This window comes from Prosopis cineraria, unplaced genomic scaffold (assembly GCF_029017545.1).
Source record: "Prosopis cineraria cultivar Desert tree isolate PC_DT_omini unplaced genomic scaffold, ASM2901754v1 PC2, whole genome shotgun sequence".
In the NCBI taxonomy this organism is placed as follows: domain Eukaryota; kingdom Viridiplantae; phylum Streptophyta; class Magnoliopsida; order Fabales; family Fabaceae; genus Prosopis; species Prosopis cineraria.
Genome location: NW_026555333.1, coordinates 7,433,516 through 7,487,852, shown reverse-complemented (window position 1 = coordinate 7,487,852; position 54,337 = coordinate 7,433,516). Strand labels below are relative to the sequence as shown.

General features: G+C 35.0%; 8 protein-coding genes and 1 non-coding gene across 16 annotated transcripts; 6 read left to right on the top strand and 3 right to left on the bottom strand.

Annotated features, from left to right (window-relative positions):
- Positions 1-4,275: 4,275 nt before the first annotated feature.
- LOC129303453 (uncharacterized) lies at positions 4,276-6,927 on the bottom strand. Of its 7 annotated transcripts, none has more exons than XM_054942782.1 (5): positions 6,514-6,926; positions 5,913-5,981; positions 5,164-5,392; positions 4,908-4,995; positions 4,276-4,576 (listed from the first exon to the last, which is right to left on the bottom strand). In XM_054942782.1, the coding sequence occupies exons 3-5, from the start codon at positions 5,342-5,344 to the stop codon at positions 4,312-4,314; spliced, it is 534 nt and encodes a 177-aa protein (XP_054798757.1). In that variant the 5' UTR covers positions 5,345-5,392; positions 5,913-5,981; positions 6,514-6,926; the 3' UTR covers positions 4,276-4,311. The 7 variants fall into 7 exon arrangements, with proteins under 7 accessions (XP_054798757.1, XP_054798758.1, XP_054798754.1 ...); XM_054942783.1 differs by lacking the exons at positions 5,913-5,981; positions 6,514-6,926 and adding exons at positions 4,678-4,744; positions 5,711-5,892 and having other exon boundaries at positions 4,276-4,592; XM_054942779.1 differs by lacking the exons at positions 5,913-5,981; positions 6,514-6,926 and adding exons at positions 4,678-4,744; positions 5,711-5,886.
- Positions 6,928-11,533: 4,606 nt separating this feature from the next.
- On the top strand, positions 11,534-12,535 carry LOC129298195 (ethylene-responsive transcription factor SHINE 2-like). The gene is made up of 2 exons (XM_054936597.1): positions 11,534-11,619; positions 11,752-12,535. Exons 1-2 carry the CDS (start codon positions 11,540-11,542, stop codon positions 12,257-12,259), a joined length of 588 nt encoding a protein of 195 aa, XP_054792572.1. The 5' UTR covers positions 11,534-11,539; the 3' UTR covers positions 12,260-12,535.
- Positions 12,536-15,630: 3,095 nt separating this feature from the next.
- On the top strand, positions 15,631-22,160 carry LOC129303211 (SPX domain-containing protein 1-like). Its single transcript, XM_054942361.1, has 3 exons — positions 15,631-16,174; positions 20,875-21,001; positions 21,414-22,160. Exons 1-3 carry the CDS (start codon positions 15,905-15,907, stop codon positions 21,860-21,862), a joined length of 846 nt encoding a protein of 281 aa, XP_054798336.1. The 5' UTR covers positions 15,631-15,904; the 3' UTR covers positions 21,863-22,160.
- Positions 22,161-22,629: 469 nt separating this feature from the next.
- Positions 22,630-23,805, bottom strand: LOC129303212 (protein BUNDLE SHEATH DEFECTIVE 2, chloroplastic-like). The gene is made up of 5 exons (XM_054942362.1): positions 23,663-23,805; positions 23,460-23,563; positions 23,322-23,385; positions 23,102-23,198; positions 22,630-22,935 (listed from the first exon to the last, which is right to left on the bottom strand). Exons 1-5 carry the CDS (start codon positions 23,718-23,720, stop codon positions 22,857-22,859), a joined length of 402 nt encoding a protein of 133 aa, XP_054798337.1. The 5' UTR covers positions 23,721-23,805; the 3' UTR covers positions 22,630-22,856.
- Positions 23,806-24,574: 769 nt separating this feature from the next.
- LOC129302991 (DEAD-box ATP-dependent RNA helicase 15-like) lies at positions 24,575-31,676 on the top strand. Of its 2 annotated transcripts, XM_054941960.1 has the most exons (13): positions 24,575-24,663; positions 24,727-24,783; positions 24,935-25,052; positions 26,479-26,579; positions 27,077-27,249; positions 27,344-27,575; positions 27,685-27,803; positions 28,405-28,461; positions 28,556-28,740; positions 29,760-29,904; positions 30,010-30,093; positions 30,169-30,232; positions 31,066-31,676. In XM_054941960.1, exons 3-13 carry the CDS (start codon positions 24,940-24,942, stop codon positions 31,074-31,076), a joined length of 1,284 nt encoding a protein of 427 aa, XP_054797935.1. In that variant the 5' UTR covers positions 24,575-24,663; positions 24,727-24,783; positions 24,935-24,939; the 3' UTR covers positions 31,077-31,676. The 2 variants fall into 2 exon arrangements, with proteins under 2 accessions (XP_054797935.1, XP_054797934.1); XM_054941959.1 differs by having other exon boundaries at positions 24,605-24,783.
- Positions 31,677-34,389: 2,713 nt separating this feature from the next.
- Positions 34,390-36,138, top strand: LOC129302097 (probable polygalacturonase At3g15720). Its single transcript, XM_054940776.1, has 7 exons — positions 34,390-34,470; positions 34,595-34,741; positions 34,842-34,871; positions 34,975-35,182; positions 35,288-35,369; positions 35,496-35,709; positions 35,784-36,138. The coding sequence occupies exons 1-7, from the start codon at positions 34,390-34,392 to the stop codon at positions 36,036-36,038; spliced, it is 1,017 nt and encodes a 338-aa protein (XP_054796751.1). The 3' UTR covers positions 36,039-36,138.
- A 5,119-nt stretch (positions 36,139-41,257) lies between these two features.
- LOC129302096 (uncharacterized) lies at positions 41,258-42,136 on the top strand. Its single transcript, XM_054940775.1, has one exon. The coding sequence runs from the start codon at positions 41,258-41,260 to the stop codon at positions 42,134-42,136; it is 879 nt and encodes a 292-aa protein (XP_054796750.1).
- A 2,354-nt stretch (positions 42,137-44,490) lies between these two features.
- On the top strand, positions 44,491-48,550 carry LOC129302095 (L-type lectin-domain containing receptor kinase IX.1-like). The gene is made up of 3 exons (XM_054940774.1): positions 44,491-44,914; positions 46,540-47,262; positions 47,688-48,550. The coding sequence occupies exons 1-3, from the start codon at positions 44,491-44,493 to the stop codon at positions 48,548-48,550; spliced, it is 2,010 nt and encodes a 669-aa protein (XP_054796749.1).
- A 1,774-nt stretch (positions 48,551-50,324) lies between these two features.
- Positions 50,325-50,396, bottom strand: TRNAG-UCC (transfer RNA glycine (anticodon UCC)). The gene has a single exon. It is a non-coding gene; the product is annotated as a tRNA-Gly (tRNA).
- Between the last annotated feature and the right edge of the window lie 3,941 nt (positions 50,397-54,337).

The window sequence follows — 54,337 nt, the reverse complement described above, 5'->3', positions numbered from 1 at the left end:
TTCTAAGATTTTTTTCCAACTCTAGTTTCTACTAAGAATTTACACCATACCATACACCTTGGTTCCAGATTCAGACAGGTTAATTTACTTCTTTGCCATCTATTCACATCCATTTAAAAAAAACACAATGTGAAAAATTATGTGCATATTCTTATATATTTAGGGAATTGTTTCAATTAAATTAAAAAATGTATATGTATCTTTTGTGAATTATTCATTCTATAAGATACTCTTGTTATTAGTAACGCATTAAAATACACATGGTTTGATTTTATTAGACAAAAATATATTGATGTATATAGAAGACTAGGTAGAGGAAACACATAGAATCATGTCTTGACATTGAGCAAAATATCGACATTGAACAATGAAGTTGTTGAGAATCTTGACATCCAATTTATCGTAAACATGCTTGATAGGCAAGTAATCTACACATTTGTTTGTGTATTTGAAGATGTGATGGAATATAATTATATGGTAATATGTGATAATATGCCATTTGTCTGGCAGTTGGAAATAATCAAAATGGAACTAATCAAAAATATAAGAATAAAAATGAAATAAATTATGCAGTCCCCTATGGTAAACATGAAAAAAAACTCAACATCATATATTCCAAATATGGGAATCAATGCACCCACCACAAATCTTAAAAATTATGACTCTTAATCTCATTAACTAAATTACCCTTATCTTCTCACAAATGTAGTTGATTTGTCTCCTCTCAACATTTTGATTATTGTATTTTTATCTTTATTCACTCATTCAATTCCTTTTCAATAAGCAAACGGGTTGAGAAGTATTTTGGACATCTAACTAAAAAGCACATTTAAAATTTGTTTCTTTTCACACCACATTGGGTGCTCGGATACAACATACAATAAAAACATATAAAGTCTCCTCCCATTGATTAAGGTCTCATTTGGTATGCTAAAATTTGAGATGTGAAATTGAAAATAGATATGAAATTGGAAAAATGTTTCTTTAATATGCATGAATTTGGCTTTCATTTGGAATTGAATTCCACAAAAAAAATGGCTGAATTAGATACCACGAGGAGACTCATGCAATAAGATGGGCTCCTTGGAATTATACTATTTTAGACAACTATACCTTCATTGATGAAATTTTTAGACACATTTACCTCTCTCATTTTCAACAAACTTGTTCTTTAACATCCCCACTCTACTTAGCGTTAACATTGTCTTCATCACCATCATCGCCAATGAGATCAAAGAGCAAGGATTGAATCGAGTTTCATTTTAATGACTTCCTTTTTCATTTCCATTGCTTTTGGTGTTATGTTGATTTTCGTTACCCCTCCTTCCATTGTCTCCTAACTCCAGTCAACTTCTTGGCAATTTCTCACTCACTTTCAATGAGCTTCTCAGCAACCAGCCAAATACAACCTCTTCCATTGATAGTAAAGAGTTTCTTCCTCTTAGTCTTCTTCATCTTTGATTTCTCCATCTCAATATCTATGTCTAGTAAATGACAATCTTATTTGTCTCCATAGAACCTTGATCTTCTTCTCCTTTGTAGATAATGATGGCAATAGCAAGGATATGACTATCTAGCTAACACCTATTGACAACGAATGTAAACCACTCGACAAAAAACATAATTTTTGCTTCGTCTTATGCTTTAGTGAATACAGCTCCCACTCAAGCACAAACCAGTTTACAATCTCTTTCGCCTTTTGCCTTGTCTTCTTTTGTGATTCTTGAATATTGCATCTAATTTCTAGTTTATGTTGTCGATGTTGTGGTTGATTTCTTGTTTGCCCTATTCTTCAATTTCATGGTTACGAGGGTGGAACTTTTCTTCTTCGATCTGGGTTGGGGCAATTTTTTTTAGGATGAGAGCATTTTAGTGCTTTTCATATTATTAACATTAATATTGACTAAAAATAATTTCCTAATTCCATGATATTAAACATATTTTTAAACGTCATCTCCATCTTCATGTCTAATTTAATTTCTATCAAAATCTCTATCAACATATCAAATGGGGCATAAATGAATTGTCTTTTTTCCATTCTAAGGGGACATTTTTCACATATAAATATATTTCAGTCAACCAAATCAATTTTTTAATATGGGTAATGTTGACACACAAAAAATTAGTTGGGGTAACATAATGTACAATTATTTTACTCTATTTCTATGACACATGAATAAAATTGAAACTGGTAGATATAAATAAATTGATTGAACATGAAAGAATTTCAATTAAGGATTAGAAAATATTTAATTTTAAGTTGGTCCAAAAATATTATGAAATTTTAGTTCACTTTAGGAAAGAAAAGTGAAAATAATTTTGATAGTAAAAGGATCAAAATACCCTTCATATATTATACATAATCACTAGTTGTTAATTTTTTTACTATGTTTGTTAGTTTATACCAACATCACTTATAAATTACATTCATTTATTAGACAATTAATAACATTACTTGTTATTTTGTTAACTTTATTTGTTAATTTATGAGCATTAGTTATAAATTATAAGACTTGTTAGGAGTTTATAATCGATGTTAGTAAATGACAAGACCTGCCAGTTATTTATAATTGATATTGGTAAGTTAACAAGTAAAATTAATAATTTAATCACTGATATTGCTGTTTATAATTGAAAAACTGATGCAAAATTTTATATAATTATTGACATGTCAACTTATATAATTTACAACTTATATTCATTAATTAGCAAGTAGGGTAAGAAAATTAATAATTAGTGATTCTGTATAATAGGGAAGAGTATTTTAGTATTTTTACCGTCAAAATGTTTTTAATTTTTTTCTCTAAACATATTAAAATTTTAAAATATCCTTGAGCCCACATAAAATTAAATCCCTTTCCTTATTAATTATTCCGGTGAAGTGGGGAACATTGTATTTATTTGTATTTGTATTTCTTTATGCACCCTTGCGGCTTAATTACCGCTTCTTTCTCGAGCAAGATACGATACGGTCTGTACGTAATTTCCTTGTGTGGGTTCCACACGCACTGCCTTTTACAAAGTCCGGAGAATGAAGGAAGACCTCGATGAGTGGATGCACAGAATTAAAGGTTTGCACGCCAAACGTGTTTTGCTATTAAATTTTAAAATAGCGTACGAGAAATACCCATGGGATCCATTCGTTGCTTAAAGTTGAAGATCGCGAGGATAACCATTGACCACCGCCACGAGAACCTATTCAGCTCCTGTTTCTGTAACCAAATAAAGGCAGGAAGCATATCCGCTGTTCAACATATTTCGACCCCGACCCTAACGTTACGCCACTGCTTTTCCTCGCTTTTAGAACCATTCGTTCATTGTATTTGGGCTTACCCGATTCCCTCCCACTTGTGGGGTCTTTTGTTCATTTATATTTGCAGAAGAAGACTCATTTCCCTCGTTCTTGAAGTTCGCCAACTTGTCCTCACTCTTTCACTCACTCATTCAAACCACTCTAGCTATTGCCGCTATTTGAATTTTCTCAATGCATCTCTCGTTTTCAGGCCAGCACTAAGTAAACATGACTATATGAGGTTGTGATTTGTGATTGTGAACCAGAGTTTCGTGCAATGGGGTCGGGCTCAGCCGATAAGAATAAAAAAAGTGCAACAAAAGTGGGGGCGGTGGCGAGAGGATGCTGTTGGATCTCTCCACAAGAACCCAAAGTGGTAATGCATCATCATTGGAATGGACAGATCAACGACAGCCATAAGCCCGTAGTCCCGCACCCACTGTTTTTGCCTAACCTTTCATCACGGGAATGATATCCTTGTCTGGATATTCTTTCTATTGCCTATTCAAATTGAAATTAGCAGAGTCTTGGGTGACGGAAAAGCAAGTTCATTATGGCAATGGGCCACCCCTTTCTTGTCATTTTTACTGGCATTGACCCTACCACCTACTTTTCCTCTCCATGCTGGAAAATGACGCCCTCGTGATTCAATGGATCCATCCCCGGCTACATTCATATCACCCAACAACAGCATGCACTTTTTTCTTTTATTGTTTGGCCTTTTATTTTTAAAAAACTAAAAAAAAATTATATATTCTACATGGTATACTAATTGGTAATGGCCTCCTTATTTGGATTTTAAAACGAATGTAAATTTGCACGGGCAGCGTGACAGCATACACATTGCTCGGTCGTTTTGACCTAAGAAGCCCGCGTTCAGGTCCAATTTGGAGGCCGTGGCTCCCCCGCGGAAGGCCATCAATCCAAGCGTTATGTAGATAGATTTCTAATCGACGAAAATAAACCAACAACAGTAAAAACGATTTAGACCAACCCACTGAATTGAAATTTCCGACCAGTTATATAAAGCCAGATTCGGAGTGGTTTTCTTTCATTTTGCACTTGTGTTTGATACGTATTCTAATAAGTATGTTTTTAGAATAACAATTGGCAGAGGAATAGCCACATCTTGTAACACAAATCTTGTTCTTTTTGTCTCCCTGGGGTCTTGTGGCAAACAAATCATTTTCCTCTTTCAAATTTTGCTGAAGAGAGCTATTTTTTGGCTGTTCAGTCATAGAGACCCTCCTGATCCCAAACATCGACAAGAAAGTCAACCATGTCCTGCGAATGTAAAATGCTGAAATCCATTAAGGATATTTACTCCAATATGCAAGCTAGAACAATAGAAATAGATGACAAGAAGCAAGTTGAGAAGGATTTACTCCCAGGGGAATGGGTTGAGGGAAAGGCTCGTTGCTCCCAAGTAGACTGTCGTAGGTGTCATCCTCACTAAGTACGACATAAACTCAGATTTAGAGCTTTGACAGAACCTTAAAAACGGATAGTGGATACTACTTTGACCTTTATAGCATGTTCATATTGTAAGTTAACACTTGCAAAACTTTTCAAGGCAATTCAAATTAAGCGCGGAAGGCTTGTCTGTGTTATTTACCTTATTCTGGGTTCTCCAACTTGTGGCCGCCTCTCGGATCTTCCCTTTTGAATCCATTGCTCCCTCATCTGGTTCCAAAGAAGTAGACCTGCATCCATCAAACTTTTCTCATGTTTCAAAGAACTAATTATAGACATGAATGCCATTGTAAAAGTCACAAAATTACAAGCAGACTTTGATTAAATGCAAGATATCGAACAAAAGAACAAAAGAACCAACAGATTAGAGATACAGGTGCGTATAACAGCGAACTTGCCACGATTAACAAAATCAATGTGATCACTCTGAGGGTCAGCACTAGTTTGAGGAACAGATGGTAGGTTTGGTGTGCCAATTGACTGAGCTGCACTCTGATCCATTTCAAAGGTGCAGCTGCTTGATAAATCTTCTGATCTCTTGTCTTCTTTCACTGTTTGAACTTCAGATGCACCATCCATCAATGTATTTGCTCGAGGTATTGTGGAGTATCCAATACAGCCTCTGCTCTGTTACAAAAGTGGGTCCAACGCGCATGATTAACACTAGCTGCTTTTCTATATATCCAATCTACTGGCTTAAATTACAAACATTAGGATAATGAAACAATCTAGCAATAGAATTTCATTCTGTCTATGGTATCCTCTTATTCATTTCACTTAAATGATGCATAAAGCTTAATATAAGAAGCAAGCGATCCAGGCAGGGATGTAATGTTTCATCTAGTAAGGATAGGACAGAGAATTGAAAGTGTCCCCCATTAATAGAACAGACAGTGCCAATAAGTCTGTTAGAATCAAACGCCGTAAATAATAAATGTCCCTTACTCTGAAAGGTCTTTTGAATATAAACTCTAACTTTTCCACGATAGAAAGCACAAAGGCACGAAAAAAATCTCCGCTGAACATTAAAATGAACAGTAGCATTTCTTCCCAAAGCTTCATCTAGTCTAGTCAATTGTATTAACAAGCAACACCTGGAATGCGCTCCTCCTATATTTGAAATGCTATAGAGAAATGGAAGTTCTACCTATCTTATTAGCAGCTTCCCAGGGATCCAAGGAAAGAATGCAAAATCCTTGCACCAGATTGATGCTTGCTTTAAAAAAAAAGAAACCGCAAGAACCAGATTCCTGGTTAGAACTGAAACTAAAAATATGCTAAAATTTTGAACGAATATCTTGTCTTACACAGAAAACTAGGAGAGGGCGAAGGGATTAAGATTTGAAATTTCTAGTTTCTTGAGAATCCTGAAATATAAAAAGGCATATATACGAAAGGTAAATCAATCAAAATCCTATTATTACGAAACTGGAGCAAGGCCATTAGCTCTGCATGCTCTCGCTTAAGCCCTAGAGGTTCTGTATCGTGCACTATCCAATATTTATCAGTTCGTTTTCTTTCATTACCTGATGTCTACGCAAAATCCCAATTCTCACTTGGCTTCTCCGCCATTCGCTTAGAAAGTTGATCAAACTAATTCTGCCACTAGCTATCTATTGAAGTTATCTTCTTAGACTGACAAGTTAGGAGCGACATTCATAATTGAAGAATTCAATTTTCTCTTTCCATGTGGAACTGGGATGCAAAAAAAAACAAGAAGAAGGAAGGAAGGAGACCAATTAACTCACCCCATGCACGCCAGAATCCGACAGACCCAAGGTGGAGCGTATCTACAGAACTGCATTTGTGATTTAACGAAGTCAAATTAGAGAGATCTGTGACGTAAGATTTCAAGAACGGCAAAGAGAGAATTCGATACGGTGTATTCGCTACAGAAAGGGTAGGGAACCGCTCAAAGAATTCAACAAAAGAAAGAAAGGGGCGGGGGGAGCAACAACGAATAACAGTATTCTTTTGGTTGCCGAGAAAGAAAAAAAAAAGGTGTAAAGTATAAGAAATCAAGCAAACAAGCAATCTGCAGCTGAAAGTTAGGCAAGAAATATCGATAAACAAGAAACGCGGACTGTCATCACGGCCGCTGCCAGAGTGCCTGCTGAGAAATTACTAAACCCGAATATTTTCTGTTACTTTCCCAAGAAATTTATGAATAAAAGAAGTCAAACTAACTTTTCTTTTTGCCAGCAAAAGATGAAACTATTTTTACGTTACTGGACGATTTTTATATTTGTATAATGTATGATATAACATACGATCGGATGATGGCCAGCAAAAATAAAAAAAGCGACTGTATATTCTTTTTTAAATGTATCTGCACATATAATTTTACTCTTAACTTTACTGTGGAAAATGCATGGAGTGAACTGGACAATTGTCATGGGATCAATCAGCATGGGCATTAAATTAAGTTATAATTAATCATAAGTTTACGTTTCTAGACCTGATTAGTTTGGAGGATTAAGAATTCCTGTAGACCTTCATTTCCCAATTGTCGATCCACTTGGGTTTTGAAAATACATGCATCAATACCTTGGAAACAGACCAGTGCTTGTCAAGTGGGGCATTTGAGACGGCAGAACACAAGTTGTGGTCTCGTGCCCGTCCCGTGGGGCAGTCATGGACTTGAAGTTTCAAGTGATGATTTGGATAAAACCCAACCAATTTATTTAAATAAACCTAAAAATTTTAAAAATTGAGTTTGAGGGTTTTAAAAAAATTATTCTGAGTTCATTTAGGCTGTCTAAATTAAATAAATTTGAAGAAATCCGAATCAAATCCAGCCATCCGAATTCTTTTTGTTAAAATTATGATACAAGGTGTAAGGGTTAAAAAAGGAAGGTCTGTATCTTAAAAATATTAATTTTTTAAAAATAAACATTGAATTACATAAAAAATAAAATGAAATTATATTTAATAATTTAAGTATTTAAGTCAATTCAAATAAGTCTCAATGCCTGAGGGGTTATGGGCGAACTTAGCTAATAATATTTTTTTATATATTATAGTATTTTTAAACTTAATTTAAATTGAGCCTGATTTGTTTAAATTACTAACCTTAATTTAAAAAGGCAAAGTGAAAGAAAGACCTGAATTGAGATGAAAGTTGAAAACATAACAATACGGATGAGGTGGAAATATTCAATGTTCTGTTCTGCAAAAATGCATTACCATTATTGAGGCCTTTTCTTCAAAAAAGAACAAAACAAGAAGAGGGGGGGAGGGGAGGTCTCGAGAACCTGAAAAATTTTCCACAAAAAGGGGGAGCCTTAACCAATCCCATGAAATTTATTTGAAAGAAAACCTGCAAAAACTGCAATTTTTTTGGTACAACAAAAACCATGAAATATTATTCTTAAAAAGTATTGCTTTTTCTAGCGCCTTTCACAACTTCCAGTAGAGATAACAGAATGGAAACCCTAATAACCATTACCTGAATCAGAAAACAGAGTAATTAACTCGTACTAAATAGGAAATAGCATCTCATGATACAAATTAATTTGGAAAAAAAAACAATAACAAACCGTGATAATAGAAAACCTTGAAGGTAATTTAAATAGCTAATCCACATGAACAAACCACATGAGGCAAAACACACCTAACATGATATACACAGTCTGATTTGCCTTAACCCATCACAAGGACAGAGCATGCGCGTGACAGGTAGGTTGAGAAAGGATATGTATAACCCACTGATAAATTGACAATGCCAAAAAGCTCCAATGCATACAGCATAGGCTGTGACGAGTAAGGAATCAAAATAAATTAAAGAGAGAATTTTACTTACAGATTATAAAAGAGAGATATTGACTCATGGACTTTTAAAAAAAATTAAAAATTCTTTACATGATTTCTGGACTAAATTAAAATAAAATAGGTGGATGAAAATATTGAAATACGCTTGCACAAAAGAAAGAAAAAATAATTGACAACTGATATTGGTAAATTAATAAAAAAAATAAAAAATAACAATTAATGATCATGCATTCAGGACAAAATGATTGAACCGGTATAATTAATGACAAGTCATGTAATTTACAGTTGATATTAATAAATTAACAAGTAAAAATTAGACAAGTAACATCTAATATTGGTATGATTATTAACAGGTGAAACGAGATAATTTACAATTGATATTAATAAATAAATAAGTGAAATAAAAAAATTAACAATTAATGGCTGTTCTTTTTGGTCAAGTTGAATGAACAAGCCCTGTGAATGATTGATAAGTCAAGTTAAATAGTTAACAAATCATGTTAATAAATTAGCAAGTAAAGTTATAAAAGTAATAAGTAATATTCTTAAAATTATGAAGTCACAAAATTAACTAGTTAATGATTTAACAAGTGCTGCTAGAAAATTAATAAATATAAGTAAGCAATTAATAAATAATATTAGATAGCAATTAAGTACTTGTTAATTTTACAGAATGACAATTCAATCTTTTTAACTATTCATTTTATTTTAGCTGAGTCCATAGCTCCCGCAAAGAATTAGTCAAAATAGAGAACCTAGAATGCCTTGATAAATCAGACCCAGAGATCAAGCACGAATATAATGATTTAAAGGGTGTGCAACCTAGAAGGTTCAACAAGCTCTTTCTTTTCAAAGAAAAGATTTAGATTTTTTTCTGTGAAATCCACAAATAAATATCTTTATTTCATGTCCCTTAACTGAAATTCTTGCTGAATTATATGAATCCTCAACAACATTAAAGTGTCCACGTTCTCTAAAGAAAAGATGACCAAGTCAGCGTTCCAAAGGCCTGTTTCCGCAAACTCGATGTAAATTATACGGATCGCCTTAAAAAACAAAAGAAAGAGAAAAAAATCATGGTACTCTCACTGTTACTAGATATTTTTATTAAAAAAAAAGCATAACTTTTAATTCCTTTACTAATATTTTGCTTTTAATTTTTATATTTTTTTAATATTTTAGGTACTTATACTTTGTTCGTAGAGGAATCGAAAATAATAAAAAATAAAAATATAGGAGCCTAAAATATTGAAGAAATATAGAGACTAAAAGCAAAATGTGAGTAAAATACAAAATTAAAAGTTATGTTTATCCTTTTATTTATAAACAAAATCACATACATCAATATTATTTATTAGTATAAATTTTTTAAAATCATCTCTAATAAATTTATAATCGTTATTCACAAAAATAATTAATATGATTGTATTTTGACTAAATATAAAGGTATTTAAGTTCAATTTTTTACTTACAAATATAATTACTGTTGTTAAACTAATTTATCGGATTGTGTGATACATTTAATTTTTTTATATATAAACATAAAGGGAATAAACTCTATAATAAGAGTTCAACCCTATATTAGAATCATGGAAGTGAAATTTGGAGTTAAAGGACTTTCGTTTTAGCAAAATACAATGATATCTTACAATCCGTACGATTCATAGAGGGATAAAGCTTTCGTTGCTCCTGATTCTCATGTATCAAGGTAAATAGGTTTCGCGTCAAGCAACACTCACGGTTGACTGTGATGAGAGATATGATAGTTTCTCATTGATGGACTGTACTTTACTATTTTCCGTGAAAGAAATAATTAGACTGTCAAAACGCATGTGTGTATCAAAGCAATTTCATGCTTTTCTGCTGGGTTCATCCTGGGCTGATGGAATGTGAAATGTCTAGATTTTAATTTAATGGTTCATATTTGATGAATTATTTTATATTTTATATTTATTAAAATAAAAATCATTAACAAAATATGATAAATCTTTTTATCATCAATCTAAGTCTAGGTTTAATTTAAAAATTTAATTTAATATTAAAATTTTGATATAACATATGGGTAGTTCAATTTAATTTTATTTTTTTATAATTTTATATTTTGACTGTACAAATGTATTCTCTACAGTTTAGATTTAATAAAAATATAAAATAAAAAAATTACAAGTTAAAAAATTTAAATGTGAATTATACAAAGTATATCTAAATAGTTAATATATAAAAATTTAATATTGAAATAAAACCTTCAAAATAAATGCAGAATTGATTGATGATAAGCAAAATTATTATATTTTTTTATAATTTATATAAATTTTTATTTTAATAAACATAAAATAATCCATTAAATTTGTATCATTTAAATTTTAAATTTAAATGATTCATAATCCCTCATCCCTATATATAATGTATTTTTTAAAATTTTATTTTGTTCTTGAATATAAGGGATAACAATGATATTTTTGCATAATTAAATAATTTTATCTTTGTTTTAAAAAATAAAATATATCATCAATTATATGTTTTTCTTACTATCATTATAATATTAATTATGATATTATTAATAAAAAAATTTAAAAATTATTATATTTTTATGTGAGTTCATAAATAATAAATATTTATTAATATATGAAATTTGGTTAAAAATATTTTATATAAAAACAGATGGAGTATATTATCCTGAGCGCCCAAGATGAGTCCCAGCTCTGCTAAATGCGAAGGGCGAAGAAGTCCCTCCTCGGGCTGGTGGTCATTTATTTCAGTCGTTAAGAAAGCAAGGCCCAGAGAGATTTATGGGAGTGAAGCAGGTGAAACTTTTATTGCGCCCATTCACTGTTTCAAGTCCTCTCTTTCCAACCCATCCACCTGCCATTTATACGGACTCATCTCAAACGCTCTCCCTCATCACTTTGCCCAATTTGATGACATTGTTGATTGTACTCTCAGCTCCACATTAATTTCCCTTTTGCTTCTCTGCTCCCTCCCTCCCTCCCTCCCTCTCTCGATATGGCAAAAGCAAACAAGTTCAGAGGAGTGAGGCAGCGCCAGTGGGGCTCCTGGGTGTCAGAAATTCGCCATCCATTACTGTAATCACACCTCAACCAACACAAACCTACTACTATATAAATTCTCTCCTTCTCTCTCTCTCTCTTCTATCTCTTATATATATATATATATATGAACTTGTGGTTCTTGGTTGATCTTGCGCCTGTGTTTAGGAAGAGACGTGTATGGCTAGGGACTTTTGAGACGGTGGAGGCAGCTGCCAGGGCGTACGACCAAGCAGCCATCTTGATGAATGGTCAAAACGCCAAGACTAATTTCCCCACGTCAATGTATCAACCCCGAGACAACACTACTTCTTCATCTCCTATGGCTCTTTCAGGCCTCCTCAGCGCGAAGCTGAAGAAGTGTTGCAAGTCTCTATCTCCCTCCCTCACTTGTCTCAGGCTTGACGCCGACATTTCTCACATTGGCGTCTGGCAGAAAGGAGCGGGTCCACATTCTGACTCTAACTGGGTCGTCAGGGTGGAGCTCGGCAATAAAGATCGGGCCAACACCGGCGAGTTCGATTCGTCAGTGAGGTCGGTGCCGGAGACTGGCGCCCAGGCAGGTAATCTGGTGGTGGATGAAGAAGACAGGGTCGCAATACAGATGATCGAAGAGCTGCTTAACTGGAACCACCCTTGCTCTTCAAGCAGCGCTTCCCAGGAACAGCAAGCTTAAGCTAGCCAGCCTTGCATAGTTGCATATCAGAGTTCTTCATATGTTACCCGTTTCATGCAATCCTTTTCCATAGATTAAGGCTAAGCTGAAAGGGAAAAAAAGTCAAGGGACTCATTATATAATAATTAAGCCGAAGTGTTATTTAGTGCTTGATTGATTATATTGTCTGCAGTGTGATGACAGTATATCTGGAAGCATCTCTGTATATAGATGATGCACGACAACTTAATTAAGCTGTCATCGATATAGGTTTAATTTGATTTCTATCATTTGGCTTATTGCAATTTGTAAAAGGACACGGCGAGGGAACGATGATGGTCATCTTAATTTTCAACAGCGTACAGGCTCTCTGAATTAAATACAGGCATATGGCTGGAAATGAAATGCCTTTGTAATTGGCATTCAAAGTTCAAGCAGCAGGAGAAAAAATTGCAGATTAACTTGGATTGATGTTGAAAGCATTTACAGGTCTTAAATTGAGCACCTTACGTGGGCCACATCAGCACTGCTGGAAAAATTTAATGTTCAAGCTAGCTACTTCTGTTGTAAATGTGCTTTCTTCATGTATGTGGAAATTATGAAGCTGCATAAGCTGTGTGCATAGTTTTTTTCTTTCTTTCTTTTAATCGGAATCAATCACAATACAAAATACTTTGATGAGAAGGACAATCCGAAGAATCCGGTACAAAGAAGATGAGCTTTCTATTTAAATTAAACACGATCTATCTTACAGGATCTTCTCATCAGCCTTCTCTTGTTTTTGATGTTGGCATCAAATTCCAATATCTCATCACCAGTAGCCACCTCGTATGTGATGATGATATATAACTGCAAAATTTGTCTTTCACAAATTCCAACAAAATGTGAGAGTTGGGCAACTCCAACATGCATTAGACGTTGCAAAAATAATACTCCCTCCGTTCTCATTTATAAGTCCCATTTTAGAAGGTGCATTTGATCTCATTTATAAGTCATGGTGCGTCTTTTTAAGTAATATTTAAGAAGTATTTCTAAAATTACCCTTCATGAGAGAGAAATAATAACAGGGCATTACTTTTTAAATTTTTTATGTAGGGGCATATTTGAAATTTTACTTGCTTTTATTCTTTATACTTTTATTGTATTGGTATTGATGAGGTTGGTAGAAATGATTTATAAATAAAACCGGAGGAAGTATCTTTTTAAAAAATTGCATTCAACATTCACAAAAGAAGTTTATTTTTGAAAGATTCTTTCAATTTTATAAAATACTCTCCAATCTTAAATCATATACATTGACAACTTAATTAAAAATATTAAAAACTGGGCAACAACTAGCAATTTGTAAATAATTATTGTCCAATTGTCAATACTCTTGATTTAGTTGTCAATTTATAGAATTTGAAATTTAAAAGTATTTTATGAAATTTATAAAGTTTTTTAATAATAAACTTTTTTCTATGCAATGTGAATATAATTTTCCCTATCTTTTTCCTTGTTGTCACATGGCAAAGCGAGGCAGACTCCATATTTTTGGAAGATATATCACCGCCCCATAGTTTCAGAGAGAGAAGCTAGAGGGAATGGCTATGGAAGAAGCAAAATGAGCGGAAGCTATGTCCAAGTCTCTCCGCTGTGGTTTAAATTGATTGCAGGCATGTAATACCTAAACTATATGCCCTTAATTGCTACTACGATAGTACCTGCCACGGAGAACAAGTTGGCATAAAGAAGGATCTTACTCCAAGTGGTTGGGTTGATCAATAAATACTCCATTCATGAAGGAGCAAGAGTGCTGCAAAATTAATTGGGTTGAGGTTACCTCCCGTTCATGTTTCCTATAATCTCAAAACACTTTATTGCATTTTATTTTTTTGGACTCCTTCATGAATCTATTCCATGAATATTAGTTTCATCAGTGTCTCTTTTTAAGTTCACTTGTGGGGAAACCCTTCTTATAACTTGTAAGGTACTGTTGAATAGGATAGGTATGAGCATTGTGAAATGCTAACATGATTAGGATAACCTGTGGTTTATATTGCAAGCCTTTTGGCAGGACAGTTTGAGCCAACCCTGACACCTACAAATTCTGGGCCCTAGATCCAACGGATTGTGTGTGATGTGTTAAGAATTGTATTGGTTATTGAATCGGTTAAGGTGAAGGACAAAAAATTCAATCAGAATTAAATTAAAATTAAACTAAAATTAAACTCATCTTAATAAAATAAAATAATTTGAATAAAAAAATATTAATTTATCTTAAATTTTAATTTTTCCTCTCACTTTTCTCAATTATTTTTCCATTTTTAAATCTGCAATTATAATTTTTATCATTGACTTTACAGCACACTTCTTTATATTTCACTGCTCCCTCCTTTTTTCTTTTTCTCTTTGATCATCAACCACTCCTCTGTCTCTTCTCTTTCTTCTTTGTCCTCTCCTCCCTCCCTCACTCTTATGTTTTTTAAACCTCCTTCTCTTTTTCTTCTTTCATATGCCATTTCCCCTCTTTCTCCTTCATTTTTTCATGTTCACAATTCTTAACCTTCCTTTCAGTTGTAAAAATAAATTTGCAGATGCAGAATGCCATAAAGCTCTGAGAGTTGACTGGTCTGACCCATTACTTGTTTAAATGAGAGAAGACAAGGGAGAATGAAGGAGAAGTGAAGTGAAGCGAAGGTGTGGGTTTGAATTCAAGTTTCAAGAATAAACGTGTTCTTAAGTGAAGGGTGAGAAGGCTAGTGTTTCTAAATTTAATTATGGATTCTAATTTTTACATGTTTAAATTTTTAAAATTCCAAAACTACATAGAAATTTTAAAATAAAACTCACCCGATTCATGAATTGTGCAAGTTAATCCAAATTCATCTGATTAATTAGTATACATGAAAAGTATAAAATTAGACTGGACACATAGATGGGTCGTTGGTTTGATCAATTGATCTAATCCAATTTTACAAACAATAATTATGTGAATAGTATGAGATCATTTAATGTAAAAAAATATTAATGGAAGTTGGGTCTAATCGAAAGAGCTATTATCATATAGTTTGGTGAGTTAATATTAGAATTTATAATTAAAAAGGTGCATTATATTTAATGTTTGACAGTACCTCAAACATTATCTATTATATATATATATATATATTTTAATTTTATTGTTATCAAAAGTAAAAAGTTATAATAAGAAGAAAATAACAACAAAAAAAAGACCTTTCACTTTTTGCTTTATCATTTATTTGACAGTGACATTTTTCTCTATTGGTTTTAATACATGCATTTAAAAAATATTTGTTTCTTATAAATAAATAAAAAAAATACATTTAAAAAAATTAAAATTGTCACACACATGTATAACCCAAGCGCATAAATCCACACGGGCTAAAATGAATCTTCTTCCTAATAGCGGAGAAGAAAGAGTAAAATTGAACCCGAGAGTAGGGGAGAAACCTGTACAGATGCTCTGGTCTCCGTCAAAACATGGAATGAAGTATATTCCCCATTTCCCATCCTCCCAAATATTCTTATTCAGAGATTTGAGAGCTTTTTTATAAACACTTACTTTCCAGAAAGCATTCATCTCTTCGCTTTTTCGAAGGGCGTATGAGGGTATCATCATTTTAACGTCGTTTCGCCGGAATATTTGATCTCCGAACCGGACGGATCATGAAGTTCTGGAAGATCCTCAGCAACCTGATCGAGCAGACTTTACCCGATTGGCAGGATAAGTTCCTTTCCTACAAAGATTTGAAAAAACAGCTGAAGCTTATATGCCCAAAAGATGGCGACGTTCTGCCCACCAAACGCCCGAAATTGGATGGCGAGGCGGAGCTCACCAAAGAGGTTAATGACTTTCTTAAGCTTCTGGAAGTCGAGATAGACAAGTTTAACTCTTTTTTTGTTGAGAAGGAAGAAGAATATGTCATCAAATTGAAGGTAACAATTTTGTATTTCCAGTATTTCCTGCCTTGGATTTTTCGGATGACCCTGGTTCGAATTTGGTTCCCACCATACCACTGTGATCTAATCTGGGTCTTTGAAATTGATGAATTGAATTTTGTATTTGTATTTTTCTCAGAGTTTTATCTTAAAAGAGAATTAAAAGTGAATAATATTTATCTAATCTGGAAGGCTACATAAACCAAAAAATTAAAAGTGAATAATATTGATAATCGTTTCTTGCGTTTCAAAGCGTGACTTGCTCAGCAGCTAAAGAGAGTTATCGTGTCTCTGTATGGTTTATTGAAAACTGGATCACAAATTCACAAGCAACATGCAGCATGACATGCACTATAAGAACAAGTCTTGTCTTACTAAATGAGTCTATACATGAATTGTACTATGTCTATGTTCTATTATTTGCTAAACTTTTGAGAATATTATTAATTAAGAGGTTTTAGGCAACAATTTATATAAGTGTTTTCTTTAACCTTCTTTCATCTCTCTTTGTAGAGCTTAAAATTATCTATCATATTTTTATCACCGGTGTCTCTCACAGTCTTATATGTATATATTTAAACCATCTTAAATGATTTTTTATTATTTTTTTCTCAATAGGTATTACATCCTTTTTTTTTTGTATATGCTCATTTCAGATTTTATTTTTGCATGTATACCCACACATCTAAAACCCAATATTCACTAACATATAATGTAGATGGTCTTATAGCAGTTTATAAATTTCCCTTTAAGTTTATCAGATACCTTTTGATCACAAATAATTTTTTTAGCCTTTCTTAATTAAATCATTTACTTATATCATATGTTCAATATCCCTATCAATTTTCCTATTATGTTAAATAATAAATTATAAATATTTAAACTTTTTCACTTGAAGTATAATTCAATCTTTCAATTTTATTTCTAAATTACTATTGACTGACCTCTTATTAGAATTACAATGAAAATATTTTGTTTTACTTCTGCTCAGGCAAAAGCTTTTTGACTCTAATGTCCTCCTCCATAATTCAAATTTACAATTAATCTCTTCTCTTATCTCCACAATAAGAATTATATTATCCACAAAAAGAATGGATTTAAAGATTTTAATGTAACACACACTCACACATACTTGCACAGGGTTGAATAGAGGGAGAGAGTAGAGAAAATCAGAAATAAAGAGGGAGAAATGAAGAAGATGAAGAATAGAATAGTGGGAGGAGCAAGGGAGGGAGACAGACGAAGAGAGAGGGGGAGGGCTTTTGAAAATCAATCACAATAATTCATTCATCAAGTGTTTCATTACAAATGCAAACTAGTCTATTTAAACTAACTTTCATATCTATAAAGGAAATCTTAATCATTTGTCCAAAGAAAGCTAATGGTCAAATTTTCCTTTTAATAAAATAACACAAAAGGAAATCCTAATACCATGTCTATATAAAGGTAGGTTTCAGATTTCCTTTTATAAAATATTAAAATAACACGAAGGACAAAAACATAAGAAAACATATTTCTTTCTAAAATGATAATAATCTACTAGCCTAGGTTTCTTTAAAATATATTAATTCTTATATTTCATCAGATTTCCTCTTGAATTTGGTCTATTAAAACATCTAGTACTAGGTCACAAACAAATAAAGACTCAAGATGATTTTTGGTATTCATTACCAGATGTTTTTATACTAGTTGTTGCTTCCTTATATATATTTTGTATAGCTCTAATATAGGCAACCCGAGCTCCTTTCTTTTCCAAGGCTTTCCAAGATACTTCTTTCAGTGTACGCTCATAAGTTTTTTTCGAATCAATAAAAATTATTCGTAAATCTTTACTTTTGCATCGATACTTTTACATTAATCCTCTTTGCAGATAAATCGTTTTTGTAGTAGCCCTACATGACATGAAGCTAAACTGATTCTCTGAAATATCAGTTTTCAATCTCAACCCATACTCAATCACTCTTTCCCATAATTTTATGTTATAACTCAAATTTAATCTTTCTGTAATTTGCATAATTATGAACATCCCTTTTATTTTTGTAAATAAGAATTAAGGTGCTTCTCTTCCATTCGTCATGCTTTTTCTTGGACTATAAGATCTCATTAAATAAATTAATTAACCATCACCCTCTCTTCACTTAAACATTTCCACAATTCAATAGGGATATAATCCGGTTTATTGGCTCTACCATTTGTCATTTTCTTAACAGCTTCCTTTACTTCACGATCGTGTATACTTTGATAGAATGACAAATTATGTTCTCTTTCATAAGTTATTGAATCTTCCAAGTTACTAGATAAGCTCTTTCTATTATTGAAAAGTTTGTAAAAGTAGGTCCCCCATTTGTCTTGAATATCACCATTTGTAACCAAAACTCTTCATTTTTTATCCTTTATGCTTCTTATGTGTTTCAAATTTCTTGATTTTTTCCTCATGCTCTTAGCAATCTTATAAATTTTTTGTTTTTCATCCTTTGTCCCAAGACTTTTATAAAATTCTTCAAATACTTTAGAATGAGCTTCACTCACAACGTTTTTCGTTTCCTTCTTAGCTATACGATAGGTTTCTGAATTTTTATTATTATTGCACAAATGTATGGCCTTAAAATATTCCTTTTTATGTTTGACTTTTCCTATATATTATCATTCCACAATTAAGATTCCTTATCTCTCAGACCAAAACCTTTTAACTCTCAAAATTTCTTTAGCAACCTTTATTATTTTCTTCGCTATATTTTCCCACAAGATGTTAACACTTCCTTGGGACCCCCAAATTCTTTCGGCAAAAGATTTTGCATGAAAATTTCTCGCTTTTCACCATTTAACTGCCATCACCTAATTCTCAAATTTACCATTTGTTGATGCTTTTGATTTTTACTCATGATATGCACATCAAGGATAAAGATCCTATCTTGTGTTGTTACACCATCTCTAAGAATCACCTTACAATTTTTATAGAGTCTTTTATTTGTGTTCCTTACCAAAAAAAAAAAAACTATGACCTTGAGATTTCACTTTTGTAGGTAATGAGATGTTCATCCCTCTTCTTAAAACAAGTGCTGACAATCTTGAAATCATGCACCATTGGGAAATCAAGAATAGATTGTCCTTCATTATTTGGCTCCCTAAAATTAAAACCACCACGCACCCTCGCATACTTACTTGCCTCCCATTCGACATGACTGTTAAAGTCTCTTCCAATAAAAATATTTTCACTTTGTGGTATGCATTGAATCAATCCCTCCAAGTCTTCCCAAAACAATTCCTTAAGATTGGCTTCTGCTTCAGCTTAAGGTGCATAAATGCTAATAATATTGACAGTCTCATGTGGAATAATCATTTTTAAGGAGATACTGCGTCCAATTCTGGTAACTCCTACCATGTTTTTCTTCCACTCTTCATCAACAATGATACCCACCCTATTATATGTGCTTACTTTCCCTATATGGCGACATTTGAAATCTTAAATATCCATAACTTGTTCACCGAGCCATTTAATTTTTTGTAGGCACAAGATATTAATTTTTCTATGAATCACAACTCTTACTACCTTTATTGATTTACGAGTCAAGGTCCTAACATTCCAAGTATCAAATTTGATCTTGCTCATATGAACTAACTTCTTTAATTGCGCTCGTTTAGAACAACGCGGTAGCCCTTGCTCATTTAAAACTACATTCAGACGATAATGCAGTGGCTTTAACTCACTTGTCACTGCACTTAAGCTATATAGTGCGTTATTTATAGGCAACGACTTGGCATTAGCACAAAAGCGTATATTGTTCATGTCTATGTGAGATTCAACAAAATTTTATGTTGATTGTTGAAGGTCCACTACAATCCTCCTCCTTTGCCTGAGTTTGGAACCAGTTATAAACATAGGGAGAGTTATGCACTTCCAAGAACAAGACATGTAAATCCAATCAGCTTGATTTTGTTTTATGAAGCATTAGTATCCTTTTTGGTGCTGCCTAACCTAGACTTTGACACTCAGATTTCATCTCTGTCAGCAATATCATGCTCTGCTGCCCACATAATTATTAAGACTTAGTTTTCTACGATTCTCCATCCATCTCAATAAGGTATTAGCAATTACCTTTCAAGGCTAATGATGTTGAAACCTCTTTAACCATCAACGGTGGCTTAAACTTGTATCAATTAGCCCTTTGTGGTGCTATACATCTGCGTAGCATTTTTGATAAAAAGCAAACAGGTGTCCTTGGTTGTTTAGTGTCTTATATACATGCGCACGCATATGGATGTATCAAATTTCCTGTTGTCTTAGAAGCCGGACATTTGATCAATATAAAAGGAAAGTTGTTTGCTGATACCTTCAATTCTGTTTCCTTGAGGGCCTTTGTTTGTGGCTGTATGCTGCAGTTCTAAAATGTTGATTCTTGGCTCACATGTATTTGGAAGCAATTAAAACCGTGGCAATATTTTCATTCTTTTATTAGTCTTTTTTTGTTCAGCATGTTGTGATTCTTGTAGAGCAGGCTTATTTTGTTCCTTTGTTATATAGCATGCAAGTCTACAGGCACAATTTTTTTGGGGCAAATCTGAAGGCATAGATTTCATTGAGTACGTTTTTAAGTTTCACGTGGAAAGTCATGTGTCATTTTGCATATAGGGCGAGTAAAAAATTTTTGAGCTTCAATCACCATTTGACCTTTGGTTTGTGCTTGTAAATAATGCAGGAGTTGCAAGATAGAGTTTCTAAGGCTAAGGATTCAAATGAAGAATTGGTGACAGTAGGGAGGGAAATAGTGGATTTTCATGGAGAGATGGTTTTGCTAGAGAACTATAGTGCACTTAATTACACAGGTAATTCTAAGGAGCTGTGCATTAGCTTTAAGATATGGATTCTAGTTTTGTTATCAGATGATGAAATCTTTTGATAACGTAAAATCATGGATGCTAAGCACAGGTAAGATATGTAGTTAGATGACTGTTAAGGTAATGTGGGTTATACTTTCAAACTTTCATTTCTTAGAATATTCTATTGGAGAGTGGTGTGTTACTCTATTTGTAAGGCTACTGAGCATATACGAGATTTGTAATTTTTTCAAATGAATGAATTATTTAATCCTAATATTATCTTATTTGAATAATTAGGCGGTATCTTTTATTAATTCTTTTTAGGAAAACATGACTTTCGATTGGAAGCGAGGGGTTGATGGTGACTGTTAGGGAAAGATTTGTATTTTTGTTATCTTACCTCTTTTTCTTTGAGCAGGTCTGGTGAAGATAATAAAGAAATATGATAAGCGAACTGGTGCATTAGTTCGCTTGCCTTTTATCCAAGAGGTCCTGAACCAACCCTTCTTCAAAATTGATGTGCTTGACAAACTTGTAAAGGAGTGTGAGGTGATGCTAGGTTATATTTTTCCCAAAAGTGAGGCTCCTGGTGAATCCTCTTCCTTTGGGGAGGAAGATGGGTGTGGTTCCATGACAGGGACTGGAAACGAAAATAAAGAGACACTGAAGCAGGCTCCCAAGGAACTTGCTGAAATCGAGCACATGGAGAACGTGTACACCAAGCTAACTTTACAAGCGCTCCGGACTTTAGATGAGATTCGTGGTGGAAGCTCTACTGTGAGCATCTTCTCATTGCCTCCTTTGCACAAAAAGTTTTTGGAGGAGGATTGGAAGAAAATCACTGCTCTTGAGCAAGAAGCCAAGTAAATTCATCAACATAGTTTTCCATGGTAAGAACCCGCCCAAAATGAAATTTGGAGAGACAAGCATTCTTGCCGCAATCAAGACATCAACATATCCTCCTCCTGTAGATTCCATTTGAATTTGTTAGTTTGCAAGGATGGTAATATATGCTTGTGACTTTTTGTTATGCCTTCTCTCTCTCGATTGACCTTTTGTTATGCTTCCTAATCTGGGGTATTGTGCTTTATTTGTGCCAGTTGTTAAATATCCTTATCTAATGGAAAGTAAATAAGAATATGGATGCGCTCATATTTCATTTTCATATTTGGTTGCTAATTAGTACAAGGCATAGAAATTTTTTTTCAAGACACTGTTTGTGGCAGTGGAAATGCTGTCCTATGTGGTATTATTTTTAAGATTGTTTGTGATGGCGGATAGGATAAACCTTAGTGTTATTGTTTATTACATTTGGGCAGATAGAGCTATATTATTATCGTTTCGCAGCTCTGTGGACTGAGCATCTGGTTCCAGAGCAAAAAACCAAAGTTGAACTCCCTCTTTTGTGAGGTTATTATTGTCGTTAAGCCTCATAAAGAAGTTTCTTTAAAGTTTTAAGTGAACTTCTGGGGTTAGCCTCTTTTGAAGTAACAGATAATTCATGGAAGCACCAGGCTACCTCTCAGTATAACTTTTACGTACTTGTCTATTTATCTTTGTCAAATCTCTTGTTCTGTTCTGTTAATTCTCTGGCACCTTCTGCCCTTGGAATCGACGCTGCCTGCACAGAATCATCCAACAAATACTTGTCCTAAGATATTGATGACAGCCAGTGAACTGAGAATCACCTGCCACGAAATGTATATATAGGAAATATTTTCATCCTCCACTGGGGGTGACTGGTGAGTTTAATTTCTCCACCCTCACTGAACTCCGAACTTTCTTGTGGGTACAAAGAGTAAGTGCGTGTGTGTGTTTTAATAGAGTATCATATTCATTGTCATTGAGGCGGTCCGGATTTCTATTGATCATAGGTGCTCAAGAAGCCGCCAACAAAGCCAGCTCCATTGCAATTTCCGCACAGCATCTCCTTCCTGCCCCTGGAATCGTGGGAATCAGATGAGGGAATAACATTAGTCTCAAGTTTGGAAAATAATGCTTTATTACAATCCAATTCAGTTCGCTTAACTTAAAAATGCTATTAAAATGAGGCAGGTTTCGGTACATCAAAGAGATCATTAGCGTAAGAAAATTCAAAATGGTTACCCGCAAAGCCAACAGGATTCACCGGCTTTAAACTGTCCATTGAAGATATCAACAGAGTTCACCCCACTACCTTTGCATTGAGAGCAGAGAACTGCGCCTGTTCATTATCCACCAACTAGTGTCACATTAGAGTAATCACATGATTGCTGCAAGTATCTCAACTCACGTTTAAACCCAGATACAATTATCTAACTTTTTGCCTAGTTGAGGTTCCTCCTACCATTTCCATCACAGTCTGCGCAAATCACGCTATTGGGTTTTGTATTTCGGTTATTATTGGCCGCCTGCATGAACAGAGTCCGATCAACGTCTAAACAGGACAGGCACCAGTACTTGCAGAAACTGAGCGTGAACAAACCTTTGTGATGAGAGAGAAAGATTTGACAGGAGGGCTGCCTTGGAACACAGAATTGACTTGCTTGTGCTTTGGATTTCTAGGACTTCGCGTATCGATACCAATGTCTGAGCATTCAAAATTCAGGATGTGAACATACAAAAGGTGGGTCAGCTAATCAGGAACAACAGCACAGAAGTAGAGAAGATGGGAAGAGAGGGAGCAACCTGGATGTGTTGTAGTTCGAAGAGATGTTAGAGGAGTCAAGCATGAGGGAAAGGCCATCGAGGGAATGTGGTAGGACGCAAACCGATCCACTTGCGGGTGTGACGATGAACAAAGCCTGAAGCAGCTGTGGATGGGATAGATATTTTAGAGGCTGGGGTTCAGCCCACTTGGCGAGCAAATATCTTCTCTTATCCAATAATTTCTCCTAAGTCTGTCAATGCACTTCTAACATATGCCTTAGTCAACACGCCTATAGCATAAGTCTTTTGTCCACTGGCCTTCCTCTTGTAATTTTTTTTTTTAAACATGTATAACTATTAGATGCCAAGTATTAAATATTGCAATTTAAGTTTTACCGGACCCAATTTACAATAGTTCTTTTAGTGCAATGGAGAAAGTTCTTTTATGGTGAGACATCGTGAGAAATGACTCGGATCCAAACCACAATTGATGATGTTTCTCTAGTCACCTTTACCTTGTTTACATATCAAAGATTTATTGGATATGCTTTATACAAATCTTCTTTGTTTTGTATTTCATTCATGTTACGTTTCCTTTTTCACCTTATCAAATGACCTTGAAATAAAATAGGGAAAAAAATAACAAGAACTCTGTTTGATTCATGTGATTCGATTTGTTTTTTGATAACTTTACCAAATATGTTATTGATAAAATATGATTGGATTATGAATATATTTTTTTATATAATTATACATTGACTTAAAATCTATGCTCAAATATTTTGTAAATCGCTCCTTCTCAATTCAACAAATTCTTTATGGGTTAAAAAGAAAACCTGAAGTTATTTAAAAAACAAAAAAAAACTAAAAAAGAGAAGGGGAAAAAGCAAAATGTAAAAAAATCCCTATGACGCTGGTGTTGGTTCAGTTTGGGAGCGAGGCGTGATCCGTTGCTGTTTATAAAAGGCGTCGAGCCACTTAACCCTATTTCGAGAATCACACCCTTACTCTCCTCCCCTTCGTCTCTGGCGGTCGTCGAGGTTTCCCTCTCTCCAGTTTCTTTTGCCCCCGCTTGTTTTTCAGCTAACCAATTTCCTTTGCAGACTTCTCAAACCTTTACCTTACTACCTAATTTCTATAGGAATCTTCTTCTGTCGCGGGTATTGCCTCATCCTCTTTTAAAACCCTACCTTACTTCGGAGTTCTCGGTTTAAACCCTAGAATTATATACATCGATTTATTCTCGTATTTAGTCAGCTAGGATTCAAACAGTGCTTTTCTTGACTATGTCTACTGTGATTGGTTTTGCAGAACCAATGGGAGAAACTAAGGACGAAGGATACGAGGAAGAGCTTCTTGACTACGAAGAGGAAGAAGACAAGGCGCCCGATTCCGTCGGGACTAAAGTCAACGGTGAAGCGGCCAAGAAGTAAGTTGTTTCTTTATTACTGTATTGTATTCCGTCCTTTGCTGTAATAAGATGGATTTTTCTTTGGATGCGGTAGTTTCGTGATGGGGTGGTGGTGGAGGGAGAGAGTGATAATTTATTTCTTGAGAACGCAGAGAAAAGACATGAGGTTCCGACTACTTTTGTGATAAGACTTATCGTGAACGAGTGGAAATATGAAGCATAGTTTTTAGTACCCTGCCCAACAACCCGTTGTTGTAGTTAAGCTTTATGTGAGAGTGAGATGTATAACCTAGCAAATCTCGTGCAGGTGGATATAGAGTAACCATACCGCCGTCAATTTTTATATAGCTCTGCTAGTGCGAGCTAAATAGGGAGATATCCTCAATTTAGATCATCCTGAGAGGTAGACAGATGTTAGCCTCCTGGATCTCTTCAGTTTGGGGTGGGAATATGATACCTTCATGTTTAATCAATCCGAGCCTTACAGGAAAAGCGTCCACATCATTGCAAGTTGCATTTTTTCATTTTTTTTTTCTAGACTAAACCAAGCCAAATCGTTAATCCCTTTGTTCCCGTGAAAATGAAATTTCCCGGTAAGCCCCGGATGCCAATGCTGCATTTCGTGAAGGATGCCCTTCGTCCTCCAATTGAAGTTCATAATGATGCAAACACAGGAAAACTTTCCAGTTCCACCCACTGTAAACATTTGCATCCCGAGTACCATTGTGTTTTATACCATTGAATGTAAGATACTTTTCCTAAATGGGATGTCAGTTTGCCAAACACCGCTGTAGATTCAAACTTTGTCAAGCACTGATTTATTATGATTAGAAGAATTGATTTCATGATTTTTGGATGATTACAATGTTATCACTTTTTTATGTGAATTTTGCGTGTGTATGTGTGTAGGCTGGCATTCTCCATATCAATCTATTTTACAAACTCCTTAATGTATGAAGTTGTTTTCTCACAGCAAAATTGATGCAAAGTAATGAGGAAATAACTACCAGAATTTTTATTTTATTTTTTTCCTATCTTGCCATGAAAAGGGTATTCTAATGACGTCAGTTAGATGTAAGAGATTGCACGATGTTTTTTATTTTTTATTTTTTACAGTAAGTTATGTGCTAAATCTTAATGTTTCCTTTACCATGCTATGGTCTATAGTGTGTTTGAGTGCTAGGAATGTGCTTTGCCTTATTAATAACTATGGTATAAATCTTTTACTCTTCTTGCTGGGAAATAGGCAGGTGTTTGCAACTAAGCGATGCTCTAGCTCTTATTTTGAAATGCAAACATAATTTGAATGGAATAAACTGAATTATGCTAAGTTATTTTATGTTCCAGAAATTGATCAATTGGATGTGGTTTGTTTTCAAGTTTCAACTCTTGCACTTGATTTTCCCTGTTGGTAGCTCAAACATGTTCCTTTGGTCTTTCGCAGGGGATATGTTGGTATACACAGTTCCGGATTCAGAGACTTCCTTTTGAAGCCAGAACTCCTTCGAGCTATTGTGGACTCAGGATTTGAGCATCCTTCTGAAGGCAACTATCCATTATCTCCATTCTTATTAAATATGATTGGCTGAGTTATTTTTTTGTTGACTGTATTTTAAGGTTTATTTGTAATTTTAAATATGTATTGGAAGACATAATTTCCTCTTCAATTGATTTAGTATCCCTTCTGTTAGATTTGTTTGTTTCAGCCTTATTTTGTCACCTTTTATCCTTCTTTTCAAGTAGAAAGGGTTTTGGAAGTTCTACAGGATGGTTGAATAAGCAATACTTTTTAAATGTTTCCTTAGTTGTAATTTAAAGCTAATTTTTCTTTTTGCACGATCTCTGTTTGATAGTCTTTTTTTTTTAAATAATGATCATGCTTATGAATTTGTTTGATTTATATATTACAGGTAATACTTCTACCATAATCTTGTTTAGGAGATCTAATATGGTTTGGTAAACCTATCAAATTTAAAAGGGTCAAAGGTTTATTTTACTTACCACCGGTTCCTTCGACCCCGTTTTCTTTGGTTCGCCACCAGTTCAACATGAGTGCATACCTCAAGCAATCCTTGGAATGGATGTATTATGTCAAGCTAAATCTGGAATGGGGAAAACTGCTGTCTTTGTGCTTTCAACTTTGCAACAGATTGATCCTGTTGCTGGCCAAGTTTCTGCACTTGTTTTGTGTCATACAAGGGAATTGGCTTACCAGGTATATATGGAGACTTAATGGATGAAAACTTTTGGGGATTTGATCCTCATTTAGTTTCTTGTTTAAGATGTGTGCTTGATTTGGTTTTGTGTAGATATGTCATGAGTTTGAGAGGTTCAGCACCTACTTGCCTGATCTCAAGGTTGCTGTCTTTTATGGTGGTGTCAACATTAAAGTTCACAAGGATCTGTTGAAAAATGAATGCCCTCATATTGTTGTTGGAACTCCTGGAAGAATACTAGCATTGACCAGGGATAAGGACCTGTCTTTAAAGAATGTTAGGCATTTCATTTTGGATGAATGTGATAAGATGCTGGAATCACTGGGTATGTTTAGTTACTGAGCATTTTTTTTTCCTGTTGTTTGATACATTTAGGCTTCCTGTGATGGTGACATGTTTTTCACTTTTCATTATACCCATTGTGCTTTCTGCAGACATGAGGAGAGATGTGCAAGAGATTTTCAAGATGACCCCTCATGACAAGCAAGTCATGATGTTTTCTGCAACACTCAGCAAGGAAATTCGCCCAGTCTGCAAGAAATTTATGCAGGATGTAATGTCTCATGGCTAGTACTACTTATATTGGAAGTTGCTTTTTCATAGTATCAATTGTCGGAGGTCCTTAAATCTCTAGAACGCTATGGTCCTTTGGATATTTGCTTCTGAAAGTATTTCTATTGGTATAGTGTTTTGTTTTTGTCACTGATTTTTGTGGAAATATATAGCTGGTGGGGTGGGGTTTGTTTGTGCCGCAGATGGGGCTAGAAGATCGTGATGGTAATGCACAAGGAACATTCCATCTGTGGTCATAGTGTCTTTTAGATCTGCACTTCTATTTGTGTTGGGTTCTTTTTAAGGTTTTCATTTCTAATGGCCTGTCCATGAGCCAGGGTGTTTTTTCTTTCATTCATTATGTTCCTTTTTTGTTTTTGAAATAGTTTTAGTCTATTCTGGGGTCATTGCAACCAAGTGTTGAGTGTCAGTGGTGCTTTCTGGGTGTTGCCAAAATATTATCTGCATGGAGACAAAAGAGATGGACCAGTTATGTGATTCGAGGGATCTACATCCATCGTTCATTTTGTTCTGGGTTCCGTTAGCTTTGAGCTTTGAGGAAAGCCCCTAATATGATTTACTATCACATTTGTTCCTTTCAGCCTATGGAAATTTATGTTGATGATGAGGCCAAGTTGACCCTTCATGGACTTGTTCAGGTAGGCCTCTTTTATAATTGGGAACCTTTCCATCCATCCATCCGTCTACATGTGAAAGAAACTGTATCCCTTACTTAAATAATTAAAATTTCAGCACTACATCAAATTGAAAGAGGAGGAGAAGAACCGCAAGTTGAATGATCTTCTTGATGCACTTGACTTCAATCAAGTAGTTATCTTTGTAAAAAGTGTTAGTAGAGCGGCTGAGCTGGACAAACTACTTGTGGAATGCAACTTTCCATCTATATGCATCCATTCTGGCATGTCCCAAGAGGAAAGGTTTGTATTATCTCATTTGAGGATTTCAGGGTTGTTCTTCATCCTTGTTTAGCTGATGATTCAATTTTCTGTGGTTCGTTTGTTGATGTGGTTATATGTTGCCCTTTGTTTGACCCACTTTGTAATTTTGGAAGTTGTTTAGCTGTCATGCCCTGTTGGAATATGAATGCATTAGTAGTATACTGTGCTTATGTTTGTCTGCTGGACAATGCTTCATATGATTGATAATGATTAGCAATAATGAAGAATGTTTCCTTTAACACGAGCTGAAGAAAGTTATGCAATATGTACTGGACTGAGTAATGGCAGTTGGGTTGAGTGCTGAGGAATTCAACATTTCAGATTCAAGCCTTGTAGATGGAAAAACCATATTTGAGAGAACTGTCCAATTTGAGCTTGATTCAGCTTGAATGTAAATTGGTAGTGAAAAAAATGTAGATTCTGAATTTACATGTGAAAAACCTCATGGAGGCTCTTTCAAAGACAGAGCTTCCATGTGTCTTTAGTTTCTTGAAGTTTTGATAACGTTCACGTTGCTTGACTAAATTAGTATTCACTGGGCTTGTGCTGCAATATAGTGAATTATGTCTCATTAAATTTGTTCAATTTATGTATTCTCTGTGAAAGCATTTTAAATGAATATGTGATTGAAGAAAATAAATAAATTTGATTTTTGTTGTGTATGCTAATAAATTCCTGTGCCCTTGTTATAAAGGTTTAAAGTTATTAATTATTTTAGCAATTTGGAATTTCTGAATGAGGTTTATGATAATTATATTATTGAACAGTGAGGGCTTGCAATGAAATACAATATTAACGAAGTGTGTCATTTGAAGCAAATATTATCATAATAGGACTAACTGCTAGATTATAGAAATGGGTAGCTGGTGAGCCTGGTTCGTGGCTTTCATGTTATTTGTCTTGCATTATGATGAGTGTTTTGATTTGATTTGCTTGCAAATGGTCATGGGCAAGGCAAATTTGTGAGTGATCTTGAATCTTGATCATATTATTAATAGGTTAAAGCGATATAAAGGATTCAAAGAGGGGCATACTCGGATCCTTGTGGCAACAGATCTGGTGGGAAGGGGCATTGACATTGAACGTGTCAACATAGTTATAAACTATGACATGCCAGATTCTGCAGACACATACTTGCACAGGGTATGGCTATATATACAATATGTATGCAGCTTAAATTGGTTATGCCATTAAATTCTAGTTTACATCTGTCTGATGGTCTGACCTTTTGTGTCTGGAACTCTGTAGGTTGGCAGGGCAGGAAGGTTTGGTACCAAGGGCCTTGCAATTACATTTGTTTCATGTGCTGCAGATGTTGATGTTCTCAACAATGTAGGAAACTCTTCTGTTGTTTTTGATCTGTTAGTGGGGTTTTAGCAGTTCTAAGTTTCTTTTTGTATGTTTCAGGTTCAATCAAGGTTTGAGGTGGATATAAAACAGCTTCCTGAGCAGATCGATACTTCTACGTATAGTATGTTCTCTTCCATAGAACTTGTTATCAATTGAGAATATTCTATATCTTGTTTCCTTTTGTTTATTTGTTATCCTGTGTTGTCTTCTTGCCATGTCACAACAATTTTCTGTGTTAATGCAGGTTCTTTTTCTGATTTATAGAGGCTAGAATTGTGTTTTGTGGCATTTGAAAAAAATAAAGAATTCAAATGATCTGTCTTGTTTTCCTTCCTCAAGAGATTTCCTTCTCATGTCTTTATTTTGTGAAGATATTAAAAATTCTGTTGCTTCCTTAAATAACAAGCAGCTAACTTGCAAAGTGGTTGGGCATGTTTGAACCTAATGGTTGGCGGACTTTTGCAATGTCACCGGTGCTTTGGTTTTTTCTTTTTTTCTTTTTTAAAAAGAAAAAGTTGGGATGGGGGGTTTACAAGCATGGAATGAAATTTTTAACACGCTGGGTGGTGATATTTGTGGAAAACTCAAAGGAATGAACTAATTAAGTAGATTTTTTTTTTCCAATACAAACGTTGGCACTGAAATTTGGACCCAAGACTTACTGTTAACCTTGTCCCTAGACAAGACAACACCTTTTGACTTGTGGGTTAATGGAGAAATTTTCCAAGAACATCTGTTGTGTTAAATGTTTTTGTTTGCACTATATTATATTTTTTGTGCTACAGTTGTCCAACTCCTTGTACTTTGATGGACTTGTGTGCTTTAGTGTTAGCTCCTGACATTAAACCATTATACAGCAACAAGTTTTGTTTGTTTTTGGGCAATTCCATTTTTGCTAGTTTGGGCTGCTAATAGTATACAAACTTTCTGACGTTTTCTTTATTTTTTATGCAGTGCCATCATAGTAGAGGTGTATATGAAGGCACGTGTTTAAATTGCTCCCAATGGCAGGCGTAGCTTTTGCAGATTATTTGCTTTCAGATAAGCGACATGAACCTTCAGATGCGGATTTTCCGCCAAGCTGATGTCTCAAGTCCCGTTGTAGTTTTATAGACTGAAGACCTTGACCTCCATAAGGGTTTATCATGTTAGTTGCACGGTAGTACTGTAGCTTATAAATTTAAGAGATTCCGTTAGTTGTATTATGTATTACGTAGATTTGCTCTTAGGAGCTGCATTTCCTATTTATGTCATGTTCGCCTTATTTGGGAAGTGGGTGCTTGTGGCTGAATGAGGTATATTGTCTTGACCGATCATATATTTTGGTGTGGGGATGAGCTCAATGTGGAGCCCACACCTTTTGGAGATTGGTCTCTGGAGCACGGAATTCGGCGTTCTGAATCGAGATTCAGAGGCTAAACCATTCTTTTTTCTGTAAGCTATGGAAGCTAATTACCATTTTGGAAGCTGAGACCTATTTCTATTTCCCCCAAACAAAAATCTTTTGGATACTTGTTTAGAAAGTTGTACCGATTTTTATTATTTTGAGCATATTCGTACTGATATTTTGTTCGGTTGATTGATGAGTAGCTTGATTTTTGTGTAGCATGTAAGCGGAAGATAGCTGTTTCGATCAATTTATAAATTGATCCTTGGTGGATTAGAAATTTTCATCCTACTGTTAGTGTAATGAGTCAGTGACTTGACTTTTTCAATTAAGTTATAACTTGATGTTGTGGATTGGTAATAATTATGTTTTATATAAATTACTAGTATGGATATTGTTTGCTAAGCCTAAGCTTTGATTAGATTGATGACAAGAAATTGAATGAATGATGCAAGCCTGATTGCCAAGATTGGAATTTAAAGTCGAGGGGAGTGGTTATTTTGGTTGGTGATTTGTTTTGTACTTTCTGATTTTTGAAACATTTTAAATGGGGTGAAAGCCTGATTTACTATCTTGCGATCCGATCTTTTCTTCTCTCTATGGATCACTCGCTGTGCATAATGTTCTGCAATCAGATGGGACTTTTTACCCTCTTTCCAGTCCGCCGTGTGAGATGAAACAGCAATCGAGTGACTTCGCTGCCTCCCTGCAACCCTCACGCCGGTTCGGTATTTTATAATTTTGTCCCTTCTTTTAGTTTGTGGGCCAAATTTTTTGGAGTAATGTATTTGCACAACGGTTTCGATAAAACTGTTTGGATCAGATTCTGGGCTTGATGAAACAATTTGAGGCCCAATCCAAGTTTGATGGAAATGTAGGCCTAATAGCTATCAAGCTGGTAGGAATGAAGTGGACCGTTGTGTTTTATAATGTGGGTGAATTAGTCTCGCCCACCTTCTGCACACTTTGCATAACATGGATCACTCATTCCCTCCGCTCTTCCAAGCTGAGGTGATTATTTGTTCCTTGTGGTGCTAAGATTCAAATTTGAAAAAGGACGTTATTGTTGTTCTCTATAAATAGGTGATGAGCACATAATTGTGGGTCTTTTGACATTTTGCGAACTCAACATACTCAAATTCAACATTCAAGTCAACTTGCCTAGCGTAATACTTAGACAATTGACCCACATCACTCCTGACGCTGCAAGTTTGCCTAGCAACTTTGTTATTATAGTTTAAGCTTTCCAAGTCATTTTACTTTGCTTTTTCCTTCAGTCATCGATGTGCTTACTCACCACTAATAGACTTAATACATCCTTCAACATAGCTTTAGTTTCTTGTTTTGCCACTCCAAGAAAATTGTGACAAAAGATTTTGGAAACTTGTATAATCATTTAATCCATTACTCACTTTGAGAATCTATTCCTCTAGCAATCTAGCGAAGCTTCTTGGGGTGTGACGCTCCAAACCCAAATTTTCAAAACCAAGCCAACAATAATGTTGACGGTTTTCTTCATTTTCATGGTTTACAACTATATCTAAACAATTTTTCTTAAAAAAATTATTCTCTCCCACTTATGGTGCTGTGACTTCGGATCAATTGTGAATTCCAGGGGGAGTAGGCATATATTACAAACTTGGAGATTATTTGATATTTTGTTGGAGAATATGATATTAATTTATTGGATCGCATCATACCTACGGTCCTACTTTGTATTTCTGTTGTTATTTCCTGATAAACCAAAAAAAATTGGGATTTTTCACAATGCACCAATAATCAATTCCTATTCGTTGCGTTTGGGATCACTCAAGGTTATATGGAATACTTCAGTTCGGGCCCCCAAAGATTGAGGGATAGAAAGATAATGTGTGGTTAAAATATTTGTTTATATTCAAAACTTAAATCGTGTTTTGATAATTATTTGTATGGACTTCTATTTGAGCTGTGTTATACTACTTCTGAATAACATATTTTTTTATTTAAAATTTACATCATATATAAGTACATATTATCAGGAGGATATGCATTACTGCTCTTTAAAGTTATTTATATTTTAGTAAGTAAAAAATATTAAAATATTTTTATACCTATGATTTATATCATAAACTGATATTAAATGTGTTTGACTAATACAAAAATGTCAATGCCTTGATTTCGGAATAAGTTAAATTTATATTTTTCATATTAGTAAAAACATTGTAAAAAAAGTTATCAGAATGTGTTTTTATAAAAATAAATTAAGATTAGTCGTGAATACTAGCTCGATATATGAAATACAGGAATCATTCACATCAATACAATTAAATACAGGATGAACACATTTATGTCAGCCTAATATTGCCAGAAACATCAATGTGGCTATTTAAGAGATTTAATTCAGATGCAAGTGCTTGAGCTTACATGGGACAAAACAGTCGCAGAAGCGTTGTGCAGGGCTTCAGTCTTCACAAGTTTTGTGATAGTTTTTGGCTTTTGATTCCTTTCGTTTCAATACATCATATCGTAATGGTTCGTTCTTTTCACTGTAAACTTTTCAGTCTCATTCTGTGTGTGTGTGTGTGTGAGAGGGTAATTAATTTTGATAATGCAAAGTATCCGTTTGATGGACGCACGCAGGAATGGTGTGTATTGAGAGCGTGTTTGGTAATTTGGATTGCTTGGTGCAACGTATGGATTGGACGTTCCCAGACAACCTTTAATGTCCTTCAATATGGTGCTAAAGGAGATTCCCACACTGATGATTCCTCTGTACACTTTCTTTCTCATACTCTCTCCTCTCTCTTTAATTTCATCATTTTCTTCACTTCTTATACGTTTATTTGATATTAAAGGCTTTCCTAAAAGCATGGGAAGCTTTCTGTGGAGCAAGTGAAGGTGCACCAACGCTCATGGTACCGTCTGGTTATTCTTTTTTATTAAGTCAAACCAATTTTAAGGGTCCCTGCTCCTCTAGCAAACCTCATATTCAGGTATTATTATTCTATTCATTTTAACCATACGGTCAGATTATATTTTTGTCGGTTGGTTGGTTTGTTTGTTTTTTTTACCTCGAAGGATGCTAATCGATTTTGACTGACTGTTGAATGGATGCAGATTCTGGGGACTCTAAGAGCACCTCATAAAGATGCATGGGGAGGATGCTCAAAAATGTGGTTAAGTATCTCAGGGGTCAAGGGTTTGACTGTTGATGGGTCGGGCACAGTTGATGGTCAAGGTCAAGCTTGGTGGGCTGACCCCCAAGTAATTATTATTTAAATTCAACCATTAGTAATTAATGCTTTTTAATTCTATGTTTTGGTCAGATATGTTGATATGAATAATTTACCAAACTGGTCTTCAGGTGCTTGACCGATGCGGCGAACTACCTGCGGTTAGCGGCTCTTCCCATTTCATCGCACCTAATTTCCTGAGTCTTCAATGCGTATTATTATATAAAAAGAGTATTAATAATTTGGTTTGGTTGGCACGGGCAGGGGATCCAGTTTTTTCACTGTGATGGGCTTCAAATGAGTGGGCTGGCTCATATTAATGGGCCCGGGTCACATGTGAAAGTGGATCAAAGCAACGACGTAACGATTTCGCATCTGACCATAACCTCGCCGAAAGACAGTCCCAATACGGACGGAATAGATGTGGCAAATGCAGAACGTGTATCTATCCAGAACTGTATCATCCGCACAGGTAAACTGATCACATTCTTAATAACTTCAATCTACTTGTTCGTTTCAATCCATTAAGAGCTTTCACTGCCACGTAATCAAAAACTTCTGAGTTTTTGATACACAGGCGACGACTGCATCGCAATCAAAGGCGGCTCGCATTTCATCAACATTACGGAGATTCATTGCGGACCTGGTCATGGAATCAGGTTGGTCGTCCCAACGTATTGAACTGGCATGTATATACAATTAATTGTTTCTGGTGCGATATATACATAAGAAGGCATTCACATGATGATGATGAGGAGGTGTGGTGTGTGTTGTGAATATCACAGTGTGGGGAGTTTAGGGCGGAACGGAGCGGAAGAGCACGTAGAAGACATAAGGGTGTGGAAGTGCAACATCGAAGGAGGTGAAAGCGCTGCGAGAATCAAGACATGGCCGGGAGGGAAGGGATACGCGAGGAGAATCTCCTTCGAACATATCACAGTAAGCGAAACCAGAGAGCCAATACTGATAGACCAGCACTACGATCACAGAGGAGAGGAGGTGAGTATATTTGATGCATGGGGTGCATACATGAATGGTACTGTTATGGATGAAGATGATGATGAATATTGCAGAAGGAAGCGGTGAGAGTGAGCGAGGTAGGGTTCAGGGACATAAGAGGGACGTGCGTGGACGAGAGAGCGATCGTGCTGGACTGTGCGATGGTGGGATGTAGGGACATACAAGTGGAGGGGATAGAGATAAGGTCGATGGATCCAGAAAAGCCAGCCTCTGCCATCTGCAATCACGCTTATGGCTCGGCTCGTGACTCTTCACCTCCGGTCTCTTGCCTCTCTCGCTATCTCCGGCCCCTTCTATCACTTGTCTGAATTACCATTTCTTGCTTTCACTTTTTCCTCCCCATGCTACCAATTAAGTTGAGTCATTAAGATGGAAAACCTGAGGATACTAATTGACAGCTTCTTAACATTTTCGGCAAATAATTTAAGAATATATCTCATTTTAACCCCAAAAAAAAAAGAAAATTAATACTAATTTTGATCCCAACTCTTCTTCTACTTTCATAACCTAACATAAATATACCAACTTAATTTAAAATTACCTTTTGAGATAAAAGCCTAAACACAATTAATTAAAAAATAAAAAAGAGGAAGACTTTAATTTTCACATAAAAATTAATTAAAGTGTGCATTAACTCAAGAAAAAGAGTTGCAAATTTAAGATGACAAAAGTGCAAATTGAAAAAATAAAGTTGTAAATTCCTATAAGCATTCAAATTTGGAAGATAAATTTGCAATTTGATTTTCCTGTTATAAAAAAAAAAATGCAAATCTTAATGATTAAATTTGAAATATAACATGCCATATATGTGAAGATTTCTAGGATTTGCAACTTTGTTTCATAAATTTACAACTTATTTTTTCAATTTTAAAACTTAGAATAAATTACATTATATAAAAAGTCAGTTAAGGACCTAAGAGACTTGCTTTACATTTTAAAATTTGTTGGGACTTTAATTGAATAAAATGACTCCGTAGAGGCTTGAGTGTCATTCCCCCTGAAATTTTTGTGGTTATTAAAATTTAAAATTAAAAGGTAAAAATAACCATGAATATTTTTTTCAGGGCACTCTGTATTCTTTACTAAAAAAAAAAAGGTACAATAATATCATGAAGTAATTGCAAGGGGTGCATCCGTCCCAATTCCTTTTAAAAGGCTAAATATTTGACCGTTTAAGTGACATGTAAGCGAATGGTAAACTCATTTTGCTGACCTGGGCAGGCAATCTCTCCCTCACACACAGTTGCGTCAGGTCATTATCTTCTTATTCCTTCCTTTCATAACTCCTCTCACAACTTGTCACTAATTGAAGCTTTATACAGAGCAAGTTTCTTAGACTCAGATCACTCAACCTATTGATCTTTAATACTAATAAGAAGACGGGGGAACTTCACCATTTAAATCAAAACATTCAAGTGCCGACAATAAATGTATCAGCAATTAAAAACAGTCCAAAAAAAATAACGAGAGGCAGAGGGGCATACATGTGATATGAATGAATCAACCTCTCAAGCGGGTCAAGATCCAACACTAAAACGCTCTCCAAAGTTCAATTAAAGCAATTTAGGTGTTTACAATTTTTTTTTTTCATAAACTAGCTAATGGCATTAGTTAAATTTTTAAATTATTTTATACTAAAAAGTTGAACATCTAAACATATTTAAACAATATTTTCACACTAAACAATTACTAAGGTGTCCCACACTTAAACCAGTGTGCTAAAAGTATGACCCAACATCTAGACCACATTCAATAAATTTAGGACATTCTGTGCAATATACAACAGCAAACCAATAATACATATTTCTTAAATTCAACCCTCAACCCCTTACTTTCCAAAAACAATAGGGAAAGGTTTCCATATCAAATTTCATTAAAATCATTCTCATTCATCTCTAGAGCTTCAGTCACATTTACACTAATATTTTGGCCCTATTTAAATTTCTCAAATCATAACATATATGCTTTATGGCCCAAAATATAACCAATCAAAATAAACAATCAAAGGATGAAAGTAATAACAAAATATAAAACTCCAAGTCAGCATTATCAATCTAATTACACATAGTTAAATCAAGATAGATGTATACAATAGAAAATAAGGTTCCAATGTCTCTAGTGCTTTCTCTTTATCTTGTCTCGAGCTAGTGCCTACAACATGTTAAAGAGAAGGGTGAATATAAACACTCAACAACTAAAGTATATCTAATCTATGCATATACAAGTTAATTAATTTTAGATATGTAAAGTAGGCATTCAAGGATACAATATAACCAATCATGCATCACATTTACCATAGTTACAATCTTAACAACTATGTGACAAAAATCAATGAAATACATGATCAATAACCTTCCTTGTAACCTTCTAATACCTCCAAATGAAATCATATAGGGCCACCCTTGTGTTAATGGATAAGCCCAAGATCACAAAAGGTTATTATATTCACTCTTAGACTACGATTTTTCTCATTTTTTAATCCTTAAGGTGTCGTTATCCCTAAGCTAGTTTCCTCAAGAAACTAGTGGAGACAAGTTGAGTTTGAATTTCTCGACAATCCCTCAACAGATAATGGGACAAAGGCTAGCCTTTGATTATTGAAAGGCAACCATACGACAAGAATTTACATTACTCCTCTTCTTAAGGCAAACTCCTCCTAACATGATTATGCAATGCATGATACTAACACACATAGCATGCCATTAACTATCTCATCATAAGTAATCGAAAAGCTAGCATTTCATATGCCACAATCAACCATCTATATCTCATATATTTAGCACATGATCTCATGCCACAAAAATTATCATTCAATCACATAACTTCACACTATCTCATAACATTCACGAACAAAGAGAGACTTTTTCATTAAGAATCACATTGTCCACACATTACATAAATCATCATATTGCTCATAAAAAAGTCCATTCAACTTGTACTCAAGTTCACTTCAAACATTAATATCACAGGCATACTTGCATATATCATTTTTAAAGCGTAATTCAAATCATATTGAATATAAAAGTAAGTTCATATTCTCAAATTGCATTCACAAAAACTCTATACTTAATCAAACAAGCAAATGCACATATTTGATTCCTCCATTATTTCAAATTTTTAAGAAGTCAAGGATTTACCTCTTAATACTAACTCACTTCTAAAGCTATTATCAAGCTCAAATAGTGCACAATACAATTAATCTAAAATTAATTATACCAATCACTATAATCATACAATTATAGTTTTCAATGTTTTAATTACCCAAAACTCTTAACCTCTTGTATTTACTCACACTCATTATGTGTATTAATCTCTATTAACTCTAACTAACTTTATTAAACTCAGTATTCACCATTAATCAATCTCATCTCTCACATTTATGACACTTTAATGCTCAAATTCATCCATAAATGAGGGCCCAAGCTCAAGGACATACAAAACCATCAAACCTAGATTTAAATAGCTCAAATAACTCTTATCAACTTTATTTAAATTAATAAATTCAGACTTATAGCCTTTAAGGTCCAAAAATCACTCTCCCACAACAAACCGTAACTTAAAAACTTGAAAAAGAGGAAGAGGAAAGAAGGAAAGGACATACTAAACTTGCCCTAGGTGATTGAAGGCTCCAAAATACTTCTAAATGTTTGAAAATCCAAGCCCTAACAGAGCAAATTTAGGTATCTTTCATTTTCTCTTCTCCCTCCTTCTATTTTTCACAATGCACAACAAGCCATTAAGTCAGAAAATTGGCCATCTGCCGTGGGAAATGGAACAAAGAAGGCAGTCCAAATTGAGCATTTTGTTGGGTCTAAGCAGCCTAACCTGACTCCAAATCCAATCCAAAGACTATAACCAAAGACCAATAGATCCATTAACCTTATATAACCATTGTTAAACCCAATTATCCTTAAATTTCCTAAAACACCCCTTTATTAACTTAATTAATTCAAAAATAAATTTTTAGGATGTTACAAAAAGTTGCTTGGCCACTAAGATGCAGAGTGTAGGAAAGAGTTTCCTAATTGAAAAGTTATGTTTGGGCATATGAGGAGACATTGGTGACACTTGGGGACATGTGGAGAAGTTGGTGGAAGAAGATAACAAACATTAAACTTTGTTAATGGATTTGGGACAGATGCACCCCTTAAAATAACTTTATGGGTATTTTTATACCTTTGTTTACTTAAGGGCATTGAGTGTCCTTGGAGGAAAAATTTATGGATGTTTTTTGCTCTTTAACCCTAAAATCTAAACTAATTAATCCAAACCCAAAAACAAAGTACAGTCATAACATGCTCATGCTTTATATGTGTGTGTGTGTGTGTGGAGGAATTTCATTTCTTTTTAATAAAATGTGCTCAATAATGATATCCGATGTTTATATTTTTTTGATTAGGTTCTTTAAAACCATGAGCGGCGGCATGGAATTGCGAAAATTAATCAAATCTACAAGGAAAAATGTAAGATGTTCGCAATAAATAGTAATAATTTATAAGGTATTAGCCTAATAACAATGATAAGAAGTGGCTAGCGTTTTCCTTTTATATCTACTAACATTATTATTTTAGGCTTAATTTAGTGTCGGTAGAGACTCGGCGTTTCCTTGTTTTGTTGGAGCAATGAAGTTAATTAGAAGCTTTTGACTCATCAGCTCGGGGAACAACAACGAAACTCCCTTTCGTAAATTGGTATCATCAGTTGGAGAAAGCCGCATGAATTATATAAATGTGATCCCACTTTCAATATATCTTCACTATCCGTTCTGCTGAAACTGAATTTTATTCCAAGTTCCACCAGATCCATCAATGGCGTTCCACTCATTCTTCTTCAGTGAGAATGCGGTTTCCTTTTTGACCGTTGTTATTTGATCTTGTTCCATTGCACAAAATGAAAATTTCATGTGTTTGCAATCAGAAAATGGTGAACTAAAATAGCGAGTCAAGTTTTGGCAAGCAGCAGAAAGTACAATTGATTCAAGTATTTAAAAGAAAGGTTGGTGTATAGCCGAAACGGTTCTGCCAGTGGAAAGCATCCAAAGAACACTGCAACAACATAAAAGGAAAATCCGGAGCAATAAATGCCTATACATACAAAAACCAGATGCACCTTTTACACGCTTCCTATCAGATTCATAACTCTAGTTTGGAAGAAACAGTAAGTGATTAATCAACGGAAATCCAAGGAAAAGTAATCGGAAAAACTGAAAAAGAGACTAGTAAAGCGAGAAAATCATGCGAGGGGTTTGTTTGTCGATCAGAAAGAAGGTCCACCTCTGTGCCAGATCTCGTATTTGCTGACACATCTCACATATTCGACGATTCTCATCAGATCAATTCGTTCTAAAAGCTCCTGAATTTCTGTGTGCTAATCTCTCCCACTTTCATTAATCCCACTGATCACTTTCCCAAACCACACCAGGCAGGCCACGTCTCTCTCTTCTATATATACATGCAGATAGTAAACTGGTTTCATCAGTCTATCTCTATCGATCACTTTTCTCTGTTGAGAGCTATATTATTCTCCAATGGCTCTCATCACCACCCGGGAGCTTCACCTGTTCCACACAAGGGAACGCGACCTTCTGGTCTATCTCATCTACACTCTGGGTCGCGACCCTTTCCAGTCCCTTCTTACCGTCGCACTCTGGCTCTGGCTCGAACATGTCGCTCGCCCCAATCTCGTTCCTGAAATCTCCCTTCTCAGTCCGTCACTCATCAACGCCATGGCCAACGAGGCATTTCTCTGTATTCAGTGTTTACAATACTCCGACGCCGACGACCCTCGCTCTTACAGCGTCGGCATCCCTCTCACCGCCACCCTCACCCACATGAACCTCACTCTGCTCGTCTTTAACCGCAGACGCTTTACCGTCATTTGCGGGATTAAGAGCATTCTAAACAATGTCTGTTCCAGGATTTTTACCGATATCTTGTCGCATGTGTATCAAATCCCTGGCGCTTGCAGCCTTGCCAGCCTGACTGGCCCACCGACTCCCGTGATGGTGCCGGGCTTTCCGCACGCCGTGTATGGACCTTTTATGCCGAGCAGGCCGGAGTGGGATTTGACGGATGGGAGGTTGTGGTATGACCGGAGCTGGAAACCGTCCGGTGACGTGTCGGACGACGACAAGACCATGTTCCTGACGTTTTCTAAAGGCTTCCCGGTGACGGAGGAGGAGGTATGGCACCTGTTCAGGACGGTTTTCGGGGAGAAAAGCGTGGTCCAGATATTCATGGGCAATCTCTTGGAGGAGGAGTGCTCGCCCCAGGAGGATGCTCTGTACGCCACCCTGCTCGTGGATAGCGTCGCGACGGTGGACTGGATTCTGAACGGACGGAGGCTCGCCAAGTATAAGATCAATGGGAAGGATATCTGGGCTCGCAAGTACGAGCGACGAGTCTAGAGCTAGCGGACTCCGATCCGTCAACTGAAACTGACGCCACCGTCGGCCATGGTGGTGCACCTGGAATGTCGTAATATTAGCTATATGCCAAAAAGTTTGAGAAAAAGCTATAGACATATATACATATATATATATAATGCTGATTATCCTCTTTTTGTCTGTTTTCTTCGTGTGTCTCATGGATCCCATGTTTTCTTATGTAGCATGTAGGACACTCGATGAGTGTTCATTGGGGGGGGGGGGGTCTTGTTATGTGTACTCTGTGGCAAACCTTCTCGTGTATATGTTTGTGAATATATATATATATATATACCCTTTTTATATAGTAAAACCTGGAGTACAAATGGTGCCTCAGAATGGGTTCCAAATCTTCTATTTGAAAAATATTCTCCTGTTTCATTCAAGGACTTCTATGGGAAAGCATACCACACTCGCATGATTCGTGAAATGGTTGGTGGGTGTACGTAAGTTCTTGTTCATATGCACTGAGTACTATTTTCTAATTATTGGCTTATATCCGTTTTTTTTTTTTTCCTTTTCAAAACAGGAAAAGGTACGTACTTTTCTACTTGTCACTATTATAAATTAAGAAAAGTTTGCATATCGAGAGATCGAACTGCGATTATCTTGAATGGTAAAAACTAAGAAACATCAATGCTATCTCTCACATGCCTTTGGATATCACATTTCTCTTCAGCTGGAGGAAAAAAAAAAGTATTTTGCTTAATTTGTAAACATTTGCGAACTTGCAATGACATTATATATCGCGGACAGCGCTTTAGAATTTTCCCCCTGTTTTGTCTATTGAAGAGTTGAACAATCATGTTAGCTAGGAGTTCGAGTCATAAATCCATAGAACAGTGACAACAAAAGCATATACGAATTTTTAAATAAAAAAATTAGACATGCAGAATTATTTATACTTGTATAGTTTGTCTCTACTGCTCTTCACTTAAAACTCTTAGCATCAGGGTATACTTTCCAAAATGAAGGGTAAGACATTGAGGCAGCATGTAGTACGGTCTGGACATGCAAATTTAGGCTCGAATAATTTAATTACGAGGTGGGATTTCCCAGGTAGCATAACAAAGCTTCTTGGTAGAGTTAGTGAACTCTCTGTCGAGCCTGTGTTGTGATCGTTAATTCTTAATCATTTCACGTTAGATTATATAATGTGAAAAGATTAGAATATGTTCTTATTATCCAGTTTCAATTTGTAAACTTTATTTCCATGTGAATGATATAGTGAAGGTATTAATTTAATTGTTTTTGTCCACGCAACAAGAAAGTTTGAAATTGATTAAAAGAATAAAAAATAAAGAGGAAAAAGAAACTTGCCACTTGTACATTGCAAGAAATTTTATATTTCTTCATGTTAAGAGAATTATTTTTTCTTATAAGTGGAATAGGAATACATAAAGTGCAATTAATCATAAATGACATAAGAGACGCAGCTAATCAAGTCGCTATTCTGGCCATATGTATGAATTCCCTTACATTCTAATGAAGTAATAATTACACTACGAAAGCTTTTACTTAACCGAGCCTATATCTCCCATGCACAAATTTATTTTTTGAGCTATGATAGAATGATGTGAGTTTCTATCTTGTCTGAAAAATATAAAGCATATATCTAATAATAGTTTTCGTCTTTTTCAATAGTTGAAAAATTCCCATTCATAACTTATCAGGCGCCTAATTGGGAATATTTACGAGGGGAAAAAGAATCGTCACAAAACATAACGTCGTATATGAAAGAAACAAAACTGATGAGGTAGTGTGGTATGAGAATGAATTTTTCTCCACGAAGTCTACTGGATTCACCTAATTTTTTTCACTGACAATCATAAATTCTGCCAATTTTATATAGTCTGCATTTGTTCTCAAATTATCAGATATCTCGTGCTGGCTAGATACTCTCTGTATTTCACTGTATTAGTCGTATCAGCTAAGTGATAATAACGCTGCATAACCTGCTAATAAATATATATATATATATATATATAGTTCCCATATATACGAAATTTTCTGCTTTGTATTACTTCATCGCTATCCCTGAAGCTGTCCTTCTGCCTTCTTGCCTATAAGACAAGAACGAGCATATTGAATCTTTGTCAAAAGTCCATCTCTTCTACTCGGAGCTTCCGAATCAAACAAAAAGGTATAAATGTTATTCTCTTAATGTTATCTACATCTCTTACCACAACTTTGGCCTTTTTATCAGGTGCTGAAAGCGAATCATGGAACGATATAGCATTAACAAGGCACAAACCTGTTCACCATCATATATAAAATACGCGAACAAGAAAAGGCTTGAAGGTGCCCACGTGTTTGTGGTATAACACTGCACAACCATGTTGGTTCTTCTGTGTGTCTCAGCCTTGCTCGTGGAAGCTTGTTCGAGCTCCATGATTGACCACCTCACCACTTTCTCGTTCCCATCGTTTAGCCCTGAAAGTTGCAGCAACGGAGAGTTGCTGTGTATGGGCTCGGCGGCATCAGGTGAGGGGTCTGTGAGGCTGACTTCTGAGCCATGGATCAATTCGAGTTCGGCGTCTAATTCTTCAGCGACGAACAGGATTGGAAGGGTATTGTACCGTGAAAAGGTTAGAGCTTGGCCGGCGTTGATCAGCACCTCGTTCACAATGAGGATCACTCCGATGGATAATTCAAGCACATCCGGTGATGGACTTGCTTTCGTTTTTGCCAAAGATCGTAACCCCTCGCCACCTGCTAGCTACGGCTCCTATATGGGCTTATTCGATGACTCTACTCAAGGTGAATCTATATTTTTTTCATATTATTCCAATCCACTCCACTTCATGATGATCCTTGTGTTTTTGGACAGTTGATGATTGTCACCATCCTAGCGTTGAAGCTCTAATTTTCATTAAAATGATCTGCGAGTCTGTCCCTTATCATGTGTGTGCCAGTGTGCGCTATGTGTGGTTTTGGACTCGCATATAAAGTTAGCTAGCTAATGCCATAAACACTACAAAACAATATTTACTTGAGAAGCATGTTTGCTCCCTTCCATGCTGCACTTTCGTAACTGCGCTATCAACTTGATGTTAATACAAGATGCTGTGTTTTGTCTCGTGTGTTATATATAGAGTAGTTATGATTATAACTTTAAAAAGAATTCTTTTGACACACCATTCGCTTTTTTGTATTATCCATTTGTTGGGCTTCTAGTTGGGGACACACCTTGAATTTGAGACTTTGCTTATAAATAAATTTCTTACTCCCTCTACTTTTAAATGCATGGGCTAGTTGATGGGATTTTTTGAGTCCTAAGTATGAGCCATCAATCTATTTTGTTTTTAAAATTATTTTTATTGATTGCATATATTAAAGGAGATTTCTGTCCCATAGGGGTAGTTTTTCATATAAATGATTAACAGAGTTAGTTTAGAAAAACTCACATTTTTTACTCATAACTAACTAAATAATTTTTCTTGATTTTCATAAATTAGTTGTTGAAGTGCAATATTACATTTAGGAAGGGGCAGTACAGCACCAATCTTATGGACAAATATTAGATTCATTACAGAGTCCTGACAGGGAAAACTTTTTGTTTCCATCCATGAATAAAATGGGTCCGAATTGATGGGCCGGGCCAATTAGTTGCATTCTAAGTTTTTGTTGTTTTTGACTTGCATTCTAAGTTCAAACTAGTTTTATTACTTGGCCATCATCAGTAGGCTTGGTTGAATGTTTTGCTTTTGCCATTTTTTAAATATACACAGCAACTAACGGGGTAGGACTCAGTGAAGTTAGTTTTTATAATATATAATAAATCAATATTCGAATCCCTGATCTAATAGTAACGTGACCATGATTGTCTTACAGTAAAAAAAAAATCATAATAAATATGATCTCTAGTAAAGAAATGCTCGTAGAAAACCAAATAAAATGACATCGCAACAAAAATTGAGATAAAGATTAACCCAAAAAAGTAAACTATTATATCAAATCGTTATGCTTTTACAGTTTTTTTAATATCAAGTTTAACCCAAGAAAGTAAAGTATTATATCAAATCTTTGTGCTTTTACGGTTATGAATCTTTCTCTATATATTACATCGAATCTTAATTAATTTATGTCAGGTTGGATCAGAGTCAAACTTTACACATATTGCTTATAATTTTTCTTGGAAAGGTTATCATTAGTTAACTCAGTTTATTCTTTACAAGAAGAGAAAACTATATAAGATAGGCTGGCCTACTGGCGCAATCACATAAAGTTTGTCTATTAACTGAAAAAAAACGTGGCTCTGTTTCAACCTGTACAACAAATGGCTTTGTTTGCACAGGTTGAAACATCAACCTGTGCAACATCAACCAAATTTGATGTTTTCCACTTAGCAGAGACGAAAACGATTTATATGTATGTGTGTGTAGGTGAACTTTTGCAACAAATGGCTGTGGCGTTTGACACATTCAAGAACGAATTTGATCAAGATGGAAACCACATTGGGATAATCACAGAAAGCATCATAAGTCCAGTTGATACGGTGAGCCTAAATAGCTATGGATTTACCCTAAAGAGTGGACGACACATTCAGGTTAAAATAGAGTACGATGGTTCGATTAGCATGCTTCATGTCTCTCTCGGATACCCTGAAAGTCAGTTAAAGAGCGTTCTTAGCCTTGCAATTGATCTGCCGAATATAGTGCCAAGCACCGTTTATGTTGGTTTCACAGCTTCAACTGGCAAAAGCTTGCCTGAAAGCCATGAAGTCCTGAACTGGGTGTTCACATCAGCACCTTTGCCCTTGAGTTCCAATAAAACCAGCAAAAACGAGACCACTAAGACCATTCTGATCATTGTCATACCCATTTTTTTGGTCACTTTGGCAAGCTCAGTTCTATTTATTTGGCATACTTTGAAGAAAGGAAAGAAGACTGAGAGGAGTGACAAGCAGGATGAAATAGAATGCTTATCAATGACAGCTCCAGACATCCCCAAAGGGTTCTCTTTCAGGCAATTGTATGTGGCTACTAGCAGCTTCTGCAAGGAGAATCTGTTAGGAAGAGGTGGATTTGGTTGTGTTTATAAAGGCCTCCTATTAGATCCTCCCAAAACCATAGCAGTCAAGAAGATTTCTGCAAACTCTAAACAAGGTATGTGAACCTTTTAGCTAACTAACAAACTTCATAAGAAACACGCACACGAATTTAGAATTCAGATACGGAAGATTTACACGCATACATGTCACAGAATCAGAATACTTGCATGTCATCCCAAGAGAGCGTAGGTTGACTTCATAGATGCTAATAAAATGACTTTTACGATTTAGTGTTTGATCTAGTTACGCAGCCACTTTAGTTCGTCGTCTTAGTTAACAGTGCATTTGATTGACACCTCAAGTCTCGAGATGTTGAGAACGTAAGTGGATTATATTTAATGTCAACAAAAAGTTGTGGAAATCAAGCACTGAAATATAATCATATTTCACCTTAAAAAGTGCATTTATGTAGAAGCCAAATTACAGAAGTTTCACCTTAATTGTAACATGCATTCTTGACCCTCCGAATTTCTGCAACAGGTGAAAGAGAGTATTTTGCTGAAATATGTACCATAGGTCGGCTTAGGCATAAGAACATAGTACAACTACTAGGGTGGTGCCATGAAGGTGAATATCTTCTCTTAGTGTATGAGTACATGCAAAACGGAAGCTTGGATCACTTCATAGGCAAGGACATTCTGAACTGGCAAACAAGGCACAAGATATTAGTAGGAATTGCATCAGCATTACTCTACCTTCACGAAGAGTGTGGAAACCCTGTTGTTCACAGGGATGTTAAACCGAACAACATAATGCTAGACTCGGATTTCAACGCTCATCTGGGAGATTTTGGCCTGGCAAGATTACTTCAGGATGAAGAATCAGTAATCACAAATCTCGCTGGAACTCCTGGATATCTGGCTCCGGAAGTAGGCTTCACGGGAAAAGCCACCCCAGAATCTGATGTGTACAGTTTTGGTATGGTAGTGCTTGAAGTAGTGTGTGGAAGAAGATCAAAAAGCACAACGGCAGAGAACAGTTTGGTGGACTATGTTTGGAACATGCATAGTGAGAATGCATTGATGGAGTGTGTGGATGCACTATTAAGAGATCAGTTCGATGAGGAAGAAGCTAGACGGGCATTGATGGTTGGGTTGGCATGTTTGTATCCAGATTCAGTTTTTAGGCCAAAGATGAGAAAAGTGGTGCACATTTTGCTCGACCCAAATGAGCCTCTAATGGAGTTACCAGGAGTAAGACCTTGTGGAGTTTATGTATCATCAGTTTCTTCGTCTACTTCAACCTCGAACTTTGGCTCCAGATCAAGTTCTTATCCATTTCCTCTGCTTCAGTTGGCAACAACATCTTCAGATGAAATTACAATCGTGTACGATCAACAGTGAGCCACCCGCTAATAGCCAGCGATCCCTTGTTCACTCTTAATTAGTGAGAAGTTCATAATAATATTCTTTATTTTTGTGCCCTAACTTTGTGTGGGGTTGTGGCCATTTATACAAGAACGTATTATTCTTTATTTACACAGTTGTTTCTCAATAATGATTATTATTCTTTGCAAATATTTATAATTATTTAATCTTAAATAAAATTTACTCGGCCATTATTTCAGTGGAGTAGTTTCGCCATTACTTACATGGGTTGTAATGTAAAGAATTAAAAAGATAAAAAAAACATATGAAAATACAAAGTGAATGAAAGAATACATGTCTCGTTGGATAAAAGAAAGAAAGGATACATGTAAAACAGCAGGTGAGGACGGAGGGTATTTGTGGTTATAAGCATAAAAATTTCAAATAATTCTGAATTAGAATCTGGCTTACGAAAGTATGATTTTAGGTCGTGTTTGGATGGCTGAGTTTGGATTGAGAATTTAAATTTAAAATCTTACATTAAAAATTTATACATTATAAATTCTTTATTTAGATGATATAAAAAATTTTAAATTATAATATTAAAATACTTTGTTTCAAATTTAAATAAAATTTCAAATTTTAAATTCTATGTTTAAATTTAAAGACAACTCAGACGATATCTTTAATCAAAGAATAATTCCAAGTCAACATCCAATCTTGATTAGGGGTGGCAACCTAGTTTCAATCAACTCTGGTTATCTAAACCTAAATAACATCAATGGTCTAGTATCGAACAGCAATGGCAGTCCGATCTTGGTCAACATTAGCAGTCTAATCCCAACAACAGTTCAAGGGTTATGGATTGGACCTGGATGACAACACCAAAACATTCCTTATCAATAGCGGTGTTTGGCATTAGATGGATCAAAGATGATGATCACAAGCCAGTCTTAAACTGCATTAGTGACAGCAAACAAAAATAGGTTGGATGCGATGGATCAACACCAGATGGTGATAGCAAACTATCACCAGATGACAATACTGGACTAGTATCGAATAACGATAATGGTGCAAACCAACATCGAGAGGTTGTCTAGTTTCGACCAAAGCTGGCACAAGCCATTCGATTCGAGTCCACCCTGGCAATTAAATCCTGGTCAACATTGGCGGTCCAATACTAGTTGGCACTAGCCGTTCTATCCCTATCTACCCCGATCTAGGTGCAGTTTGGCCCCATTTAGTGTCATTTATCTAGCTCGATTGGTGTTGTCTATGCGATCTAGGTCAAAGTTGATCATTCGATCCCGACTATCGCTGGCAATCTTATGCCTATCAATGTCAGTTGCCAAGTCTCAATCATCAACTACAATCCCAATAAAAAGAAAGTCAAAAAGGTAGCGAAGTCAATAAACAAGCATAAAGGAAGAAATAAGCTTTTATTAAAATTTGAAATAGTACAAGTTTTAAAAAAATTTAAAATTACAAAAGAATTGAAGTAAGATTTGAATTTTGAGTTAAATCAAAATTTATACATTTTTAATTACCCAAGCAAAAAATTTGACTCAAATTTAAATTCAAATGCATCCAGACATAACATTAAGAAAGTAAGAAAGTATTATTTAATTTATTACCCTACTAATGAGATTTAGAGTGATTTGAAATTGAATTTGACTTACTTTATGATGGAATATTTACTATAAGCTATTATTTATAGTTGTTTTCGACTTAAATAAAATTAAATCATTGAAGATGGTAAATAATAACAATGTCCTGTTTGAGACGAACGAGAATCATACAAAAGCAAAGCTGCGTTTGCCGGGAGTCGAACCCGGGTCTATTGCTTGGAAGGCAATTATCCTAACCGTTGGACTACAAACGCTACGTTGATAGGATGTGCAGTGCATATTTTATATAACAAACAAACAGATATTTGAATTCTGCAGAATGTATCTTGTGGGAACGGTCGTCCCATGAAGAAAACCAGAGTAGCAGACGGGACGAACAAAATGGTTGCGCCCATACAGAGACAGCAAGTCCTGTTGTCCGAGCATGGGACAGACATTATATGATGTAAAGGATGAGGCAGGGGACAGGTGGCGATTTTCTAACAAGCGCGCCTCATGCTCCTCGTCTTGACCTACATTCAATGTCCGGGGTCTCAATCACCGGTGGGTCCATCCCCACTTCTTTAATTAAAAGCCTTGAGCGGCGCAGAGCCACGGAGAGACACAAACAGCATTGCCACTATTTTCCACCGACGCCAACTTGTTTGAAGAGGTTCCGTGTCTGACGAGATTCCTATTCCGATTCCGTTTAAGGACATGATCTTTAAAAATACGTTTAAATTATATTTGCAGTATATTTTTACTAAATTCAACAAATAATTAAAAATTTCAAATATACTATTATCGAAAATCCACACAGGTACTAAGTTAATAACGTTAGCATCAGACAAGACAAGCATTCTTAGTAATCAGTGGTCACATTTGAGCCTTTCAACTCCAACTTGAAGTTTCGGATTCTTCTCAAGATTCTGAAGTTTTGGGCTTTTCTACGGACTATGATATTTCCACCACGGCCAAGTGTGATTGGGTAAACTCTCTGAATCTGATTATTAGTTGTTTACTCTATTGTTTATTACGATTGGTATTTGACTGATTTTATCTCCATTGTGTATGATGTGTACCGACACTTAGAAGTGTACCCTGCAAAACACGCAGACCGCCCAACTGTATTATTGATTTTGCGCTCAAAAGTTGCTCTGTTCAATCATCAATGTGCTTTCAGATATTTGCTCCCAAAAAAATGTACTTTCACATAAACGCTTTTAAAAAAAAAAAATCGATGCATGATTGATGGTTAATTAATTATAATATTAATCATACTACCCGTGACGTGCGCGCCTATATATTTTTTTTAGTATATTGAGCAAAGAAGGGTTGTGATCCTAAAATGGTATTGGAATTTAAATCCTTCGATTTTGGCATTAATAAATTTGTGTAATTTTTTTCTTTTAAATAAAGAGAAAGAATATTTTATATTTTATAAAAAAATTCTTTTTGTCTCAAATTATAAGATATTTTTAAATAAATTCTCATATGTTAATAAATTTGATACACTTAACAAATTTATTTTAAAAAAACAAAGATATAAACTTTTAAAAAAACATTTTATTTAATATAATGAAAAGAGATATGGATGGAAATTAAATAAATAAATAAATAAAGTAATTTTGGAATAAACTTATTTAATGAACTATTAATCTTCTTATAATGTCTTATATTTTATAACACCAAATCTATCTAAAAAATATCTTATAATTTAGGATAAAAGAGGTAAGATAAATAAAGATACTAAATAAATAAATAAAGGATTAAGGTATAAAAATTTCCACCAAGTGATAAGGAGCATTTAATAACTTAAAATGACAAAAAAGGGCAAATACTCATAATGTTATCAAAATTTGTGCAAAAGTGATCAAATCATTAACTTACCCTAATGTAGTTGGTTTTCGATGTCATGTGCTGACTATGCTTGCTACGTGTCAATTTTTACTAACATGGACTAAAAACAAGACAAAAATACACGAAACCATCGATCAAGAGCATCCAGTGTCCTAAAATGAGAAAAAAATACTCATAATATTACTAAAGTTGGTGCAAAAAATTAAGCCATCGAATTCCTTAAATGTTGAACATTTGGCTGACATGTAAATAGAAGTTAATTATTTTTTCACTGACATGAACAAAAAATATTCTAGGTGAAATTCTATAAAGGTTGATCAATCATAATATGAATATCACATAAAAAAATATCATTTTAATCAAATAGTAAGTTAAATCGCTTGCTTCTTGATAATAGTGGTGGAAGCCATTTGAGGATTTCAAATCTCATTATGAAGGAAATCAACTATGGTTATGCTAATGTTCTTAAGGTAGGTGGTATAGGAGGTTTATATAGTCATGAAGGCATTATGAGTAAAGATAACCTTCTTCGCGAAATGCTTGCGTTCTTTACAATGAACCACAGCTTCTTTATTCTCAATTTTTGATTATGTGCAACCTATCTCATTGTATTGAATCTTAGGTTTTGCAAACAAGAAAAATGATTGAAAAAGGATAGAGAAAGGGGGTTGAATGCATGGTGATAGAAAAAAACCACGTGACATGAATTTTGACAGATTAATCACTATTGCACCTACTAAAGTAATATTATGGGTACTTATACGATGACCTATTAACCTCTATTGAATTTCACTTGGAATTTTTTTATTCACGGTGAAAAAATGATCAACATTTGATTAGGTATCAGTTAAACGGTCAACATTTAAGAAATGTGATATATTGGTTACCTTTTCACCAACTTTGGTAACGTTATGAATATTTTTACCTTTTCTCTCACTTTAGACTACTAGATACTTCTGATTGACAATTTTGTGAGTATTTTTGCCCCTATTTTAGTTCACGCTAGCAAAGACTAACACGTGATAAATACAGTTAGCATTTAATACTGAAAATTAATGATATTAGGATAAGTTAATGATTTGGTTACTTTTACACCAAATTTGGTAATATTATAGGTATTTTTATTCTTTTTCTTGTTTTAGGCTATTAGATGTTCTTGACCAACTATTTGTGAGTATTTTTGCACCTTAAACCTCAGACAAAATGTCACCCAATTTTACGGATATAATTTTAGAAGATTTAAATATGTGCTATTAAAACCAAGTGTTGAGGGCATCCTAATTTCTTTACTGATTGAAAAGTCTTATTGAATGATTCTATACTCCCTCTATTTTTATACATAAGAGAAAAAAATTATATTATATAATTTAAGAAAGTCAGTTAATTATAATAATTTTGTTTTAAAATAAAAAAGTGGATTAAAATATCCTGTGTTAATTAACATAAACATACATTAATTGTTTCTCGTTAATGTAAATTATGAGAAGTGATTTAAAAAATATATAATAAATATTTATTAGAATGGGTGATTTTATTTATAAAAAATATAAGTTAAAAGTGATAGCTTCTCTAATGATAAAAAATAGAAAGAATATTTATCAAGTATTTTGTATTATTAAACATGCACATGCTTTAGTTCGCTTTACAATGACTTGTTTAGTGCAAAAAAAGAATTAAGATCCAATTTTATTTGTGTAATTATTTTTTAGGAGTGTTGAATACTTTAAACTTTTAAATGGAGCAATTTTTTCTGTAAATTATTTTATAGGGGTAAAAAATTGCCATTATGTTTGTCAGTCGTTTATTCCATCATTTTTTTTTTTTGCTTATGTGTCATGGTGTGGGACCTAGGAAATTTGGTAGGCAATTGTGAAAAATCATTCCTTCATCTTCTTCGTTCTTCTTCTCCCTCCTTTTAGTTCCGAAATGCATCCCTGTTGAAAACCGTCGTCCAGCGCCACCACAATATGGAGAAGCTCTGTAAGAGGTACCACATGGTTGAGAAAAAGCTACAGGTACCTTAGACCATCCTCAATAGTCACATAAGATCCTCCCTTACCCATTTGCTTTCCCAGATCTCAAACTCAAACCAGAACAAGTTGTGTGGATCGACAACCACCTAGCCACTGGGGATCATTAATGTAAAGACACGCATGATAAAGATAACAAAGAGGAGGTCGTTAAGTGAAAACTTGGGTTTCGCTAGGTTCTAAAGGCGGCACGGCTTGTGGCGAAGAGGCAGTGGAAGGAGATGGTGGGGGTTAGTGTGTAGAAGGGTGGAGAGAGAGGGGAAATGGGTTTTGAAGATGGGTCTCCAGAGGTGGTCGAAGGACGTTGAAATGGACGTATCATCAAG

Excerpts from the sequence above, each read along its gene's own strand:
- LOC129303453 (XM_054942777.1), bottom strand. The coding sequence starts at position 5,827 with ATGAAGCTTTGGGAAGAAATGCTACTGTTCATTTTAATGTTCAGCGGA. Across the intron at positions 4,996-5,163 it reads CATTGATTTTGTTAATCGTG|GTCTACTTCTTTGGAACCAG; the intron begins GCAAGTTCGCTG and ends TGATGGATGCAG. Across the intron at positions 4,577-4,907 it reads GTTGGAGAACCCAGAATAAG|GACATGGTTGACTTTCTTGT; the intron begins GTAAATAACACA and ends TTACATTCGCAG.
- LOC129298195 (XM_054936597.1), top strand. The coding sequence starts at position 11,540 with ATGGCAAAAGCAAACAAGTTCAGAGGAGTGAGGCAGCGCCAGTGGGGC. Across the intron at positions 11,620-11,751 it reads GAAATTCGCCATCCATTACT|GAAGAGACGTGTATGGCTAG; the intron begins GTAATCACACCT and ends GCCTGTGTTTAG.
- LOC129303211 (XM_054942361.1), top strand. The coding sequence starts at position 15,905 with ATGAAGTTCTGGAAGATCCTCAGCAACCTGATCGAGCAGACTTTACCC. Across the intron at positions 16,175-20,874 it reads AATATGTCATCAAATTGAAG|GAGTTGCAAGATAGAGTTTC; the intron begins GTAACAATTTTG and ends TAAATAATGCAG. Across the intron at positions 21,002-21,413 it reads TAGTGCACTTAATTACACAG|GTCTGGTGAAGATAATAAAG; the intron begins GTAATTCTAAGG and ends TTCTTTGAGCAG.
- LOC129303212 (XM_054942362.1), bottom strand. The coding sequence starts at position 23,720 with ATGGCCTTTCCCTCATGCTTGACTCCTCTAACATCTCTTCGAACTACA. Across the intron at positions 23,199-23,321 it reads CGCAGACTGTGATGGAAATG|GCGCAGTTCTCTGCTCTCAA; the intron begins GTAGGAGGAACC and ends GATAATGAACAG. Across the intron at positions 22,936-23,101 it reads GAATCCTGTTGGCTTTGCGG|GGGCAGGAAGGAGATGCTGT; the intron begins GTAACCATTTTG and ends CCACGATTCCAG.
- LOC129302991 (XM_054941960.1), top strand. The coding sequence starts at position 24,940 with ATGGGAGAAACTAAGGACGAAGGATACGAGGAAGAGCTTCTTGACTAC. Across the intron at positions 28,462-28,555 it reads CCCTTCATGGACTTGTTCAG|CACTACATCAAATTGAAAGA; the intron begins GTAGGCCTCTTT and ends TTAAAATTTCAG. Across the intron at positions 29,905-30,009 it reads CAGACACATACTTGCACAGG|GTTGGCAGGGCAGGAAGGTT; the intron begins GTATGGCTATAT and ends GGAACTCTGTAG.
- LOC129302097 (XM_054940776.1), top strand. The coding sequence starts at position 34,390 with ATGGTACCGTCTGGTTATTCTTTTTTATTAAGTCAAACCAATTTTAAG. Across the intron at positions 34,471-34,594 it reads CTAGCAAACCTCATATTCAG|ATTCTGGGGACTCTAAGAGC; the intron begins GTATTATTATTC and ends GAATGGATGCAG. Across the intron at positions 35,183-35,287 it reads GAACTGTATCATCCGCACAG|GCGACGACTGCATCGCAATC; the intron begins GTAAACTGATCA and ends TTTGATACACAG.
- LOC129302096 (XM_054940775.1), top strand. The coding sequence starts at position 41,258 with ATGGCTCTCATCACCACCCGGGAGCTTCACCTGTTCCACACAAGGGAA.
- LOC129302095 (XM_054940774.1), top strand. The coding sequence starts at position 44,491 with ATGTTGGTTCTTCTGTGTGTCTCAGCCTTGCTCGTGGAAGCTTGTTCG. Across the intron at positions 44,915-46,539 it reads ATTCGATGACTCTACTCAAG|GTGAACTTTTGCAACAAATG; the intron begins GTGAATCTATAT and ends ATGTGTGTGTAG. Across the intron at positions 47,263-47,687 it reads TTCTGCAAACTCTAAACAAG|GTGAAAGAGAGTATTTTGCT; the intron begins GTATGTGAACCT and ends TTTCTGCAACAG.